Source organism: Gasterosteus aculeatus, chromosome 9, assembly GCF_964276395.1.
Source record: "Gasterosteus aculeatus chromosome 9, fGasAcu3.hap1.1, whole genome shotgun sequence".
Taxonomy (NCBI): domain Eukaryota; kingdom Metazoa; phylum Chordata; class Actinopteri; order Perciformes; family Gasterosteidae; genus Gasterosteus; species Gasterosteus aculeatus.
The window spans coordinates 12,035,399-12,107,487 of record NC_135696.1 but is presented as its reverse complement, the minus strand read 5'-3'; the positions used below and the strand labels follow the sequence as shown (position 1 = coordinate 12,107,487).

Genomic DNA, 72,089 nt, shown 5'->3' with positions numbered 1-72,089 from the left:
TTCTTTTCTTTCTCCGCTTTTTTTAATCACATTTTTTAAAATTCTTGCCACTTGTCAGCAATACAGAGTGTGGGCTAGTATGTATACTGATTTGAATCTCGTGATTTCATATTCTTCACACTTTCCTCAAACAACACGTCACTTTTAAGCAACATGAGTACTTCTGTGGTACTGGAAAGAGGAGAAATAGGGAAGAATGAAAACAAAGTAGTGTATGTGACTGCAGACAACCATTCTCTGTTGAGGTTGTAATAACTCACTTATTTATAAATGCCTGTTGGACGGTTCGTTCTTTTCAGGAGGAATGCTTTCACCAAATTAAAGTTGGTACTTATCCAGTTGCGTCTTTACGTATAAATGGCCTCATGCATTGTGTTGTTGACTTCAGCCAGTCAAGTAGGGCGATTCCTTTACGTGCATTTAAGGTCGAAGGGTCCACAAATATGATACAAAAGTGGTTATAAGTAAAATATGTGGCTGTGGTTGTAGGGGGGCGTGGCTGGTAAGTAAAACGTTGCCATAACAACTGCAGTCCTGCATTTCCACCAAAGCAAAAAACATTAACAACCCATTTGGTAAAGTTATTTACTATTTCAGTCAAGTATACACAGGGAATGACTTCCTGCTTTTAATTTAAGTTTCACTGGCTACAAGAACATAGTTTATGGAGTCATATCATTAAAATGACTTTTAAAAAGTCCTTGAAGTCCTCAAAGTTTAGAGCCCCTCTGTAATTGGCAGCCTCTAAAAAAATGATTGCTAGTGATTCAATGAGAAGTTCAATATCTGGGGATGTGAGGTGAAATTTTTTCCACCTTGAGGATCTGTCCACCTGAATAAAGGGAGTCCAGAGAAGGGGTCTAGTGGAAGAAAAAGGCAGATAGAGAGACAGAGATATAACAAAATCTAAACTGAGATTGGTTGTTATGTGATATCTTGTTCCACAGAATCAATAGCTGCCAGTGAGGGAGAATGAAGATCTCTCTTTCTCTATTTATCTCTCTCACACACACACACACACACACACGCACACACGCACACACACACACACACACACACACACACACACACACACACACACACACACACACACACACACACACACACACACACACATACACACCTGCCAGTGAAGAAATGTTGAAGTAAATTAGGACATTTTAGGACATATTTCTAGCTGTCCATTTCAGGGACATGTTGGCATGTGATCTTCTCAACGCAGCTTTCATACGGCCGGCAGTAGGATTATTCACATGTAACACTGAAATTAAATTGACCAGAGGGTAGTGAAAACACTACAGTGCAGCTCCCATATGGGAGAATAAATAAAAGGCAGCGTATTATTTTGTAGAAAAAGGGCCACACCAATTAAAATCTAAATTGATTAATGTTGATTTTTTGCGCTACAAAACATATTTGACAAATGCAAAAAACAGATATTGACTGCAAAGCGTAGTGTTCTTAAATTTGCACTTTATGTGTTATTTGTTCATTGACACCAATTCCTGCAGTGATGAAATTATTTTTTTTGCCAATGAAGTTGACTGCTATGCTGCGGTGGTTTGCGCTGTCGCCACACAGCAAGAAGGTCCTGGTTTTGACTGCGCTCTACTCAGTGGCCTTTCTGTGTGCAGTCTGCCTGTTCTCACGGTGTCTGCGTGGGTTTCAGTTAGTTGTGGGTAGACCAAGCAGGCAAGCTGATCAGTGGCAAGCATGCTAAAAAAGAAGAACATGTGGCCATCAGAAGACATATGTGCTCTTTTCGAGACTGAGCCTGAATTTTAAATGTCATCGCTGAAAATGATAATTATATATTTTTTAACAACAATGTACCGTGCAACTGCAATTTACAGCAAACCAAACTTTTAACTGGTTCTGTATTTAAAACAGTCAGTAAAGATTAATAGTGATAAACACAGAATTCACAATTTGGTGTTCTGTAGCTTTAAGTGAAAATCCTTCCATGTCTGTGCTGGGAATAAGCTATATCAATGTGTGATGCCAGACTGCTTTTTGAAAACTGACAGATGCAACTAATTGGCTTTGAACCAAAGCACGTATTAGCTGTGCAATCACGGGTAGCTCTATTTACTGTCTCGTTCAAGATGCAGAGGAGGCAGAGTGGGTCAAAAAGCCATCACAAGGCTCATTTTTTGAAATCATAATTTCTCCTTAAAATATTCAAAACAGAGTAAAAGTGGAAGATGGGAATTGAGACAAGGCATCAACACATACCACCAGCAGCCTGCAACCATTGAGCCCAATGCCAGATCAGAGTACAAAGGTCATGCATTTACATGCACAATAACATACATATCCTTTTTTTACAAGTATTACCCAGTCATCTGCAAGAGTAATTTCCTTTCGCACAATAATGTCAGTCACAATTTAAACAGATGAGATAATCTGGCTAATATTTTGAATTAAATGACAGCTGTTGTATATAAAGGGGAAACCCTGTGAGGTGGTGAAGAAATAAATCAATTTAACACACAAAAAAAGGGAATTTTGAGATTTGCTTGAAAAAAACCCTGAATAAGCCACCAAAAGGTATAGGTGAGGTCACCTTTACAAGACAGCTTTAACAAAAAGATAGTTTTTACAAATTCTATCATTTGTATTGTTCATGACGACCTCAGTCTATTTTTACTTATCTACCATCTAGTCATGGTCAAAGGTGATTGTCTATCTGCCTTGTTTGAATACGCTGGATTGAAAAAATCAAATTGTAAAGCTGTGAGCTGCACATCTCCAACTCAAAGTTTGTTTAATACAAACTACGTCCTGTTAAAATCAGCATCTTTCACCATGTGTAAGTACTTTCATGAGCACAGGGCGGAAACGGTGGGGGCACAGCCTAGTCCTCAGGTTCCCAAGGGTACATTGCGTCCTTTGATGAATGGGGATGGATTTTTTGTCTCTATTGTCACGAACACACAAAGGTACACACCCACACACACACTTACACACTGCGTCATCTGCAATAAGGATGAATAAAAGACACTGTAAAAGTGTCTGACGTGTGAAAATCACCTTTTGCGATTTGTCTTTTCACTCAGATGTCCCTGCATGCATACACACTCAAATACAAACTGTCCCCTTGTTCAGTTGTTGCATTTACAGGATTATCGGCTACCTACTTACGTTATACTTTCATGCAAAACGCTTATCCAACTACGGTAAAAAGGTCGGCCTTTCAATGACTACTGCATCCTTTACATTCTTTTTATTTTCCCTAAACAATACCTCAAATACAGATTTCAACTTTCAAAACATCCACAAACAATAGGAGCAAAAGGATTTTTGGGATTATCAATCATTTTTCAATGAAGTTAATGTATTGGTACTCCGTACTGCTCTACTTTCTCTCATGGAACTCACACTCACACTCTTATATGGTATTTGTTTTATTTATTTATACTGTAAACATTATATTTACTGTATATATCTATGCAGTGCACTGTATATCTATCTATCTATCTATCTAATATATAATTACTCTGTGTATACATATAGCCTTCTGTTGGTTAAGATGAAATTACTTTAAATAACTGCATGTGCAATTGGACCCAGTTTAGGTCACATGTAAACACCTGTTCTAAAAGCTCTTTTTACTTCTCTCTGATCCTCTATTCTCCGCTCCTTATTGCATCTAAACCTTTCTATTCTCTCAAGGTAAAAATCCCTTTACTTCACCTTCAATTCAGTGGGCTGAGTACAGAATGTAGAAACCTTGTTTTTGGCTTTGTGATTCCTCAATCGGAGCTCCATAGAAAGAAAAGAAAGCATTTAAGAAAATGTTAATATTTATACTTTATTTCACGGTTTAGTATCTTTATGAAACAAATCAGTCCTTTCCTTTCATTGGTGTCATGCTTGGAATGTCTGTCAGATGGTGGTTGGAAGTTTTTACGCTGCACAGTGCATATCTTTAATTGTTAAAGTCATACACAACCGGCACAAAGATGATTATGAAGTCTCATCTTCATTATTTGTTAGGAGTTATGGTTCTTTTGAAATCGCATTTCACAGTACTAAAAAAATGAAGGGAGAAATGATTTTACGTGCGGTTTTGTTACAGCCTTACTTTAATTAGTTAACTTTAGAGGTGCTGGTGGGCAGCCAGTTACCCACGTTCTTATGCTAAGCTAACTGGCTCCAGAGTCAAATGTACTGCAGAATGATTATCAAACCTACCATCTAGCTTTCAGCAAAATGTTTCAACATGCATATTTATGTCTGTCAGTAGGAAGCAGGATGATCCAAAGAAAAAAGAAGAAACGTAGATGCAACATGTTTGCCTTAGGCCTGTTGAACACAGGTACTCATTGTCCTCCATAAGCTATAACACGCTGAACTGGATAGACGGATGGATGGATTGCTACAAATTTTAACCACACGCCAACCCAAGGACCAATATGACTCTGAGAGTAATGTGTGGTGTTGCACATTTCCATGCATCCACAAGCTATGATCAATATCAACCAAGCCAGCTTTGATGTTCGTGCACTCATTCCCCGTGACCGTCTACGCTTTGTCCCTCAATAATCTAGATGACTAGATGCCATTCCAGGAGAATGATAGCACATGGTTGTGTGTTTGTGTGCATGCTGAGTATTTTCTATTTGTCTCCGTAATTGAGTGTGCAGTTATGTAGGTTTGTGTGAACGTGTACTTTGAGAGGAGACGGTGGCTCATTTGTGCTGTCATTGCTTAGTTGCTCAATGAGGCTGGAGTTTGGCAACATCAAAGGCCTGAGACTGAAGCTTATTGGCTGGAAGAGTCTTTTCTTCACTGCTTATCATTGTTTTACATAATTGCTTATCACTTGGAATAAGCAATTATGTTTAGTTTGCTATATGGACTGAAACCAACATATATCACTGATAAACTGTTTCATGCGCCTCTTTTTTAGACAAGAATACTCACTAAACTGCTGTTTTTTTTTTTTTCGTTTGTAGACACACTGTCCTTCAGTCACCATCAACAAAACGTGTAGCCCGTACACAGCAAGAGAGAAGTCGGCTCCAGGTAACTGGACAATCTACATAACTCATGAACAATTACAGCCATACAAGCAAATCATTGAAAATTTGTTTTGTTCCGTTTTCCAGTCAGGCTTGATCACACCACATTATGGGCACTGCCCCTTTTAACTTTTGTGGACACAATATCTAATTCGGTTCCGATATCCGGCAGGACAACTGCAGGAGAAATGCAGTGAGGTCTGTTTCTTAGCCTGTTACTCTACACTACTGATTTACACTATACTGACTTCAGCTGGTTGCATTTCGCAGCTTCCACTGTGGTGGTTTTAGTCGGGATAACGGGTGTAACTTTTCCTTTTCGGCTAATATTTTAGTTTGCTCTGCTGCCAGCACATTGATCCATGGTTACAAACATGCATTGCTGCAAACACTGCCACTTATAGGAGTACAAGCATAGCAAGAAACGCTGGCTTTGTTTACCAAGTCCATAACTACATGGATGGAACAGCTTTGAACCATTGCACTTTTAAAACTTAGTAAAGCCCGATAACAAAAAGATAGTCTGGGCATGTTTAACTTGCTGTGTAGCACAAGCCTGCTCTCACAATTGTGTCACTTGAATGCCGTGTTTTAATAATTTCAGTCTTTGACTTCAGCTTATGTCTTCCTAAACTTATGTTTCTGTCACGGTGTGGTTTACTTCCTGTCTTATTTTGTAGTTTTCTGCCACTCGTGTCCCCGAGTAACTTCACTTCCTGCCTGGTCCTGTCATCCCCTGTGATTTCGGATTGTTTCCACCTGTGTCTAATCACCTGCACCCCCCTAGTGTATTTAAGCAGTGTGTGTTGTTTGTCGCTTGTGGCGTCATTGTCGGTTGTCACGGATGTGCCCTGTCTTTTGTCCTGGATGGTCCTCGTTCCTGCCAGCCTCCCCCCCCCCCACCCCCCCCGGTACTTGTATGTGTTTTTTGCCCGTTGGCCTTTTGCTTTGTTGGAGTTTATGACTATTAAAGTATTTTTGCTTTAAAGTCTGCGTTTGAGTCCTGCCTTCCTACCCAACCAGTTTCCTTAGAAAAATAAAGTTTGTGAAGTCAAAATTTATTTTCCACTAGTTTTTACTCATTTCCATTCAGCGTTTAAAGATATCATTATTGTTATTCTTAATTTACAAGGACAACATAACTACATCACATCAGCTCTTTAATTAGATTATTTTCATTGTTTTATGTTGAACATGCTGTAGTTATACATGTATTCATAAAAGACAAATAAAGATGCATCAGCAACACTTAGAGACCTCACGCTTTGTGTGGCTCTCTTTGGATTTTATGTCCCTGACAAATTGTCACAAATAAGGTATTTACATTTTCAAATTGAAAAAAATGTAGGTCTATCAGATAATTACCCTATTTTTGTCTTTACTTATAAATGTGTCTGCTGTCACTAAGTCATTCCTCCACATCCCAAACTAATAGCGTGACTACATTCACTTCTTATATTCATTCTATGAACATTAGATCGCAACACAATGTTTTCTGCTTACCTCTGGCAGGCATATTGTCAGTTGTTTGTAAATGGAAAACTCGTCCATTATTTATACTTCAAAGCAGCAATTACATATTTTTACGAAAAGCACAGGGTGCATTTTAAAACGTAATGACTATTCAAGCCCCTACACCAAGCCAGCATGACAAATACCAGCCCCATAACTCTGCAGTGCACCCATAATTAATGCTAATAAGTACATGTCAAAAAGCAGACTGTTGGAAACAGGTGTTACATCCTTCTCCTCCGTACCAACTTCCCACTGAGAACAGGCACTACCTAAAAATTTTGCCTCTAGAATCTATTTAAACTCATGGTTCATTATGTTAAAGAAAAAAATATCCAGTTGATAATGTTAAATAATAATACATATTGGCAGCATTCTCTCAGTAACGTAATTCACATTTTTGGGATAGTTAATACCTCAAAAACTCGACAGCAGCCACTATGTGAGTCCCAGACTCCCAATGGAACACTGAGATTTTCAGAACGATTTTCCAAAACGCACCATTGGAATCGTGTTTTGATCTGTAATGTGGTAATACACATAATGTATCAATGCTTTTAACTATCATGTCCAACTTATATCCCCTAATGGAATCTTTAGAAAATAGGAAAGGTCTTGGTCCAGAACAAGGTATTATGATGAGAGGACAGCTCATCACAATTGATGTTAATTCAATACAAAATAAGAAGCACATTCTACTTGAGAATTCCCCAATGTAATCTTAAACCCAGGAAAAAAACAAAAACAAAGATCGCACTTCAAAAAGATCGCAGTGGCAGAGAATGTCTGGCTATTGTCATATTCCTTTAGAAACAATAAACACCGTCTTTTAACTTTCAAACTCTCCATGGTGGCAAATCACCGATTAACTCTGCTTGGGTGAGGCAAGGATATGTGAAGGAGAGCAACAGGAAGCGAAAAAGAAGTTTCTGAAAATAAACATTTCTCCTGAGAGATGTAGTGTTTTTATGTGCATGTATAATTTTGATGACAACAATTCTTTTCGTTTGTGTGTGCATTGTTTAGTGGTTATTTCCACCAACTTTTCCACCTCCACCACGAAGCTACCCAGCTGCACGCTTATATTTGTTTAATATATAAACAGCATGTTTTGCTCAATTTACGTTAATTTACCAATGCAACTAAGTGTACTTTTAGACTTTTACCTCTAAAATATACTCCTCTAACTACAGCTCAATTGCGTGAATAGTTATTTTATCACTTCACAAGAACAGACTGTGAATAACAAAAAATGGCCTGAGGCTTTTGTACTCAATATGATCCACCTGTTCATCCACACTGAAAATAAATAACTCCTTGAAGTATTGCAAGGCATTGCATAAAGAAAGCGAGATTCAAACATTGCATTTCAACTTTCAAGCATACAAGATTCAGATGCTTTCAAAGAGAGATCATAGTAGACCACATTACTAGCAGTGACATGTTCAGCAGTGATAAATGCTGTATTCAAGCCTTAAAATACATTTTATAACATATGTCATGTATTTCAAATACTGTATTTGAAAATAACATCATCAGCCGACATGGCACTGGTCATCTGGAGAGTTTGCTGCGGGGCGCGTTACAATTGATACAATTATTAAATAGTAACTCTGTCTTAGTTTTTTAGAGTTTCTTGAACAAACGCATTCCATTGTTGTAAAAGTGAAAGGAACAAAAAAAGAGATGAACAAATTTCCCTGTGACAAATCCATGTAGAAACTGACCAGAGAAGCAACGGTGGTATTAGCTGTTAGCAGCAAGTGGGCAGCACAGTCCATCCATCCATCCATTGTCAAACCGCTTATCCTGCACACAGGGTCGCGGGGGGGCTGGAGTCCATCCCAGCCAACTTCGGGCGATAGACAGGGTACATCCTGGATTGGTCGCCAGCCAATCGCAGGGCTACACAGAGACACACAACCATTCACACTCACATTCACACATCTACGGGCAATTTAAAGTCCCCAATTAACCTGATCCCCAGAGCATGTCTTTGGACTGTGGGAGGAAGCCGGAGAACCCGGAGAGAACCCACGCAGACACGGGGAGAACATGCAGACTCCACACAGAAAGGCCTCTGGGCGGAATCGAACCCAGGACCTTCTTGCTGTGAGGTGACAGTGCTAACCACCACGCCACCGTGCCGCCCGGCAGCACAGTCCTGTTAGGTTAAACAACATCACTGATCATTTTTTTATAATTTGAAAAATTTCTGTGGAACCATTGGTCTCATGCTGCAGAAGACACACATCACTGTTTTTTAAGTAATAGAAGGATACAGTACCTCTGTGTTCTCCTCATATTTACCTTCCAATTCAGTTGATTTTCACTGTTGTTCTTTGTTGCCATTGGAGAACTAGTTGTTGTTAACAATACAAATGAATTAATATTATATAAAGCCCAATATTATTTTCAGGAAGCTCTACAGGACAGCATCCTTACAACTAACTCAATTTAATGTTACATTGATAGCAGTGTACCAGGCCATGGGACCCTGTGAGCAGGGCCACAGCAGACAAACCCACCTTTGCTTGCTGTGAATTTGAGTGAGGAAAGGAGTAGCTGATCTTTTGGCCGCAGGATTCTCTTCAATGTAACCAGCCCACACACACAGCTACAGCATGTTAGCGTTACCAAACTCAGAATAAAATAATAAAATATGTTGCATTGGAACAGGAACTGTGAGTCTCAGGCTCTGCTCTCTTCCCTTCTCTCATCCTAACTCAATAACCGCACATACCGGGTAACTTGAAGAGGATCTGTGTCTGAACCTTGTTCTGTCACTACTGGGGTCCCCCAAGGCTCTGTCCTTGGTCCTCTTCTCTTTGTACATCAACCGTCTCGGCTCCACTGACTTGGCTTCTACCATAGCTATTCTGATGACACCCAAATAATCCTGTTTTTTCCACAATCTGAGACACAAATCTGTTCCCGTTTGACTGACATCTCTCCGTGGATGGCCGCACACCACCTGAAAATTAACCTTGAACAAGACTGAATCTCTTTTCCTTGCAGGGAAAGGCTCCTGACTGTTACCTTCGGCTACTCGATCGAAACCCCAGCCTTCACTGCTAGGAACTTTTGTCTGACATTCAACAGTCGAATAGCCAAATTGTTCCCCTTGACTGCAAGGGGAACAATGCTTGCGGCCCTCTCAACAAAGAGAGGGCCGCAAGTTCTGATACTTTCTCTGGTCATCTCACGCCTTGCTTTCCTTGTAGCAGGTTGTGAGCCATCCAACCTCTGCAGCTCATCCAGAATACAGCAGCTCGACGGGTCTTTAAATACACTGTCACTACTACGCTCCCCCGCCACCTTCACCGGTTATCAGTAGCTGCCCAGTCTACATCCAGACCACGGTCAAACCTTACATACCTGCCCACTCTCTCCACTCTACATCTGCCAATCTGCGTGTTGCTTCCTCACAGAGAGCTAAATACTCTGCTGTCCTGGCTGATGAATGTTGGAATAAGTTACCAAATTACATCAAGACAGCAGAAAGCCTATAGAGCTTACGACGCAGACTTTATTAGCACTTTGTAGTTTGGCTTTCTTGAAGAAATTGAACTAGAGTGCACCTATTATAAGTCGCTTTGAATAAAAAGTTCAATTAAATGAAAAATGTAAACGTAAAGAGACAGATTCACCCACCTTGAGAAAAGGAAGAGCCCAGGTGAAATCAATATGCTCAGCAATAGCACATCATAGGCCTCCCCTCTGTCACACTTTGAAGGACAGAGAAAGTGAATAGGGAGAACATGTACCTTTCATCACGATTGTCTCCTTTAATGTGGTGAGAACCATATGTGTTCAGGCACCCTGCACCGCTTTCCCCCACTACCGCAACAACCTGCATCAACCTTTTCATCATCTCCTTGAGAAATGTCCCTGGCATCAAAAAAAGTGAATGCATTCCGGCCGAGAGGAAATGTATTGTACTAAAGCAATAAGGTACGAGAGGCTGTACTTTATCGTCCAATAATGTAACAGTTCGGGGGCGTTGTTAGGCCCGACGCGGAGCATTCTCATTCAATCAGGATGGTTGAATTTCAATGCAAGTAGTGTGACGTTGTTGTCTTTATACTGCAATACTTAGAAAATACAAAGCCACACTTTGATGTTGAAGTGTTAGACTGTACATAGTACAACCTTGACTAAAAAAAAATCCTGGCTTTGTAAACAGTAGAAGAATCTTGAGAGTGAGTTATATTTACATTGACGCAACAAAGCTATCAATCCCAAACAAATGGGATGATCAGAGAGTAGATAGCGAGTCCATGTTTGTTTTTCGATGCACATACCATCTATTCGACCACGGAATAACTAATCAGATTTCCATTAACAGATACCGCTGCAAGGCAATGTTTCAAGAAACATTACAAGGACACACCAAGCCCTAACAAAACTAGGGTATACACACCAAAAGCAATAATTGGAAATAGAGTTGCCGTAAGTCATGAGCATCACATGGCTCTCACAAGGGCAACTTTCACTATCCAAATTTTTGTCCAATATTTTTTGCCAAGTCAATAAGTTTCATATGATTAAATTAATTTATCTCAATCAAACTGTTCATTTGATTGTATCACATTTCCTCTGACACACAGTAAGATTCAAATTCAGAATAAACTACAGTACCACAGACAGATATATTTCCTATGCATCGGTCAGATCTGCAAAGGTTCCTTGGGCGGCAACATAAACCACATTCACCCTGTCACAATGTGCTCCGAAAGTTCGGTCCTCAGTCACAATTCATCATCGTAACAACACACCTTGTCACTGACAGATCAGGGTTGTTCCTTTATACATTATGCAGATGATACCAAGTTTTAATGACTTTCCCCAATCCCTTGCATTGGTGATAAAACAGCAGCTACAGGACTCAGGTGTTCTTAGTTGGAGCAACCTACCTCTCTCTATTCAGATTTTTCTGTGCAAATCTAGATATAAACCCTACATGCATTAAACCTACAAAAAACCCTTCAAACACCGCAAGAACTCCTCCATTCTTTGTTAACCCCACCTCAGCCATGGTTCCATGATAGTACTGCTAGGATAGTGTACAAGTGGTGTGCTCACCTCAACCTGACATTGGATATACTTGCATGTTTGCAGTCTGAGGATAAAACATCATAAAATATGTTAGAAAACGTGTCAACCTTATTCAACTCTAAAACACAATTACACACATATGCAAGGGGCACAAAATTGAAATATGTATTAAAATATGTTTTGTTCTGTCAGAAATACACTACTGATCATAGTCTTAATACAAACAAAAAAAACGGGAGTGGGTGAAGACCAAAACAAATTCTTTGTTGATCACACAAGGACAAAGTTAGATGAGAGAGTGTTCTGATCGCTATAAAGTGGACTATGGTGCCATACACAGCAGGATCCATAAATACCTGCTGGCAAATACTCAGCAGGCCAATATTCACCAACACGCACACACACTGAGATGTGTCCTGGGCAAAAGAATAGGGGTCCTTCCTGCAGGGGAGGTTGTGGCCACCCCACTGCCTCATTGATTTATCCAACAGCCCGTTCCTGTTTAAAGCCCAGCTGTCTCTGTCAAAACAAACACATAAACATGTGGCATGGACGCACGCATACACACACACACACACACACACACACACACACACGCACACTGATGTTCTTCGATACAGATACTGCCATTTGCTGATATTCTGCCAACTGCTGCTTCTGTCACTCCACCCCGTTGCTGCTGAGTTTGGCATTACGCCAGAGGAGCAGCGAGCGTGTGTGTGTGTGTGTGTGCGTGTGTGTGTGTGAGTGAGGACAGAAAGATGAATCTGGAGCCTATTTGCTGTTAATATCTGCCGGGCATCATCTCAACTTCCCGCTGACTCTGTTCATTATGGTCACACAGCCTCCACCGACCCATCATCTCTGCTGATGGCTACAATCTGAGGAGAAACTGAACGTTCACATCCGTGCTCCGTGCTGGGATATTTTTCTACCAATACGTCAGTTGTGCATAAAGGTCTTCTTTGGCTGTCAAGAGTTCTTTTTTCATTCAGATGTGGCCTGACCGGCTGCAGAAAGCCCCTGCCTGCATCCACCTACATGAGATAGGAAATCATCCAATATTATGAAATTTTTATCATGTGAAATATGGAGGCCTGTGGCAACAGTAACCTAAGGGAACACAGCCCTTTTCCATATTTAGATGCCAGGTTATTCTTAATCGTGTTATGAGGTTGTGAGATCGCCAAGGTTGCTCAATTATACATTTTCTCATGCCTTTCATTCGTTCTGCCGCTTCTTTTTCTCTTTCTTCACCTCTACCCTGTCACGCAGATTATGCTCTCTCCCTCTATCCTCAGCGGAGATGCAGGAATCAAACACTAAGCTTTGAACATGAAAGGCAAGGGAGAAAAACAACAACAAGGATGACAGATCACTGCATGTCTAAGTGTGTTTTTTTTACTGCGTTTCTGTGCGTAAAGGAATCTCCCTCCAACATGTGAATGTATGCACATTTAAGATGTCATTTGGATGTGTTTCAGTGTGTTTGTGGGGGCTTTCATGATTTGGTTTTGCATTTACCTGTGTGTTCCCGCATGTCTACAACCATGTAAATATGAAAGCTTTGATGTATGTTCGTGTAGGAAACCTTTTCTAGTATATCTAAAGTCTTTTATGGCAGTAAAGTGTTGTCAAGTCATTAAAACTTTGGTTCTGCTTGGCATGAGTCTCAGTCCAAGTCACACCAGTTCACCCTAGTTAACCCTAATCCTAACCCTGACCTTCTCAGTATATAGTGAAAACACAAATCTCAATACTGCTGTACAATGTATTTTACTCAGGGCTCTTACCTACTCAAGCAGTTCTAACCAAAGATAAAGCGCTGCTGTAAAATGATTTTAGGGTAGACTGGAGGTACAATGCTTGCAATAGAGTTCTGATAGTTCTAACGCAAAAAAGAGCAATCCAGCAAGAAGTAAAAAGGAATAAAGCTTGACATCAAATGACCCTGCACGCAGCAAGGGCAGGTACAGCAGTATTCCTCTTGCATAGTGGCACAACCTGACTTGAGAACGTCTTGAATGAGCCATTAGTGTGAGACTTAGCTTGTGTGTTTGGACACAGATAGGCAAGCTTGAAACTGCCTGAACTGACATTTACCTGCATCCCCTCTGACCATACAGTTAAAGTGCAAAATGTATTTAACTCTTTAAATCTAATGGATCGCTGTGTTTGTGTCAAAACGTAACATCAGCGTTGTATTTGTGTTTATGTTACATGACAGCCCTTGTATTGACCATTCAAACAGAAGAAAACAGTCAGAGAAGCGACTCTTTGCTGTATCCCTTTCAGTATAGACGGATTTCTTTGTAAATAATACAGTTAAAACAATAAAACAGTTTAAATGACAAATCAAGCAACCACTGGTTTCAGTCCGTGATGTCCATCACCAGCGCTTTCTCTCTCACTCTAAGCTCTTCTTCTCTCCGTTTAAAAATATCTGCTCTCTTGTTTTCCCCTCTCTCCTCCGTCCGCAAAGCAGGATAAAACCGGCTCGTGTTTGACTTGGCAATGATGCCTCTGCAGGAAGAAAAGAGAGTAAATGAGGTGAGTACAAGGGGAAATATGGATTTATTGGTATTGGGGTGCGTTCTGCTGTCATCTCAGCACACGTTGTAGTCGTCAAGTGTAATGTATTACACTGTTCAGGTGGGGCCAGTTTCAGTTTTACATGTAACATCCATCATGCGCACTGTCGTTCAGCTTATAACACACTCGCACGCAAGACGAACACGAGCACTCACACATATGCTGCGTTTAGAGTGAAACGGCGAGGCTAAAAAATGACCGCTGCAAACAAATATCCATCACAACAGAGGCGCCACTGAGCTGGTATGTATAAAACCCTGTAATATCAGCGATCCCCCTGAGTACACAGAGAATCATCAATGGCAACACTGCTCCCTCTCAATCTGCAACTTTGCTCCACAGCCAGTTGTTTGTACAGATTTTAAAAGTTCCATTGTGAGGTTTTGAGGGTAGAAACATACTCGTTCAATGTGCAACTTTGGCCATGAGAGACATTTGGTAGACAATGCCCTGATACTTGGTATTGACATAATTATCTTGAGCACCGGTGAGCACCAGTGTAACCAACCCCATAATCTGCTTGAAATGTTCTTGATAGCTCGATATCAAAGAAATACAAGCACCTCGTACTACTGATGCCATTGGCTTAGTGGCATCTGTTGGTGTGGTTGCAGATTGCAAACACAAGATTACCTCTCCACTCACCCCTTCCTGTACCCGACTGCGGTGATGCGAGCCCCCAAATACAAAACCATGGCAACGCAACAACATTCCACGCTGAAAGGGGAAGCTAATTAGTTTACCTAATACCTGTAAAACCTGCAAAAAATGTACCAGCTATCCAAAAACCGCTGCCTCCCACTTCCATACCAAATATTATTGGAAATCATTTTACCCTGTACAAACAATCATTGTTTTAAACTTTTGAAAACATTCAGTCTTCATTGCACTTTTTGCGGGCTTTGTTAGAATAATTCTTATTCGTTAGAAATAAACGTTTTCAGTAAAAGAAGAGAAAGTTCTACATTTCTGTGTGTTTTTTATTTTTCAGTTAATTAATAGAATATATTTCTTCCACTTCCTAATTACTTTTTAAGTTACTTCAAGTTTTGTTCATTAAAACTAGGCTGGCAATTTATTTCTCAATGTATTATTTAGTTATAGTTCCCGAGATTAAAGGCTTTCAAGAGCTCACCCCTGTATATACACGCTCTATGTGACATTTCTAACTGGTGAACATATTATACTCGAATAAGCGACGCGGATGGCTGGAGGTGGGTCTTATGACTCTATGCTCTGTGACTTTTTGTCTGTCCCCCTTGCAGCAAAGTATCATAATGGTTATGTGAGCTCTTGAGACACAATCAAAGGTATTATGAGAAAAATCTGACAGCAAAACAAGTATAATTGAAAAAAAAAGACTTATATGTAACTAGTATCCCCAAATATTTCAGGAACCACAACTATATATTATCTGTGGGCAGGTGTGTGTTCAAACCATCAAAATAAGTCAGTCAGTCATTTTTGAGAGATCTCATCCTTAGAGGGTCGCGGGGGGGGGGGGGCACAGTCAATCCCAGCTAACATGGGGTGAGGGACGGGGTGCATCCCAGACTGCTCCCTATTCAATCACATGGCTGACATACAGAAAAACCGCCATCACACTCACATCCACACCCCTACGGGTAATGTAGAGTCACCAATGAACCTAACCTAGGTGAAACTAAAAATGCTCTTTGGCAGAAAAGGAGAAACGTATTTTTATACCTGTTTTGTAGGAATTAAACGCTCACTGAAAGTGCAGGATGAATATTATCTTGGTCATTTTCAGATTATTTTAATTTTTTAGAAAATGATTTTACATTATCAGCTCCAACAAAAGGAATAAAGGCAAGTTCCATTTTACTGTGAAAACCAAACAAATTCAATATTTTATATGACGAATAACCTCGTCTAGCTGTTACTGATAACAGCAGAGAAAAAATGCTTCTGCCAGTATTTAGTCACAAACTGATTAGTCACCATGACGGCAGACCTTTAGCTACTTTACACCGGTTGACTCGCACAACTGATTTTGTCTTTAAATTACCAGTCACATACTGGGAAATAAATAACCTGCATACTTTTACAAGTTTATTTCTTGGAATTTAGTTTGTCAGTTATGTCACGTAGGTTTCTTTCTCTGTGCATTTCGTAGGCATTAACAGGGCTGAGTTGTAGACGTGGAAGACGTGCATCCACAGACAGATTTGTCCTGAAGACTTTCAAAATAAACAAACCTGAGACTCTCAAACTACACCATTCCCTGTGGTTGTTTAACATCCTCATTCGGTCTGATTTTCAACACCAATGTACATGAACTTACCACAAACAAATAACAAGCATTCGTGTCTATGGACGTCACAGGTATGTGAACTATGTGCCGAACAGGAACATTGGGATTCCTTTTACTTCTTTTGTTGGAGCTAAAGTACAAATTTTCCGTTGCAGGGCTAATTTGAAATTCAAGTATCATATTCAGACTGAGTTAGCTGTCAACAGATTCAGAGGACGTTCATGACATGAATGCCGGGTTTGATCATCCCGACTTGAGAATCTTTCCCGTTCAAGCAGTCTGGGATTTTTAAAGGCACATCTCCTCAAACTGTTTTCCTTTCAACAGTCCACTACTGTAAAAAAATGTGGAACTCGTGTCCTCGTTGACCCTAAACGGGTGCACGAAAGAACCGCTGCATAGGTTTCTGTTGTCTTTAATTCTCATTCTCATTAATTAACCTAAAACACAATTTTGGTTTCGACAAGTGACCGAGACGAATGGGAAAAGCTTTACAGAAACTCCTGGTGCACGAGGACAAGGACAGACAAACTGCAATTAACTGGGTGAAACTAGCCTCCCACTTAACCCATAACGGCCACCTCGAACATCTAACAGCTACACAGACAGGTGAGTTTGTAAAGCCTGTTGTGTCTCATACAGGCTCTAAAGTGCTATTTTGGAAGAAATTGCAATAATATAATATGTTTAAAATACCTGCATCACCAATACCTCAGAATCGTGTTTTACTTTTGATAAATTTCCAAGGTGGTAGAAGGATGACCTTTATTTGAGATTAGGGTTCAAAGGTCAGACAAAAGGAAGAAGAGAGGCAGTACTGACTTCATTCTCTAGATTACCCATCTGATTCTTCAATACGGCCAATGTTGCTTTCGCATTATTTACTCCAATATCAGATTTCTTCCTCTCTGTTCTTCTAAACCACTTCTGGCCATGCAAACTTAGCTAAATGACAACAGGGCCAATCTTTGCCAAAACCATGTTTCCTTTCAGAATGTTTCTACAGAGAAAAACAAAGACATACAGCCACAAAATATGACAGACAATGTAATACTTTGTAAACCCGTACACAATTCATGCCGCAGCTTTTAAAGATACGTCCTGATTACCACATTCCTAAAACTATGGAATTGAGGGCATCATGAAAAAACCTTTCCATCTACCCAGATGCAAATGATTTCACTTTGGGATGTAACATCAGCACAATTTAAATTATTTAGCCAAGGTTTCTCTGCAGTCACAAAAAGACGATAAAAAAACTTGAATTTAATATCTAAATAAAGTATGAGCAAAAACAATTTGACTAAAAGCAAACCAGGGCGAGAAATCATGAATAAGCTGCATTTGACAATAAATTGAGAGACTAAAAACAATCAGAGTTTGCAGAACTGAACACATGAGGACAACCCAGGACATCGATGCATTGTCTTCACAAAAACAACAACAATGATTCCTAAATATGATGACCTGGGAGGCCTACCGGCTCGGTAAATGGGGGAGTCAAACTGTGTAGTGTCTGAAAGGTCATGGATTGAATGAATGAATAAATGAATGAATGTACAAACATTTGTTTGGATTTATACACTTCAGGTTTCCTCGTCTCAAAGTTCTTAAGTTCCTTTAAAACGTTTTTCTTTCCGAGATAAAGCTTAAATTACATTCAGATGTAAAATATATCAGTAAATCCTGTTGTATCTGAGTTTTCATCACTTTCCACTGTTTCACAGATTCCCAGCTTCCAAACAAAAGTGTTTGTTTCAGTGTGAGAAGGGCAGCTGAGCTGTGAACGATTGCTAAATCAGGGTTTGGGGTTTAGTCTTCTTTTACATAATTAAAAACAAACAGTGTATAGCCATGTCATTTTATTCCTCTCTGTGAACTCTCCCCGTTCAGTCCACTAACGCGGCGGTTCTAGCGGTACCTGCTGTGCGAGGCGTATCATTAGCAAGCATGAAGTTAGTCAGTAACGTTGGAGCTACAAATATAGCAGTGCTGCGTGGGTAGCATTCATTCGACTTCTTGCTGCATAAATGGCACAACCCCTGTGGCTTGCCTGTCAACTGCTGATGATTAAAGTGAACCACGGTGAGCCTCAACTGTGGTTCAGGAATCAATGATGGACCAGCTATTGTTATTTCAGAGGCAAAATCCTTCTAAGTTTCAAATCTTATTTGCTGCAATATTACAAAAATCCGTATTTTTGTCGAGAGAACTACGGCACTGCAAACTTCCAGGCCAGGCTACAAAACCCTGGAGCACTCTTTTTTTCTGTATAGAATGTAATTTTAGTTAAAAAACAAGAACAACACTCTTGTTTTTAATATCATTGCTGAGATACACAACAATTGAACAAGAAGGATGGTCGGTGTGTTTTGAGGGCCGAGGATATGATGCTGTAACGTTAAAAGACTTAATGCCAAGCTGAATCTCCCTCCCCGGGATGGCCATCTGTGGAAGTGACCATTTATGGAGCACTGCCTTGTGATTGGTAAGCAGAAAAATCAATGAATTGACAGTGTTTGATCTCTTCACTAGGATCAATTATCGATTGTCAGACTGAGGATACATCTGACGTTTCTGACCCTTTAGCTCAGTCTGAAAAAGATGTGAGCCATTCATCTGCAAATTTTATTTTCTGACATTAGTCCTGAAACTAATTGGACTAAATAAATACCATGGACTAATTTGATTCAATTGTGTTCGGTGTCTGTCAATATGTCTGCCCTTCATTTACTTCACCGACTAAATTTGTCTTGTTAGCTCGGTGTCTGTCTCTCCCCTCAGGTCAACCGACGTAGACAGGCGAGAAGAGAGTTTTTTTAAAGCCGCTGAAATGGGAAGGAATCAGTTATTCCGTGCACGGAGCGGCCTGAAATGGAGACCCACTCCGCGCTCCACACTCTCTTACAGACAAACAAACACCCCAAAAAATTCACAAGCGCATATGCGCAAACACGCCTAAATATACGTGCACGCACGCTTAGTCGGGCAGAAATTGACTCCAATTAACCGAACGGTGTTCTCTCTCTTTCCCTCATCAGTGAAGAAGTGAGCGCTTCATCATTAAGAGAGAATGCTTAATGACGGGAGGCCAAACCCTTTCTGCTTTTTGATGCAGGCACTGTTTGATATTCCAGAGGTATCCAGCACACCTTCACTGTGCTTGCCCCATCACGCAGTCCCCTTTTCTCCTTTTACTTCCATTGCTCATTATTCTGAATATTGGCTTTTATATATGAACAGACAAAGACAGTCGTCCTACTGCTATTCAGTATTGCAACATGTTTTGCGAGATCCCAGCTTTACTTTACTGTCAGGCATTAAATTACAAAATAATGAAGAAAACGTGACATTTGTATTTTTAAATACTAGACTTTTTAAATCATGTGATAAACATGTTGTTTGTAACTGTGGACTAAACACGAGTTTCTGTGATATGGTTTCTTAAAATACAGAATTTTTTTAAAACCCATTCAAGCAAGCATGAACACATTTAGATGTTATAGTTCTTCATTTCAAGAGAGGACAGATGTGTGGGACCTGCTATGCTTTAATAGTGACAGAAATGCACAGATGCCCCCACACAAACACTCAAAAAACTTTGAACAGTGCTTCCACTTGACCTGTTGCTGTACTATTATCCAGTCTTTGTAATTCTCTGCATTTCCTCCTCTTTTTATACGTCATATAATTAGATCCAATTATTGATAATAGCTCTGGGCAGAAAACCTTTGTTACCAAGGTCACTATGGTCTGAGAAAGCTTAAAAGCTGCACTGCCCTTACCTTGCTCCCAGCCCCATCCCATTTATTATCGTTATGCAGACATGCTCATCTCGCTCTCTCCCTTTGTCTCTCTCTCTCTCTTGTACATAAACACACAGAGAAAAACTGTTTCAAAATACGGGTTATTAATACGCGTGTTTCAGTGAAGGTAAGGATGTTAAGTGTGGAAGCTGTTGTCTTTGTAGCGTTGTAAGTCGTCATGTGGAATTCACGCCAAACAAAAAAAATTCTCTTATGCCTTACCTTGCTCATTGCACCTGCAAAAGTGAAATTGTGTTTGTGAGGTGGCTTGTATGGCTTTGTTGTTGACCTAAATACTTAACAATAAGTGACAGGACTAGAGATCTGCCTTTACTTACTGAAAGAGAATTGATTAAACCAAGAAAGATCAAAAAGGTGTTGTGTTTATGAATAGATTTTTAGTATATCACATTTGTCATAGTTGGCTTTTGTCGAAGATCCGGTCGCTGTTCTTTATCTGTTGAAAAATACTGCAGCTGTTATTCATTCTTTGTTGTCTTTCGAGGAAACTACCATTTTTAAACATAAATGAACAAATTACAGTTCAACCTCAGCTGTCTTAGCTTCATCTCTTCTGCCTCATTTTCTCATATCTAGTGTTGCTGTAGATCCTTGTCGTGATTCAGCCCTGCCGATGACTGTGCCAATGCTCTTGAAGCTTCTATATACATTCAACCTATTAATTGATTTTTCAGTAGGATTGGCAAAGTGATGACTCTGGAACCAGAGCGCCGTGACCACGGCTTCACCATTTTCTGTTATTATTTGAATTGTAGGTTGCAGCTTCCAACAGGCCAGGGCCACTAAGACCTTGGGAGTGAGTGGCAGTGAGGGTGATTAACACAGCTGTGGGGATGGTGAAGGAGACTTACACATGGATACACACGGCCTCGCTGCGATGGATCAAGGCTGGATGTGCTCAAATGTTCTCAAGGTATTTACACCCCATAATTGTAACTGCAGCAACAATTTAGCAGAGTACATGACAACAGTGTTGGTAGATTCCCCAAAAAAGTGATGTTGCTTTTGTCAGTGTGATCTAACATAAAAAAAAAAAAGCATGCAGCCATGGTGACAAAACGTGATTTCTAACTCGTGTTCCCTGAGGAGGGGGGAAAGACTTAACTATACGTGGTGTTTGCAATAAAATGACTTGTTAGTTTTACCACATAACATCCTTACAAAAAGGAGGTGCAAAATGCTTGATGGCAATGTGCACAGTTTACAAGTTTTGGACAACTTTTGTGTGCGGTTGACCAAAAGCAACGAAAAGATTCTCCCGCAAAAATGTATACCTCTGAATTTTGGTGTGACCTGGCCTTTGTGTAGTAAAGTAGCACAAATGTGCGATTTATATTCTAATGCCTCATGAAGAAAATTAATCCCAGATAGGCCTATAGCCCTTTAATCCAGATAACCATATACAAGTTGGTCCAACCATACAAACACAGCATCCGTCCTCAGTCCTGTTTATATGCATCCAGTCAAAGCCTCCCCCAGCAGCTTGCACAGGACAATAACTAAGAAACAGAGGGTCAGTAATGACCAAGTGTGTTTTCTCCAAAAGCATTTGCTGAGGAAAATGGTCAAAAGCCTCATAGTTTGGTTTCTACTACTGTGTTTCCTTATCAGTATTTAAAAAATACCAGCATGAGTGTGTGTTTATTTTCCTGAAGTTGAGGCCTTCCCAAATGTTGATGTTAATAGTTGTTTTCAGAGACTGAATGTCCCCCTCAGTGAATGTTATCTGTTTCTCTGGCTCGTTCCGTCTCCACTGACGCAGTGCAGATTAGTTAGCTTCTACCAGTTGGTACAGTCTGGGGCTCCAAACATTCACTTAATGAATTGGCAGTCATTTTTTGTGTACTTGTGTGACTCTGTGTGTATGTGTTTGTGCGTGTAGCGTGTAGCGTGTGCAAGCGAGAGAGAGAGAGAGAGAGAGAGAAGGAGCAGGAGCAGGAGCAAGGGAGGCAAGTGAGATGCTAAATTAATAGCAGTCATCTTTGCATGCATTGCTCTGCTAGCTAAGCCTGCTAATGAACAGACTCCTGCGGTTAGTATCACACACAAATACGCAAACACATACACGTTAATGTACAAAAGATTTATTTTAAATGCCTGTGGGTTTGTTGATGATACACACACACACACACACACACACACAGGACACAAAAAACAGAAATGCAACCCCTTCACGTGCAGCTAAAGCAGTTTCAGCCGTTAGGTCAGTGTGTTTATTCAGCACTCTGAGCTCTGTTGATCCCTCTTTCCTTTTTCTTTCCGGAAACTTAAAAAGGAGTCACTTTACACAGAATCACACACAGGTGCGCTCGGAGCATTAGGCGAGTGCGGCAGGTATACTGTGGTGGGGATCACGGGGGAAAACTTCACACATTTCCTTTCACACTCATTTGCAAACGCACAAACGAGGAAGCTCAACACACATTGCACAAACGCACGAGCAGTCACAACGTGTTACGATAGGGCGAGGGGAAGTCTCTGGGGTTCCACAGTTTCTGAAGAGGAGCGAGGGGACCCCCCCCCCCCCCCCCCTCCCCCACCTGCTGCTTGCCATTTCCTCGCTGTCATCCCAACGGGTCCGAGCGCGTGCGTCTGTCCGTGAGTAGAGGCAAGATTGCAGAGCTTTTCACAGTGGGGAGAAGCCAGCCAAGTTTGTGTGAATATATGTGTGTGTGTGTCGTCCCATTTGGGTGAGACTGAAGCCAACTCCAGGAAATGGATTGGCACGGAAGGCCTCGCCAGGGATTGTGGGGTGAAGATGAAAGAGTTCTTTCACACACAGAGAAACTCTCTCTCTGTGTGTGTCTCTCCTTCTCTCCACCCTCTCTCTGTCGTTGTGCTTGAGGATGCACTCTTTAGCTCTGCCACATGGCCCTCACCAACATACGTTCACATGCAAACACAATCTAATGGGATAAGCACAATCAAGACTGCCGTGCACTTGCACAAAAAATATGAAAACATATTTACAATGAATACCAAGTTTCCATTATTGAAACAATGTGTTGCCACATTATATATAACTGTGAAATTGACGTTTATCGAACGCCGTTGAGAAGAAATTCTTTTTTCACGATAACACTTGACTACATAATTTTTACAAGTAGGAGGGAAAATAAGTTTTGTTCTTGTGTCAGATTAGAAGGTTATTTATCCACTAGACTCTAGAGAATAAGGAAGTAAACCATCAGTATAAAGATGAGGAAATCTAAGAAAACACATTCAAACCCTGATGGGTAAGAAATGCCTGCAAATGTTTATCTGCTAATAAAAAGCAGGTGTGAGTGTTTGAGAAAAGGGAGGGGTAGAGGGATACGCAAATTAATATATATATATATATATATATATTTTGCTCCAAATAACAGCTTTTGATAGAGCTGGATGGAGCTGTTTGCATATCAGACACAGGAACATATGCCGTGAGCGACACTCAGTCATAGGATTTGTGTGTGGGAGTGTCCATGCATGTTTGAATGTGTCTAGCAGATGATATGCGTTTGTATGTGTAGTTCCCATTGATTGGCACAAAAAAGCAATGTTAACTTTTTTTAATGAGTAAGGGAGAGGAGGGGGGGTTGCTTCAATGGTTCTGTCGTATTGTCATTTCTTCTCATTTACATAAATTAATTTCTGTGAATACGGATCATAATCTAAATATGTTTTGAGAAAAATACTTTTTACAATTTTACTCAAAATGATGCACTCAACACCTGCTTTTACAAATCATCTTTACCTTCTCCTACTCTGCTACTCTGTCTCTCACTCAGTCAGTTACATATTTTTAAGTGTTGGTTGGAGCTTAAGTACGTTTCATGACGCAATGCGTCTGAAAGATGTTGTCAGCAGTAACTAACAGATGAGCAACGTATGATGGTCACTTAGGTAGCCAGTTGGGGGCATAATTTAAAACACAGTTGTGCTTATAGAAGGTGCAGCAACTGGGTTAAATTGTACTCGTTTGGTTTTCTACAACCTATGCACACACACACACACACACAGACACACACACACACAGACACACACAGACACACACACAGACACACAAACTTCTCTCGAGGCCAGGCTGCCAGAGGCAAACACTGGTACAGATGGCTGGTTTGGGGCAAAAAAGTGGTGAGGGAGGCAAGCAAAGGGGAACGTGCATATTTGTGTGTGTAGGTTTTAAATCCATAAATGTTTTACCATGTACACAAAATAACCACACTACCAACTACACAGCAAATTTCAGAGAGTTAAATTGACTCTGTGAGATTCAGTTTTAACTCTAATCTGGTGTTTATATTGTCCCAATCTTGTCAGTGTTAAATCAACACTCAACAAAGGGTTAACTGGGAATAAGTGTCAAATACAAAGCTGCCCAGTGTTAAATACATTACATGTCATTTAGCTGACACGTTCATCCAAAGTGACTTACATTGCATTTTTAACCGATTTTCATTTTTAACTCTGGCTCTTTCTACAATTGACTCTGTAAAAGTTGTAATCAACTTTTTGCAGTGCGATTTCAACTCTGCACTTCAAGACTTTTGCCTAACACCGGAAAATTAACTAAACTAATTTTGCCGTGTAGGTATAGGTACTCAGGTAAAGCTTTGTGTGTTTGTGTGTGCCTGCTTGTGGATTCGTGTGTGAGACACATAAAAAAAAGGTTTGTTGTTTTTAAGGTTCATTGTGTCCAAAAACACATGCCCAAAGTACAACATGCAGTATAAGTATAAGGGTGTGGGCCATCTTCATTATGTTCTACCATCAGCTCTGTTTCAGTTGAAACCACACTATGGGACGGCACACCGTTTGCATTCAAATTACATAATACACACCAGGATTTGAGTATTTAGTATATTTAAACTGGCGATACATAATATGAATTACACCCGATCAAATACTGTCCTTTGTTTTGTGTAGTGTTCATAAACAGCACTGTAGGAAAAAGGAGGGGCAGCCGGATAAGCTCATTGCGCTGATCCTCAAGTGAACTGCAATCAAATCAAAACAAGTTCACCCGAATAGGAAAATGTTTTTCAGGGCATAAAGCCATACAGTACAAAATAGCTTCTGCATCACCAAGATGCACCAAAAACGAAAAGGTTTGAAATGCCAGCAAGAATTAACGGGCCATTTAAAGAATTTGGAGGTCTATTGTTGGGCTGGTCCATCTATGGCCAACGGTGAGTCTTAACAACACCAGGGATCGTGTATTGTCGGTGAAAATCATTACATATCATCTTTTGTCATCATTATTATTGACAAATACCTTTTTATGTCATATCTCTGCTCATATTGTGCCTCTAATGTATCTACAATCAAGGGATAAGAGAATAAAAAAATATATTATATCACAACATTCATCCATCAATAAATCTAAAACTTTCAACAAGGAGTAATGTGTCCTCTGTATTGCACTACATTTTAAGTCCTAAGGATTTTATTAAATTCCTCTCAGTAAAGGTTAAATTCCAACTCAGATTTAAATCCCAAATTGGTCAATGAGTTCAAAAATGTTGTTCGAATAAAAATGTTGTGCCAAGGAAACTGCTGTGGTGAATTTCTGACCGCTGTGTATTATAGAAGCTACTTGAGTCCACTGTCTGCCGTTAAAACTCTTCTCTGCAACTGACACCCATGAGGCCCTGCTTTCTGTTGTTGACATTCTTCCTCTTTGCCTGCTTGACCTTGTTCAGCAGCATCAACAGTGAGTTTTATGATTTTAGCAATATGGAGTCCCATTCAATAGCTGAAGAGGACTCTGTATGACCCACGACAAAAGACTATGAAGAGCATCCACTCTCTCAGTACTCATAGAAAATTGCAGGACTACTTAGAACATTTTTGATGGCAAATGTTTGAAAAACCAAAGCACAAATAAACATGGTGAAACACAATTACAATTTTATAGCAATATGTCTGGTTTGCGGCATTTCTAAAAACATAACAGTTGGGTTTGTATGGAAAAATGTTGTTGTTAATATTTTATCCATAGGGAATGGAAATCTCCTTAAAACTGCTGTTTGAGTTGGCGGCATAATTTGCATCAATCGAACATGCAATCGTCACGCTGTATGGCAATTATACTAATATTAATAAATAATAGTAAAATACTGTTGGAAACGGACAGCTGGATCATCTCTTGCGCTGCAAAACGGCATATAAAATTATATAATGAGCATATATAATTCTTTTACAAAGTCAAGTGCAAACATCTTATACTCTCTGGCGTCGACTAAATTCATTATGCAAGGCATTACTGCAGTAAGTGGAAGTATTGTTTGGAGTCTGACATGTGATTTGTGCTCCCCAAACACCGGGCCACTTGGTACTGGGCCACCGGGAAAGAAAAAAGAAAAACTTAATATTTTTCTTTTTACTTTTTTTTTAATGAAAATATTTCATTCTGAAAGGCGTCTCTTTGCTGCCAGCACCAAAAAGCATCATCTCACGACCACCACAAATACACTGGGTGTCATTTGTTTCCCCTTAACATTTTTTTGTACGCCTGCCATATCATTACTATTGGAAGACCGAAGCAGATATCAAATTAAGCTGTTTCAGTTTTGGAATACTTCAATTGCACATTTGATACTACAAGTATGAGTCATTTCATGAAGGCCCGTTTCTTTTGCATGAGAGCCCTACGGAGGCTTGTCAAACTACCGCTAAATGTTTTGGTTTTAATATTAAGAAAATTAATAACTATAGTCATATATATTAACAGAGCAGCAGACGAATATGAGCCATAATTGTCATGGACACATTGGCTCAAATGGGCACAGTAGAAGCAGTCTACCCCAGCGCAGCACACACACACACACAATGTTCTGACAGCGCCAGCTCCTGACATTTCTGAACATGCCGTAGGGACGAGTGGTTGAGGTTTGGAGGAGGGCTAAGTGTCTGTCTGCAGGCCTGAGATAACGGCTGTCACCTCCCCGGGTCCTCTTGTTCACATATGCACACACACACACACACACACACGCACAGACACAAACACACCCAAAGAAATACACACTCTCGCCCTCCTTTTTTCCCTCACACCAATCCACAATTAAACCATCTATGCGCTGTGACAGTGAATGCCAGTCAGTCGACCATTCAGCAGCGCTCGATATCAGTACCATCCCTCAGTCTCTCTCTGTTGCGCTCCATTGTTGCTTAGTCAAAATGGGAATGGGTTTAACAGTTGATAGAACTGTGGCCTGTGAATAGAGTTGGTTTATGACTGTGTTTATGCTTTGTGCTGCTCTCCTGTCTTTTAGCCCAAGATCGTCAGAAGTGCCGTGATTGTGGCGAGACCCGACGCAGCATTGTTTTCTGGCTGTCAACCTTGGCGCATGTAATGTGCGGATTGTCTTTCCTGGGAGCCCTTGCAGTGTACCTCATTGTGGCAATGGCTCATTGTGCCGTGATGTGCATAATATTGTAGCTATGTTTGAGTCAAAACAAGAGGGTCGAGGAGATAAGGTAGTCAGGAGATGTGCAGAGGTGCAACAGCTTTATGCAGGTCTTTTCACAAAGACAGGAGACACACAACGTCTTCCATTAATGTTCTAAGAACCTTTCTTTCTCCGGTAATCACTGTCTCAATCAAGCACCAGCAAAGGAAAGGGACGGAAAGGGACGGCAAAAGAGAGAATGAACCATTGAAAGAATAATACTAATTTCTGGGCTCCATTGATTTTGTCAATTGGCTACGCTTCATGGTGAGGATGGTACAATTGGGAGAGTTTACAACAGTATAAAAGGCAGAGTAGTTTTGTTAAGATCTGCTGCGAAAATAAAGTGTAGGCGTGTGCAGTTGTGAGTCTAAATTCAAGGTGTGAGACCAAAAAAAGAACAGTGACACACCTAATCAGCAAAAGCAGTGCATCTCTCTCTTCTTCTCTTTAACTGTGTGTGTGTGTGTGTGTGTGTGTGTGTGTGCGCGCCTGGCTTTGCATTACCAAGCAGGCCCATTTGTCAGTGAAGATTGTAATTAAAGGGGGATGATGGTGGGAGGAGGGGGTGGTTAGGAGGTGGGGGGGTAGGAGCAAGGCAACCGAGAAACAATCAGACTCTCATTTAGGTTGTGCGAGTTTGTGTTTATGCATGCATATGTGTTTATGTGTAGAATTGCATGCATTGCTAAACATGCACGTTGACATCCAGGAGGAAAGGCCACTCTCCCCCTCCCTCAATTTGTCTCTCTCTCACTCACCCCACCTGCAATCGCCGATCACCCGGCAGGCGCACTCCACTTCCACACCGACCCCCCCTTTCGCTTTCTTATTCACCCTCATCCCGTACCGTCCTTATCATTCATCCCTCCTCTCCTCCCCGTTTCATTCTGACTTTCTTAGCTTTACGAACGCAGAGCTGCTGAAGAATTCTCAGGTGGTTCAAGTCCATTACTTTGGGAGATAGAAAAACACTGCTGAGGTGCTCTGATTGAGGCCTATTAAAATTCATAAGCTGTAGAATAAGGCCAGAGATAAAAAAAAGAAAAATGCAGCGGTGAGGATGAAGGGCGGAGTGGTGTATATTGATGTTCATGGGTGTTCATGTGTGAATTTGTCAAGTGTTTGTTGAAAAAAAAAGGGTAGTGAGTAAAGAGAGAGAGAGTGATAAATGCCTGCTGATCCCAGGAGCCTTTTACCTCTTTGAAATGATCTCTTTCTCTCCTCTTTTGTCCTGCTATTGTTTTTGTCCTTCCCTTCAGCTTGACAATACTTTGCACGTATCTTTAAACCCTGCTTAAGTCTTTTGTCCATATTTCCCTTTATTTTTAACCCCACCTCGACGCATACTGTGAGGTTCTTCCTGAATGCAGCTAGTTTTCTAGCACGTTGATCCTGCTAAAAAAGAATATTCCCCCCTGGTGTTTTGGCTATCGAGGCACTTAGTGGAGATTATCAGACACCAACACACACATTACACTGACAAACACAAAACACCTGCTATTGTGTGTTGCAGGAAGAAACCAACACACACGCGCGCTCATGAGGTACATTAAGAGGGGTTGAATCAATAAGGAGCAGAGGTCAATAGAGAACACACTCACACTGAAGTAACTCAAAGATTTCAAAAGGACGGCGGACACTAGCACTGAGCTGCCCATCTTCTTCACCTCTCCTCAGTCTGTTCACTCTTCCTTGTTCTCCTCCTCTGCATAGACTCATCCCCGAGTCCAGCCACCTGGGATAGATTATCACAAAGACTGTAAAGGAAAGACGGAAAGTCTTCGCTTAGCTGGCAAAAGCGAGACTAAGCAACAAAACAAAAACAAGTGGTGACAAGGGTGCAGCAGCGTTGTGCCAGCTGGCTCCTTTCAAAGACAATATCAGCCTAGTTAGAGTAGGTGCACCTGGTATTCTTTTATCTTTTCTTTTTGGGGGATTGAATGCCTTCATTTGTCAGCAACAGTGGAGAAACACTGGGAATTTGGGGGGGGGGGGGGGTTAGCGGAATGGCGGTGCAGCAAATGGTCCGACCAGGCGGGGATTCGCTGCTTAAGGCATTCTGGGCCCATGTGGTGTGTGCCCAAACCACTTGGTCGCCCCTCGCACCTGTTCTTTTGCCATGCAAAATGAGAATATGACTGCACGGTTACATTACTGTGACCGTAAGTCTGTGAACACAGACGGTATCATTTCCTCCATTGATTGAATGAAAGATAAACTCCAGTGACCTTCACTAGTATAAAAGAGCAGCAAAGATCAGAAACCAAATCAAATATATGCTGTCACAGGGGCGTAGCTATAGGGGGTGCAGCAGGTGCGGCTGCGCCCGTAGCCGGGCCCAAAGATTTACACGCATCACTCGACGCGGGCTCCCCCCCTCCAAGTACCATCGCTCGACGGGCCCTCCCTCGGCCTGCAACAACTATGCGTTGTTATTAAACTAACAATAGTGTCAAATGTTATTTATACACCTAAAAAGGCAAACTTATCTTTATTTATAACATAATCATATGCTTATCCTACATAAAGTATAGAAACTATCAAAAAACTATTCAATGAAATGAATAAGTTCTTATTTTCTTTGGTATTTTTGTGATTAGCAATGATGATTGCTGGGTAATATGTATGTTGTTGTCCAATGTCAAGTCTCTATTTGATCATGTGACGATAAAATACGCTATAGTTACACCAATTCGAAGGTCACGACAACGCAGGTCATTGAGCACAGCACAACTGAGCGTGTAGCAATGCCTTTTAAGCATAAGAGTGGAAGCAGGAAAAGGCAAGAGAAAAAAGAACACAATGAGAAGGCGGCAAAGCTACCGAAATTAGATTCTTTTTTAACTAGACCATCAACTAGTCGCCAGCCCACGAAGTCCGCCACGGACGACCCCCCTGCTAGCAGCAGTGCAGCAGATCAGCTGGCATCAGTATCTCTGGCCTCAGACAGGTAACCTACGGCTATTGTGATAGATATACATTTCAAGCCAAGCTATAGCCTACATACATTATGGTCGGGCAGGATAACTAGGATACAAGTTGGGTAAATAGTGGTCACTACTAGGTGGATAGCAAATTATTATGTTAAGCTAGCCAATGGCCTAGCAGGGTGCTAGGGAGGCTATTCCTAGGAGGGGGAGGGGAGCCAAATGTAACAAAGTGTTTTCCCATTTATTCCAATGTAAAACAAATCCATATTCTTGGTTGCAGGCCTAACCAGTCAGAGACAGAGTCAGAACCAGGCAGCTCAGGTGTAGTCAGCACCCCAAGTGGCCCGACCCAAGTAGAAATGTGTATTGAAAATGACAGAGGCGAGGACCAGGTTGAGGTGACGCCAGTCAGTGATTCAGAGCAGGACGATGAGCGACAGCCACCGAAGCGTTACGCCACAGATAGGGGGCATTTTGAGGAAGACGTTTCAGATGCTACGGTAAAACGTTTCATTATAACGACGGGGTCTTGTAAACCTAGTGGTTCTTTCCGAAGAAACCAAGAGAAGGACACTTACACTGGCGACTTGTAACCTAGCGTTCCGTGGGCATAGGGACATATTGGGACAGCAAAACTGTGGGTATTTCCTTGCCATTATCGAGCTGCTGGCAAGCTATGACCCTGTGCTTCAAGAATTAATAAAACGGCCCGAGGGGTCAGTTAAATACCTCAGCCCCACCATCCAGAATGAGCTGATATATATTTTGTCACAGCGAGTTCAACAGGACATTACGGCTGAAATAAATCAAGCACCATTTTTTTCTGTGATAATGGATACGACTCAAGATCTGTCCAAGCGAGATTAGCTTAGCCAAGTATACATATATGTCACAATAGTTAAGGATCACATGGACATCGCTAAAGATATAAAAGTAATCAAGGCTTTTTTGGGGTTTGAGGAGACAGCTGACATGTCTGCAAGTGAGCTGGAAAAAAAAATCACTGGCAGCATCACGAAAAATGGCCTTGATATTGCTAAATGTCGTGGGCAGGGCTATGACAGAGCAGCCAATATGATTCGGGTTTATTCGGGAGTACAGGCCAGGATAAGGGAAAAGGAGCCACTTGCGACATATGTACACTGTGCTGCACACAATCTCAACTTAATTCTCAATGATGCAGTTAAACATATTCCAGAGATGGAACAGTTTTATGGCACCATAGAAAGCTTTTATATGTTCTTTGGCCACAGTATCAAAAGGTGGGCCATGTTCACTGGCATCGTCTCCACAGCCCTCTCAGATCACTCGGACGTAACACTGAAGCGACTATGTCCCACCCGTTGGTCTTCTCGGTATGAGTCCCTTACTGCTTTACGGTACAGGTATGTGGACATAATGAAAACATTAACAAAAATAGCTCTGACCACTGACAAGAAGGATGAGCGTGGTGAAGCATCGGGATTAAAGAAAAATATGGAGAAGTTCAGTTTCATTTTTCTAGTGGTTCTGCAGAGCAAAGTATTGGAGAGTGTGAATGTTGTTTCCAAAATACTACAAGACACAAACACAGACATAGAGAAGGCAGTGAAATTACTGTAGAACACCATACTGATCTTGTCTGAGTACAGGGGCGCTTTTGACCAGGCAAAGACAACTGCGCAGATGCTCGCAGACAAATGGAAGCTCAGAACACCTTCGAAAAGGTTAGAGGGAGAAGAGTCAAACGTCATTTTGACGAGCTTTGCGAAGATGAGCGCCTGTCCAACGCTAAAAGCTTTTTCAGAGTTAACATTTTTAATGCCAATCTGGACATAATTATCCACCAGCTCTCCCACAGATTCACGAGTATGAGAGCAATCTCTCACATGTTTAAGGCACTACACCCCATGACCCTTCAGCTCGCAGACGACGATGAGCTTTATGAGAAGGCAAAACGTCTGTCTGACCACTACAGCAGGGACGTAGCAATATCGTTTCCTGCACAACTCGTGTCATTCAGGGCCTGTTTTAGAGCAGAGATTGCTCAGAGGTCTTCAGTCTCCGAAATTGCAAAGATGCTGATTGTGGATGTAATGGGAAAATGATATGTGACCCTTTTAAATGTTTAATTTGTATAACCAGTTTATTAGTTGGAAGTGCTTAGATCACAAAGGCCCTGACATAAGAACTGATGTCTCCCACTTGGATTAGATGTTTCCAGCAGTCATAGCTGTAGAGATGGAACAAAGTGTTTGTTATGTCTATGACCACCTTTGTTTTAGCATGTTGGGAGAGCAAGGACACGGTCAAAGAACTGACGTGTCTTACATGGACAAGACGGTCCCAGTACCCTGGCTGTAGAGACTCAACAAGATGGTCAAAGATATCGGTTGACGCCACCGATATCTAAACTTAGGTATAAGAACTGCCTCGATGTGTTGGGGGCAGGAAGGAGGTTCTTGACAGTCTACTGACCACGTAGCTGTTGTGACCCTCTTTCCCTTGCAAGGAAATAAACGGAGAAAAGACATACTTGACTCAGCCTTTGTTTCTTACTTAATGATTGTCTGTGCAAAATCTTCCACCACATGGATCATCAATCTGTGACATCCACCTTTGGTGAGGTGTGCACTGCCTTGCTATTGTATCTGACATTACCTGTGACAGTGGCAACAGCCGAGCGATCCTTTTCGAAATTAAACCTCATTAAGACGTACCTGAGGAGCAGCATGGGACAGGAGAGGCTGAATGGGATGGCTATCTTGTCCATCGAAAGCACCAGAGCCCGGGAATTGAACATTAAGGACATTGTCGAGGATTTTGCTCAACGCAAGGCTCGTCGAATGCCATTCAAATAGGTGAGTATAATGTTTTTGATAGATTTCTCTTTGACCTGTCTACTTTCCCAATACAATAGCCTCCCGAAGTAACTAATTCGACCGTAAAATCGTTATCGCCATGATTATTAAAGATATAAAGATATTACAAAATAGGTGACAAAGTATTTACGTTTTTCCGCTTTTTATATATATTCTTTTCTGTCAGATACATGTGGAAGATCTAGGAGAACTAACCCACCAGGGGAAGAGGACTTTGTGTGTTCTGTCACCTGTGTGAAGACCACTCAGGAGAAGAGGAAGAGGACTTTGAGTGTGAGCGGTGCCGGGCCATTCCGGGAAATATAATGTGTGTGTGTGTTTAATCATTTAAGTTTCTGTGTTGTTTTTCATCATTTCTTTTTTTTATACGTAATTTAACTAATCTATTCAAATATAATCTTGTAAATATTGTTAATAAATGACTTACAACTACATTATGTGAGATGTCTGTCATTGTTAAGCTCAGGGTTATCGTAAACACTAGTGGCTGTGCTCTGTATTATTATACGGTTTTTATACGTTAAGAAATGTTCCCGCTGAGAGTCAAACAAGACTTAGTTCATCGTTTCTGAAATATGTATGGTTGATTAATAAAAAATAAAAAAAATATATATATATATTTTTTTTGCGTTCACTAGGGGGGGGGGCGTCATAATATCTTGCACCTGGGCCCGTCGTTACTACGTTACGCCACTGTGCTGTCAACTTATGCACACGAAACCGGTGAAGCTCACTTAGGGGGCTACATGCATGTCTAAATAATGTTGTCAATAGCGTGAAGCTAATTTATATATATTTGTGGTATATGTACAAATGATATAGGCTGCGCCAGTGTTTACTGTAAACGTATGTTTGAGCAAAAATAGCACAGAAATCCGTGTGTAAGAACAACACAAGACGGATCTTAAGTCCTATACATCCAACACCAGCTAAGTCTCCCTTCTTGAGTCCCCCTAATGGAGCTGGAGTGCATCTCCCAGGACCAATAGTACAGATGGATGCAGCAATAATCGAGGTAGAGAAGAATGTGGACGCATTATGGAATATCAGCAGGTGCCCGTGGGATACTTTCCTTTTAATCTGAAGTGTCATAGAATTAAGTAAAGTGTTGGTCAAAGATAAATGTAAGCCACTTTACTCCCTGAAGATTTTTAGTTTCTCCTCAGCAACATTTTCATGACATAAATGAGAATGTACAGATGCAATAAACGAGTTGTGTACTAAACCGCTTCAATCTCCTTGATGTCACGCATTATACTGACTTTGACGTTCCTTCTTTTTTTGACTGACCACAGCAGTATTCCAACCTTTTCTGATGGTCTTTTTCTGTCTCCATCCCCTCCTCGGTATCCCAAAGTAATTTACATCCCCTCTCCTTGTCCCTCTCTACAGCATTGGGATCACGCCATCTGGCTCCGACACACACATTTGTTTAGTCTCCACTGTGCTAAGTGGATTCACGTGGAATAAAGATTGCCTGCAATATATAGAAAGAGAGTTGGACGCGCAAGTGGGAGGTAGGACGAGCAAGAACTGAGGAGGAGCGGAGAGATTGATGACTGATTCAGATAGACGCACTAAAACAGAGTGAGAATAAGAGAGTGAACCATAGGAAGGAGAGAGAGATGACAAAACATATGCTGCTCTGTCTACACTATCAATCTTAAATTGCAAGCTCGACTGAAAATTGTCAAGTATTAGCCTGTTTGTGTTACTGTGTGTGTGTGTGTGCGTGGATGTGGCTCGCTGTGACTATGATGAGTTTCCTTACAGCAAATATACATTTTCAGAGAAAACGCGTCACTCCATCATCTCTTACATTCCTGTGTACCTCAAATCAGTGCCTGTGTGTATCTGTGTGTGTGTGCCTAAACAATGGCACTGATAGAATAAATAACGCAAACATAATAACTGCATCAGAAATGGGAAACAAGAGCAGTGTAGCTCCGTTACTAGGTTTTTATAGTTATTCCAAAAGGATCTATCGAGGAGAATCGAAGCTCGTTGTATAAATTAACTTTGACTCACAAAAGCTCCTCTCAAGCTAAATATTATTTTGCTTATGTAGTAAAGACATGACATGAGCCTCATTATAGAAGCAAATGAGCCCTAATAAGTTAAACTGATAAATAAAGAAAACAGTCTTCAATCAAGCTGCTATAGTAGGCTAAAAAATGATTTGATCCAAATCCATGATAATGGCTGATTAAAAATGACTCAGCTAGTTATGTTTCCACTATAGAAAAGAGATGAAGGGGACACGAATAAAGTGAGGGCTAAACGGAGAAAAATGAGAAGGAAATCCATCATGATTACGGGGCAGCTTAAAGAATGGAAATGTGTGTCTTTTAATAGATGACTACTAATTGAGGCCGAGAGTACAGAGATGATTCTGCTGAGTATTGCCTTTTAATTACCCTAAACAAAGGCAAAACACACACATGCATAAGTACACACATGCACCCACTAACACACACACACACACACACACACACACAAACACGTACTGAAACACAAAAAGGCTCCAGCTCTTGCTTTCAATCACATTCAAGCCTTGACTCACACACACACACTTTGTCAAGGTTTTCGTAGATTTTATAGTGTGCCAGTCTCTGGCGAGATCATTACTTTACTTTGGAGGCCTGCATGCTCAGAATCTTTAAGGGGGTAGCTCGGGCAGAACAGGTTGGCTCATTATTGAATTTACAAATGTTTAATAGTATAATTATGACATATTTCACACACTTGCTGATGGAAAATCTAGTTGAAGTGTGCTGCAATTTTATGCTTGAAGGTCCCGTCTTGATGCAAGCAGAAGTTTGTCAGCTTCTATTATTTATTTTGCCCTAACAAGCCAAACTGCATCTGCTGAGAAAAACATCATCAACACCACATCAATTAATTCATGTGACAAGATGGTAGAGAAGCATCTGCTCAGATAGACAGTGATCGGAGGCGAAGAGATTTCAGGATTTAAATGTAGTAACCAGGATAGTTAGATATACAAATGTACAGATGATCCATGTCGAGTGTTTAGCAAAATCTCTCTCTCTCTCGCTGTTGTCAACCATCAGATGTCCCGTCTCCTTATTTAGAAGTCTGTTATGTGAGGCGAGAGAGCTCTAAGGGGGATGTTATGATATGCAGATTAGCTGTGGATATACCTCTATAGGAGGCTAATTAGCCTTTGTGCCCTCTGTATAAAGAGACTTAACAGGACATGTGATTGAGAGCACTAACTAACTTGTTACCCTGTTCTCACTCACAGAACAAATTCAGGATGCACGTTGGATATAGCATATTTAATTTAAGTTGATAAATTGTGTAAAATCTCACGCTTCTGAAACGCATTCCTTCAAATTAGACCCTACTTTTCACTTGATTAACTACCTTGTTAAATATTTTAAACATTAGTTGATTATATTTTAACAATCAAGGGCTGCTGTTCATTTAATAAAGGACCAAATAAAAGAGTTCAAAATTGTATGAGAAGCCTTGGCATGCAGCGAACTGTTTGTTTTCAGTACCTCTCTCGCAGTGGCAGTTATATTCGGTAGTGCTGAATCCCACGGTGGCCCTCTCCCTGTCTCTCCCCTCTAGTGCTCAAAAGGCAGCATTCACTGTTAAAACCCCTTTCCTGCCCTCTACTAAATCATCACCGCGCCTGTGTCATGTTTTCAATTTAAAAATGTATGCGCTCCACCCACGCTGCTATCATTCCTCTCTCTCTCTCTCACACACACACTCACACACACACCCTCAGCAACAAACAAAAAGGCTCTTGGACACACACATCTCACGCACCACATCTATTACAGATGCTTAGAGTGGAAGCATCCTTTTCAATAATACAATTCCATTTTGTAGAAGGACCACAATTTACAGCCTGTACATAAAAAATTGTCAAGTACCCAAATGAATCCATAGTGCTCTCTGGGTCCATTCGGCCACATCGATAAATCATGCCACTGATAAACACGGGCATAATCTGATTGTGTAATAAGGTGCTGCTATGCACTGAACAGCACATGCGCATAAAACGCACCCACGCAGGACACATACACACACACACACCTACACACAGCACTTGACCCCCTCTTGTGCAGGTACATCGGACAGCAATGGAGAGTAACAATTGTGGCATTTGTAACTGTACAAGTACACTGTTTGTTCACAGCTTGTTGGAAAATGACACAAAAGAGTGAAGGACGTTGTGGAAGATACAAAACCATAATTGCAAGTAGTCATTTAACCATTTAACCAAAGGACGTTGTGTGTTTATGTCACGACCAACGGGTGTTGATCACTGACAGCAATGACTTCCGATCATATAGAATAAACTCAAGAAAAATATTTTCTTAAGTGGGTAATTTGTGAAAACTCTGCAGAGGTTTTGGCATTGATGATCCAATCAAAAATAACATGGACAAGGTTTAGTTAGCTAGTTATTGAAATATTTCAGACGAAAGGATTTATGTTTTGGCCTTGATGTCTTGATGTGAGAAGAAACATAAGACGGAATGAAGGTGGAGATGAAGAAAAAGGGAGAAGTAAAGAAATGATTGAGAGTAATGATGAGGTGAGAGAGGGCCCAGAGGAGCAGGACAGAAGTAGAGTAAATGCCAGAAAAGAAGATAAAGAACGGGGTATTTCAAAAGGATTAGATATCAAACCTGTGATAAGAATATCAATGGCGATTTGGCCATGAAAGAGGAGTTAAGATAGGATGCAGCCACCTGAAAAAGTTCTGACAAGTGGATGAGCGAATGAGGCAGAGAATAATGAGAAGGTGTAAGTGGAAACAAAGAGCAGAGTGGCTCAGGAAAGAGGTGCTTTGGTTATTTCTGTTTCACCCCATAATGGGATTTTTCACCGGAACCGCTGAGACCAGACCAGATGAACACCTATTTCACATGATGAGATCTCACGTGGCTGCAATCCCCACCGGAGCAAAGTCTTTCTTCGTTCGTTTGATTTTGACTTCGATAGAGAGAGAAAAAAACGTGACTTTTTATTCCGCTCCGTGGGGGAGTTAAGCGGATGATTAGAGCCGAGTTCTATAGAGAATAGAAAAATAGCAAAGTATTGAGACAAATGGTGAGGTAATGTGGGGCTTTATTCATCAGATGATTAATTTATCAACTCTACCTGGTGCTGAATAGTGTTGTATTCTTCAGCGAGTGGGTGTGTGGGAAAGAGAGGCGCAAACAGAAAGAGAAAGAGAAAGAGTGTGTGTGTGTTACAGCACATCGGTGAAGGCCATTGGAGCAGACGAGACGTACATATTACAACACACTCACTTTATATATATATACACGCACACACACACTATACTGAATTGTCTGTGAGGGTGACAAAAATATTTTCATTTTGGAATAAATATTAAATATTTAACTGCAAGGTTGAAATGTGTTTTTGATACCTTAATTGTTTGGTATTAAATGAACCTGGGATGTTTGCTGAAATAGATTTCACTGCCCTAATATTTTTCACTTGCAGCCACTGGATTTTGGTTATACTTTACAGTTAATACACTACATTATTAACGCATTTTCTGGAGCATTTGCTGGAATATAGGATAAAGCATGAGAATGAAGCATCTTATAAACCCAATACCCAATAAAAATATTTGTTTGAAAATTGTGAATCTTTTCAGTGTGTAGCGGCTCTTGATTACAATTGCAGGCCTGCCCTGCATGACACCCCTCCTCCTTCTCTACTGAGAGACATGCCGAGCTACACACACCACTGGGGGATCAATTAGACCTCTCTTTTCTCCTCTTTACACCTCCTCAAATCGGAAGGGGAGGATTTCAAACGATGGACTGCACACTCACTGCAACCCCTCCTCCGCCCAATTACGACTATGTTCAAAAGAGTGTGTTAACACCTTTAGAGTGGGTTAAGATGTAGTTTCTTTTCTGAAGCGTGGCATGGTCTTCCATGCTGCTTATTAGTGCCACTGGAGGCGGATTCTTGCAATAGGGAAATGAAGGGAATGCTATATGAGCCTTGGATCTGGGAGAAAATGTTGGAATTCCTTGCAGATGTCCCGTCAGACTCTGATAAAGGGAGTTTGGAATTACTCGCGCTTTTTGTGTCATTTTGTATGTCGTCAATCTTTTGTGGAACATATATCAAGCGAGAAAATAAACAAGGACAATGTCATTTTCGAAAGAGGTTCTGCTTTTGCAGCCAACGTCATCAAAAATTTACGGTGGCCGATGTTGGCAACACAAGTGCCCCGACCCACGCAGACTAGCTAGCACCCTTAAACACAGAATTAATGCCAACAATCATCGGCGACAATGAAATATCTGCTTTTTGCATTGCGCGGTTGTCAAAATTGATATTCCAACAGCGGCCTCAAGGTGTACAGAACTCCGACAGGATCACGAATGATTGATGAGTTAACTGGTGACTTTCAGCAGAATACATCATAGTAATTCATGTTAATGGTTGGCTTTAAAAAAAGAAACAGTAATGGGTATGTAAGCCAAGGCACAAAACCAAAAGTACACCAGAAAGATAAAGCACTAAATATATCAATTGAATGATTAAAACAACTGCATAATACTTTGTTTATAATCCCTGACCTCAGATGTGTAACTTTAACAGGCAAACTTCAAATGACACACACATATTTACTTTCACATTCATGCATTTGAAAGTAGTTTTCATCAGGGCAAACGGGTATTTATGATCTGTTTTTACACGTCTTGTAACCTTGCACCAAACTAATTAAAATGTCCCCGGCTTCATTGAGTTGAATCACTGAAAAGAAACTTTGAAATGAAATGTATTTAATGTCGGATAATTTTAATTTTTTTCTTCTTTAACTCAACTCGCTCTCACTGCCTTCGTGACAGTCAGAGAAGTCTCTGAGGCAAATTCTCAAAGGGCCATGTAAATTACTTGTGCGGTCGATATGTGCAATGGGCCATTCACATACAAGATTTATACCTTTGGTAGTCTTAATTATGTCTGCCTTTTATTTGCTCTGTAAAGCAGGAAGCACAGAAGCCTGTAACAAGCGGCCTTTCCAATAATAAATCTCCAGGATGGGATGACCTAGATGCCAATAGTCTCCGCTATTCTTTGCATTTCTTTCACTCTCCTTTCTTTATATCCTCACTACGTACACTTTTTGCATTCTACATTCACGTTATCTTGTTGCTTTGTGTTGCAGAACACACTTCCTATTTGTTTCATTTATTTAACCTTTACTCCTTGATTTGAGGTTCTATTTGAAATAAATAACAAAACAAGTTGGCTTGGCAATATGTTCCCTGTTCATCACTGGAGTTGACTTGATTGGTTTACCCAAGTAGCTCCTCAGGTTTGCGGTATATTGTTTTTTGTTAAGTACTAAGTCCATCCCAACTGCTAAAGGTTTTGTAAAGCGCACGCAGGTAAAGCAATGAGGACAGTTGTGTGGTGATTATGATTTTCGTTTGTTGACCACAAGACTCTGTCCCCTGTTCTGCTTTTGGATCCGGTCCTCATCAACCCTAACCAAATGATCCGACCCGAAAAGATGGATCCAGCGAACCCAGACGCCCTCCAGGACGCCCTCAGCTCACATAGAATCCTGATTGGTAAACACGATCAGCTGGTGAGTGGAGTTATGGAAACCTTGCACTACCTTTCCCAGAGCGTGCAGCGGATAACTTCTGCACTCGCTCAGTTGTCGGCTCCCAGCTCCAGTACATCCCCACCGGTGAGTAACCCACCTGTCACCTTACCCTCAGTTTCTACAAAGGAACCCTGGGTTTCCACTCCGGAACCTTACGCTGGTGAACCAGGTTCATCCATCCATCCATCCATTGTCAAACCGCTTAGGGTCGCGGGGGGGGGTTGAGTCCATCCCAGCCAACTTCGGGCGAGAGACAGGGACATGAACCAGGTTCATGCAGTACATTTTTGTTAAATTCTACGTTAGTTTTTGATCTTCAGCCCGCTAGTTACTCCACCGACAAGGCTAAGATAGCTTTCTGCGATAATTTATTAAGAGGTAAAGCGGCCCAGTGGGCCACTGCGTTGTGGACTAGCCACTCGGCAGTTTTAAGTTGCTTTCCTATTTCTTCAACGGAGCTACGTAAAGTTTCCAATTTAGTGTCCCTGCGCCCACGCGCATCCCTGCCTCCCCATCTTGGAGTACTGCCAGCTCGTCTGCCCCCCAACCTCCGGATGGATGCAACTAAGACTCTGCCTGTAGTGTGGACTCGCGGGCCATTATGCTGCGACCCCCGGGCCCCGCCAAAAGATTAGCTCATCAGTGACGGAGAGCACTCTGGTGAGCAACACCTCGTCGTCTCGCTCTCCGGGCCGGATGTCCTTTCCGGCTACGCTCCGGAGCAACACCCAGTCCTACCCCCTACATGTATTTATCGATTAGAAGTCCCCAAATATGTAAATGCACTGGATGGCCAGTTAATTTACAAGGTCACACATCGCACTGCTCCCCTCTCTCACTATTTCTGGCAACCATAGTGAGACATTACAGTTGTATGTGATACCCTCCTCCCTGTCACCAGCTGTCCTTGGCATACCCTGGCTTAAACTGCACAAGTCTCTCCTCTGTCTACCATCCCCAGACGAACGGCCAGACAGAGCGGGCTAATCAGGATCCGAAAGCAGCACTACGCTGTGTGACCGCTCATAACCCTGTCTCCTGGAGCTCTTTCCTGCCCTGGATTGAGTATGCGCACAACTCCCTCTTGTGCTCCGCTACAGGTATGTCCCCATTCATGGCTTGTTACGGTTTTCAACCCCCGTTATTCCCAGCCCAAGAGGAGGAGGTGGCAGTCTCTTCAGTAGACAAGCTTCTTTGGAGGATTCGGCAGGTTTGAAGGAATGTGAAGGCGGCACTCACTCCCTCTGCCGAGAACAACAAACGGCTGGCAGACCGACATCGCTCCCCCGCCCCTGAGTATGAGGTCGGCCAGAAGGTGTGGCTATCTTCCCGGGACCTTCCACTTCAAATGGAGTCACGTAAGCTGGCGTCCCGTTATGTGGGGCCTTTCACAATCTCTTTCACAATTATTCAATCAGAATAATTAACCCTTCCTCTGTCCGTCTAATCCTCCCTGATTCAATGAAGATACATCCCACTTTCCATGTTTCCGTCCTTAAGCCTGTCTCCACCAGTGACCTCAGCCCTCCGGCCGTTCCCCCTCCGCCCCCCCCAGCTCATCGATGATCACCCCGCGTAAACGGTCCCCAGGATACTGGACGTCAGGCCCCGAGGACGAGGTTTCCACTACCTGGTTGATTGGGAGGGATACGCTCCTGAGAAGCGCTCCTGGATCTCCTGCAGTTTGATCCTGGACCCGAATCCTCCGGGATTTCTATGAGGCTAACCCTGGCAGACCCGGGAGAACGCCAGGAGGCGTTCGTTGAGAGGGGAGGTACTGTGGTGATTATGATTTCTGGGCCTTTATTTAGTGTTGTATATTTTGATCCTGGGTGCTGGCTGGCGCTGCTGTGTTTTTTTAGGCTGGGCGGGGCGACCAAGAGGAGCGCTCTCACTACCCACACCTGTGGCCTATCAGCAATTCGACACGAGTTATAGCCTGCTGTCTCCCAAGCCTCCTCGTCGGATCCTTACCTCTCGTCGACGTGACGCAGCACGCTTGCGCAGCCTTCACTCCGGATCCTGCACTCACGATCTTCTCCTCACGAGCCTCTTGAGAAATAAAGATTTTCGTTTGTTGACCAAGACTCTGTCCCCGGTTCTGCTTTTGGATCCTGTCCTCATCAACCCTAACAAGTTGTATTCTTAGAACTGTGACTTATGGGTACTGAATCAAGTTAATTGATTCTGTTAGATATTTTAATAATAATTATAATACAGGTAGATGAAATCCAGTTCTGATTGGTAGAGAGTGAGTAACGAGGGGTACATTATTGTGCGATAATGTACAGTTGCTATTCACATTAACCCGAGCGTTCCATATCACTGCGCACTCAGAGTAACAGGTTCGATTTTGCGCCACCGTTAGTTGACATTTCAGCTTTTAGCTCTGTGGCGATCACCGAAAAAAGACCGGAAATCACACAAATGATCGTTTTCAGGCAATGCGAGCTTTTGCAACCGGACAATTAAGGTGGACGTCATGAGCGATGTGAATGAATGAGATGCTGTTTACATGCACGTACGGGGACTATTTTTCCTCTAGACTACTGAAATGCGATACACAACGTTTGGTGGCTACAACTATTTTGTGCTTAACGGCAGCTATTTACTAGCTAATCATAGCTTTGCTGGTAACCGTACTATAAAAGCAATAAGGTACTTGAGGCAGAGCAGTGCGCTCTGCGTCGGGCCTAACAACACCCCCGAACTGTTTCATAATTGGACAATAAAGTACAGCCTCTCGTACCTTATTGCTTAAATAAATTCTAAGTAATAAACAGATTGCTCGTTGCACTTGCAACCTTAAAAAACATCCTACCATCACGTGATATGGGGAGTATACTTGTGGTTTAGCAGATTTAGACTGATTCGTAATCTCTTTGGAATATAACAGTTGTTGACAGTAGCCAACGAGCATTCATTATAGCTTTTAAATAGATCTCATTATCTTTTTGCAGCCACAACTGCTACAGTATATATGCCTGGGCATGACTGATCAGAATTAACCTCTATCACTAGCCATTACAGTCTGTTTAAGCACATTGGCTGCTAATTATTTGAACTCTGTGCTAATGTGCTGACATGCTAAAAAGCCATATTGCCTTGTGTTACAAAGCGACGACGCGAAAAACCTCATTACAACAGTAGCACAGCCAAAAGTTGACAATGTTGCCATCTCCGCTCGAGTAATTGCCAAAACACTAAAGCCACAATTTCACAAGTGCATTCGGAGCACTCCTCTCATGAATGAGCAAATGAATAAAAATGAAGTTGTCTTCCTGAGTGACCTCTGCCAGAGAGACAGAGAGAGCGGGAGAAAGTTGTGGTAGTGAAATGAAACAAGATTAAATAAAAGGGAATGTTAAAGCACAGTCTTGAAAGGGTCAGGGCATAGTTATTAAAAGGAATGGCTGCTCATCGGGTGGTCACCAAAATGCATTTAGCAGCACTTAAAATTTTAATTTAGCTATCAAAGGGCACTTTCTTTTCTCTCTTATCTATTGCTCTCCCTCTCTCTCTTTATCTCTCTCCCATTTCCTATTGCTACACATTAGCAGCTTTAATTTTGATAAAAATACAAAGAGCTGACATTTCCATCAGTGCTCTTTTCCATGAGGTGTCATTTCAAGAACAGCACATAAAAACTACTTTGTTTTTTAATCTTTCTGTTAATCAAAATGTCCGTGTTTTTTCTTTGGTTTAACATTATTCTCTGTTTCAGTGTGGCTTGTGATTGCTGCTCCTTAATGACTCAAAGATGTGATGTTTTAATGGCTGAATGCTTGTAAAACATGTTAAATATCTGTAAATCACGGGCATGACCAGTATATAGATTAGGAAATTTAATGTCAGAGAGCTTGAAAGAGTAGAGAGAGTAAAATACAACAAAAAAATCAACCAAGTTATAGAAACATAAGGTAAAGCATCAAATTTTAATGAAGTTGCAAAAGCATAATTCAAATGCAATCAAACTAAACCTCTGTGTCAAACCACTTTGCAGAATTCATGTTTATGAGGGTTGTGTGTCCACTGATAGGTGGAATAGGTGAAAATCACAGTGTGGATGTTATCAAGGAACAAAAAAATTGCATGAATTTTCTAATTTGTACTCCCAAATGAGTAATTCCAGCTCTCGATTTATTATCATTTATCACACTTATTAGTGTTTCCTTCTTGTAAACCTCTCACTCTCAACGATGGACTTTTGGATTTATTATTAGTTTACTTTGCCATTACAATTTGATGATTCTACAGATCATCTGGTTCATAAAAACTCAACTTCATTAATGTCTTCTTCCTCTTTGCTTCCCTTTTGTCTTTGTTATTAACATGATTGATCAGTCCCATAACATGACTCAGTATTTATTTATTTTACTTCAACGAAACATATTACTGTTGGACAAGCAGGATACTGGGGACATGATGGGGTTTTTTTTGCCGCCAGGAATTTCCTGCTGGGTCTCAGTAAAATGTCAAAGTCCACAGGTTTAGACACAGATGGATGAATTTCAGGCCTCCAAGAGACAACAGTGGCATCCTGAAGGCATACAGCAAGAGCGTAAGAACCTGAAGAAGCTCAACCGGAGTAAAAGCAATTTGTGTTTGTACGTCCCACCTTGTGAAGTACGGCATAAGATGACTGGAGACAAAACTTAAACTTAAAACTTTATCCTACGTCCAACTTATTTGCAGCTGGTTTGAATTTAAATATTATGCACATGCTGATTCCTGTGCCGCTTAACTTTACTGTGGTTGTATGTGTTTAGAGGTTTGCTTAGCTTGCCGTCACTATAATTACTTTGCAGTTCCCATAATGAAGTCTACGGCGTCCCAACTGAGACTGAGCATGGCGATTTTAATCAGATTTTAAACCAACAGCGCTCTAGTTTACTTTTGATTTTCCTACATTGATTTATTTAATTTTCTTCATTCATGCATGCAATCTGCCTCCACAAAGAACTGGAATATAGGCTTCCTGTTTGAAAGTAACTTTGATGAGTACAGTAAGGAAAACACTGCCTTGTCTATACTACACTACCTGGAGAGTACACCTGCAAATAACACAGAACACACATGCATACAGCTGGTCACATTCACATAAACACACATATACACACGCTTTTGGCAAATGCAGACATATCTCAATATATTAGCACAGTACGCGTGGGCCTAAAACAAAGTAAGTGGACTAGTTTGTAGTTTGTACGTCCAATAGTATAAAAACAGCTGTCACCAACACCTGTTTATGTTGCCCTAACTGCGTGCATCTGCATCATTGGATTGTAACAGAAGAGCTTGGCATGAGCCCACATGCACGCACACACCCACACACATAGGGGTCTCCAGGGCTGCAGTGTCTGGCGGGTGTCCAGTGCTGGAGTAGTTCTGCTCTAGAGAACGGCAGGCCTTGTCTACGGCCCATCAATCAAACCCTCCTGGCGATCTTCCCCTCTCTGCTCCTCTCCCCCTTCCTCAGACATCCCTCTTTTCCATCCCTGCGTGTCCGACCTCCCTCTCAGCGTCTCTATTTCGCCAATAAATCCACCACTCTGTATCCCCAGTTTGGAATGCACCACTCACCTTTGTTAATCTCCCCCCTATTCTCCATCTATGAAAACCTCTCTTTGAATCTTAAACTCCCATCTCACCACAATCTCTTCCGCTCTGCATATTTAAATGGTTTTGTTCTCGTAGACACTCCCTACACCTTTACTTTCTTTTCCCATCTCACCACAGAGGCTTAACATATCCTTCTGTCTCTCTCTCTCCCTCTCTCGGTCTCTCTCTTCCTACCGCCGTCCTGATTGATGCAAGCAGACGGCCTCTATCTGTGTTTTATACATAATCCAAATAAGATATGCTTGTGGCTGCATTTTTGAAAGTCCTAGCCAGCCTCTCGCACATTCTGCTGACAGAGGATTCACAATATGCGGCGACACACAGGCACAGTTGTGCTTACATGCACATACAAAAACACGCACACTCGATTAGGGACACATGCAAAAAAAAAGACACACGGTCAAAGAATTATTTCAAAAAAGTTATAGCAGACAAGACAAAACACTGTGCGATCATATATTAATTTTTATGTCAGCATATGGCGGGGTGTCTTATGTGTGTGTTTATAAGAGGCTGGGACAGAATGCGCATTTAAATGGACCCGTTAAATATTGCTTGCACATCTCTTTCTTCTCCTGATGTCCCATCCATACAAAAGCAGCAGAGCAAGATGCGTGTGAAGCTTTATAGAGACACATAATAAATGTGATGCTTCTATGTGTTCTCCTTCCCACCAGGTAAGGAAGCATTGCAACAATGGTAACTGAGGATTGTGAAACAGTTGCGGTTGATCAGGTCACTGTTGAAGGTTTAACCCTTTCAATGTGACCTTGCCGATAAGTGGTTAATGTTGTGAGATGGCGGCGTTAATGTTGTGCAGCAGTAGTGATTTACAAAGTAATGCAAGGTTATTGTTGTCACATGGTTATGCTTAACACTGTAGCAATGTGTAATAGATGAATTAAAAAAATCAAGCAACTTTTTAAAGAGATCTAAAAGTCATTGACAGCTCTGTGTTTTGGTTACAAAATGTTGGTATTTTGATCGCTGGCTACTGTTGTCAAAATGTCAAAGTGTCCTTGAGCAAGAAGCGATGATGCCGTCGACGGGCAGGCTAGCGCCTTGCATTCCATCTTGTATCTGACAAAACATAGTCACACAAAGCTTAAAAGCTTTGCACACAGTGATGGTGGTTTTCAATGTATTCCTTTTACCCGTATGGTTGCATGACTTTTTTTTTTAAACTACAATTCATGTTGTCTTACCTCAATCTTATTGGTAGTTCATTGTTAAACTACAATATTAATGTTTTTATATCTCAAAACAGTTCCTCACTGAAAGCAAACTGAGCAGAGTAACATTTAATTTCAGTTTGAGTGAAACTGTGTTACTGTGCTGTATAGACTCACATGACAGCACACCTGCCAGTGTAACTGGGGGTTGTAAGAAACAATTGTAAAAGAGATTCCACTGTTGAAAGAGATTATATTTGTTAATACTTGAACATCAGTGTCAGGAAAAGTGAAATAGAGCGTGGGATGTAAAAGAAAACCAGGGAGACGGATTATATTCAGATATGCTGCTAATACTGATGAATATATGTATAAAGGCAAACCTGAGGGATTCACTGTGAGTTTTTGAGCATCCTGGTTTGCTCGCCACCGAAGCCACGAGAGTTCAACATCCACCAACTACACAGCCACTTTGTAACCACAAGTATATACACACATACTCCTGCACATATTGTTACTTTTCCTGAAGCAAATGCCATCAATCCCCCATGCAACCCATTAACTGTACACAATATATACAAGAAAAAAACACATTTGTAATGAGCAGGCTGGATGAACTACCAATATTAAATGTTTGCATTTATCAACTGAAGTTACAACACACTAATGTGATTGATGTGAGTGCAGTTCAGCTCTGGGTGCCGTCGCAATGCTTTAAGAAGTCATGTGACTCGTGTGATGGCTGTGGCTGAACACACACCTTGTAGTCTGTGAGTTGTCTGTCAGTGAGCCGGCTGCTGTACTTTCATTTGTTGATTATCAATTGTGAAAATGACATTTCATAGAAGTATGTTGATCCAAAGTAGGCACTCACTTTCACTTTCAGTGCACATGCAGTGAGGAGTGGGAACTTCTCTCTGCTGACAAGTCCCCAAAAGTCAGTGTCCCTTGACCTGGCTTTCAGCTCTACGGCATTTTGCATATCTCCTCTAATGAAGCACTGAACTCAATTCGCTTGGATAAAGCCACAGTGGAACAGAGCGGACCGATCTACATTCTGCAACAGCACCTACCGGTCAGGTTAGGTCTCAGCTATCTCGACCGGAGCTGGCTTTGCGCTTTGACCTGATTTTGCGCTTTGACCTGATTTTAATCAGCCTGAAGTGGTTTTCGCGTTGCCTCTGGAGTCTGTCACACTTTTTTTTTTTTCAGTTGCATGTCCTTGTAAGGAGGTGGCGGGGCGTTTCTGAATGCAAATCCAGGTGCATGAGAACACGTTTGGGAGAATACAGAACAAATTTTCAGCCGTTCAAGGATCAGGCGGAGATCTTTACGACGTTGGTCTTCCAAAGTCCATGAGACAACATTGCAGAAGATACTTGTTTGAGAACGAGGCCAAATGTGTTTATGGATTTATTTTAATTTCAAGAGCAGCGGGGATGTCCCCGAGATCGGCATTGACGGGTTGTTGTTCATGTCCTAATGAATAACTGCAACATTTTTGGAAATTTTGTAGACTCACTTATCAACTATCTTAGTTTAAAGGTGCACCTTGTAAGACCGAGCCAAAGGTGCCAAATAAAATTGCTAAGAGATCTTTGAAATAACACCGCTATTTGTTGCGTTTCATGTAAAAAAGGTTGCAGAGGATGGACCCAAACAAAGAGAGACACCGAAATCCAAAACAACACAACTCCCCAACAGGGAACATGGCAGCAGAGAGCCGTGATCAAAGCAGGGAATCATTGTAGACCAAATTAGGGAACATCGTAGGAACATAGCAGAGCAATTAGCACAACAGAAAAAAAGGGGTACACTGGTACACAAGACGCAAGGAAATTCAAATCTTATTACAGTTTGCATGAACCATCTGTGTGATTACTGAGCCACTAACCGAAGGCTGTACGGTCTATGGACGTTTGGAGCGTTTGGTTCTTGAGAGGACTATAAGCACACGAGGCGGTCGGTTGGAGATGGTACCGGCCAAGCAATAGCACAAAGTGTCAGATTATAATGGCCATGACGTGTATATATATATGATTGGATGTAATTAGTTACCTAACAACTAGACAGCTGGGAATGAGTCACAGATGAACAAACAAGAATAACACCAGCTGATTAACACCAGCTGATGTCAATCAGCTAACGCAAGAGTGACTTCCGTGCTTCCGCTTAACCCCACGCTTTGCTTTCCGAGATAGAACTCGCAGTCGTTACGGAAAGTGAACCACGTTGAACCACGGCGTCGGTTAGGAAACTGTTATTGGCGTTTACAAGAGGCCGATTGATACTGTAGTTTTACGGTCAGAGCTCTGTCTGATCACTTTACCCTCGCTCACATGAAGCATGACCACAATTACCAAATAAATTGTGCGGCTTCTTGACTTTAATTCCAAAATAGCGCTTAAAATGGATGTGGGTCAAATTGCGCTGCAAAGGGAAAGGCTGACGGACATTAAAACCTGTGTGATCTCATATCACTGTAGGCTATAATATCTGACAATAGTTTACATAAGGAAAGTGGCAAATCAATTAAAGCCTAATATTTTCTCAGTCACTCTTTCTCTCTCTGTCGCTCTCTTTCTTTCTGTCACAGCTCTCTTATCAGTGTTTGAAGAAGCCTGTGCAGAATTGTGTTTAGAAAACACCAAAGTGGATTTAACTTCTAAAGGTGCGGTGGTGAAAATGAGCCGGGACCTTTGCTGTAAAGTAGCAGTAGCTACAATAATAACACATAACTGGACGATGTCGGGGGAAGACTGGTGGGGCTTTGAAGTGAGCGCTTTAGTCTTTTTGATTTAGTGTGCACATCGGTGTGATTTCGCATTGGACGCATGAGATGGACGGCTAGTGGCCTGAATTTAAATGTAGAGCTTAACCACGCTTACACACACACACAGGTTCATGAAAGACAGAAATACTCAGACAAAGCTCATAAAACACTGTTGTTTAAGATTCAGGCTTCAAAAAATACCATTGTTCACTCCCACATATGAAAAAGGTCAACTTTTTTTGTCATCTTTTTTATCCAGCTACACAGTGTGTTGTGCCTTTGTGTTATTGTAAAGATTGTTTCTTTTAATGAATATATTTGATGTGCATTGGGTTCTCCCGTTTTAACACAGATTAGACATTTTTATTTTACACACAAATTAGGTCTTCTCGGAAGGTTTATCGTGTATTGGGACATGACACTGTGTCGGTTTTAAAAAAGTAGATTCCCAGAATGTTCTTTGGGAAACACAAGTTTAACTTATTTCAAATCACAGACTCTTCGGTGTAAACTGTTCTGACCTCTCATTTGAATCAATTGACAAAGCTCCAGAGGGCAGCGTTTCATATCTGAGCTCAGCTTTGTTGTAATGTCGCTTCGCCCAAACCCCGCACAGCTCCTTTTATTCCGTCAGAAGTTTCTCTAGACGGGGAGGCCACATGTTAAACACATATTGACGGGAGAATCTTCAATAAGTCCGGCTGACCCCAGAGCTCCCAAGTGTGAGAGGCTGCTAACAACATCATTAGACCCAGATTATCTGTAACAAACCTATTAGTAGCCATTAGCAGGAGGAAATGACCCACTGCCCTTTTATTGTAGTTTTACTTCTTCTTCAGTGGGAGAGGAGAGTGAAGAAAATAGATTAAGATCAGCTTGAATTACACCACAAGTAGGCCTGGAACACAATGGATTGGAGATGAGTATTGACAAACTAACACACACATTTGCAAATGCACAAGCAAACACAAATATATTCACAGCGCTCGAGGGGAAAACCTGCAATCAATCCAGTCCCTAAATAGATAGTGCTGCAACATGTGTGGCTTTTAAGATCAGTGGTGATATGATTGTGCAGAAGATGGATATGAAGTAGATAGATAGTGCTGCTGTATACACACACACACCAGGCTGCCTCTGGGTGCTGGAGCTGCCTCACACTCTGCTGACATCAGCGATTTCCTTCACTTTATGCTTGATAAGAAATAACTGCGGCCTTGGATGACTTTTGACAGAGCTTCAGAGAGGGATACATTTTGCACACAAATATTCACATAATAGACAAATACTCAATGTATGGCTGAATGTTTTTGTGCTGTGTTAGGTGATGAAATAAGCATATGAAAAGTGAATTGTGGAAATTGAATGGGACCCAAATGCACTACACTTACAACTGATCAATGCCATAACTATTTTTAGCCCTGATGTCCAACAACAGACTTCAATGAGGGTTTGACGGTTACTCTGAACCAAGCTACAAAATGGAACTAGAAGAAAACTAAAGAGTTATGTTTGACTTTTAAGAGAGAGGCGACAATACAGTCACACCAATATCTGAATCTCACTCAACCAGATCAGACGGTTCAGCCCCACTTTGGAGCGTGAATCATACTAGAGCAGGACTGCTTTCTGAAGTTGCAGCAAGTATTCATTTTAGGAAAATGCTTTATGGAATTTAGCATGATTTAAATCTTACTGTATACATGAACATATGTTTTACTTTTATTGGAACTTAGTTTGAAGTAAGAGGGACAAGGTAAAGGGATTTGGGGTTTGAACATGTATTAAGATCTTTACATACAGACGTATACGGTTAAAGTCTGCAGTCAAAAAAAACAATACTAAAATGAAACTGATGGAAGAGAAAACATAAATAACTTAACTGACGATCACGCTAAATCCAGGACTGGCTGTCCACGTTACTCAGCTCACCTACCTGTGCAACAATTAAATGGAATTAATGTATCAATACAGTTTGGAACAGATACACACAGTACACAACGACACCAAGCAATTTGAAATGTCTACCTTTGTCAAATTAATGCAAAAAACTATGTACATATAATCTTTTCATGCATTAACCTATCGGGTCGACACAGAGCCACCGTAACCGTATTTATTTTGGTCTGTTTCTTAAATAGCACAAAATACTGAAGTCCGGGCATCGGTGACTGCATTGTCGCTTTCACCATCCCTCCACCGCTCATAACAGCAGGACTAAACCAGCTCAGTGCGCTTTTATTTCCACTATCATGTATTTTATGGTCACCAAAATTGCTCTTGACCACGAAAAAAATCTGACTGAAAAAACACTGCCCCTGGTCACTCAACATAACCCCCCCCCCACTCCTCCACACACACACACACACAGACACAGACACACACACACACACACACACATACGCACACACACAGACACACATACAAATACTCCACGGGCCCTCCACCTCATTAGATATAGACAAACATTCAATTAGTCACTGTAATAGGGAACATAAAGCATGTCTGTGCTGGTAATGCTTACATTTCGCTTTCCTAGTCATCAGCACTAAAACAACTGGCTGTAGGTATATATATATATATATAAGGCAAGTGGTGAATGATAAATCCTCTTCCTCTGCGACATGTAACCCCAAATAATATCACAATCATTTTTTAACAGTAATCTTATTTTTAAATATCACATTATAGGGCCACACAACGGGCCCTAAAGCACCCAAATCAATTGATTCAAAAGGAGTGGCTCATGACTGGATCAGTTGTACTGTGGTTAACTTGCATTTTAACCCAAAATAGAGGAACCCCTCATAGTTTACTGTGTTACACGGTTCCCTTTTAATTAAATTCCTATGTCAGGATTAAAATATAACAGAAATAAAGTTATGGGAGTTAACAGGAGACAATGGTACATTTATGTGCTTTTTTAAAATGTTTTTTTTATTCTAAAATTAAAACTGATGTTGTAAAGAGACCAAAAATGAATTAAAAATCAGCTCCCAAATCTGGCAACTGCTTCAAATGTTACCAGCAAATTGACTGGGCATTATCAGTCTCTCAGATATGGGTTCAGAAGGCTATTATCATCTATTCAAATTGTAAATTACTGATACCCATACAGGATAATGATGCCAACCTCTGGTGGCTGTTGTAATTATGGGAGAAACAAAGAACAGAGTGAGCTGATATGTAAGTATAATGAGGGCAACGGATGGGTCAAAAACAGGACTTTCACCAAGAGACGCCAATATTCAGTAACAGAAGTTACAAGCACTTGATTCAAGCAGAACTATAATCCCTTCCAAAACCTATCAAAATGTTTTTCTAGCGAAACCTAAACTTGTTTTCAACCGTGTTTAATCAGTTTGGCCTGTCTGAAGCATTAACAGGGTAGTGATTACCAATAACAATCCACACTCACCGGGCTGATAACAGTATGAAAGGTATTGGGTATGTCTTAATACAGATCAAATCAACGACTGAATCGGCCCTAAAAAAGCCCAACATTATGAAATGTAGGATTTCAAATTGACAGAGAAATTGTTTGCAGAGGTGAGATACCATTAAACAAGTCAAAATGAAGGCCATTAATCTACACATTGATGGTTTTCAATAATTCTAAAAATGTGTATATTCTTAACACTTGGGTAGAAATGTGGTGACAAGCGAGTTTTAATAGCCTTTTGACTCAAGGCCTAAAAGCAATCTAATGATGAAGATAAATATAATGAGTTTTTTTTCCAAAGACATGCTCTGGGGGTTTGGCTAATTGGTGAGTCTAAATTGCCCATAGGTGTGTGTGTGTGTGTGTGTGTGTGTGTGTGTGTGTGTGTGTGTGTGTGTGTGTGTGTGAATGTGAGAGTGAAAGGTTGTTTGTCTCTGTGATTGACTGGTGACCAGTTAAGGGTGTACCCCTCTCTCGCCAGGTGTTGGCTGGGATCGACTACAGCCCCCCATGCTCCCCGCCACCCTCTAAGGATAAGCGGTATAGAAGATGACTGGATGATGATGAGTTTTTTGGATTAAAACATACCGTAATGAAGACATACAATTATCTTTAATCATGTCATTTCAACGTGCCTACCCGATCGTGTTCTTGGGTTATTCGCTTCCCCTCCTGGTGGGTTTTCTCCCGCTGTGTGATTGCCTGCCTCGTCCCTGAATATTCCCACTTGTCAATTTAAATCTTGTGCGGCCCGTGTTTCGTCGTGGGTCCGTATGTTATTCTCGGTTTACCCTGTGACAGCTCTGGTGTTTCCATGTCCTTGGCCATGCCTCCCAGGCATGTTTTTGAGTTATTAAAAGGCATTTCTGTTGAAACCTTGGTTTGTGCTACGGTTGAAACCCTGACACAGCAATTGTATAAAACTATTCAGCTAACAAAAAACTAAAATATTCTTTTCCTCGAACCTTGCATTGCTCTTGTAAGAAACAAACACACATGTAAACATGCACATAGATAAACACACACACTACTTTATGACAGCAGATTGTCAGTGATGTCTGTGTGCAAGCTCTCCACACAAGCAGAGAGGGGGAGAATAAGAGTTGGAGAAAAAGAGTGGGGAGACAATGAAGGACCAGAACAAATCCAGTCTTCGAAGGGCAAATAGAGAGAGACAAATGTGCTGCAAAGATTGATCTGATGACGGATAAAAACGTGTTTGTTCTTCCGAAATCAGACATAACAAAGCCCCCGTTTGTTTTCTTTTTATTGGATTTAAATTGGGGGGAGTTTTGTCGGAGCGACCCGGAGCTCTGTAATCACACCAAGAGGCTGCTCGCGGTTGTGGGTGAGTGAGTGGAGAGCGCGGCCGTCCTTCAATCATAGAATTGGCGCCTCTCTGTGTTGACCAGCATTACGGCCCGTCCTTGGGAAGACACTTAATCCCAACAGAACCCCTAGTAGCATTCACTACAACGTCTAAATGACGATAGATGGAACTATGCACGATGGATCCCGCCACCAACGCATGAACGGGTGTTAATGCGTGAACCTGTCGAGAGGGCTTCGACCGGTAAAGATGAGAAACGCACTTACAAGAACATTCCTTTCATAATTTATTGATCAGGGCACTATTATGGCAGAAACATGAACATATGACCCCTCAATGGGGAACTTTATGCATATGCCCACACTGCAACCTCACGCTCTGAGAAGTCAAGACAACTCTGAAAGTACATTGAACTTGTATTCTTTCTAGCGGCCATCAGGGCACAAATACTGTGGTTGAATTGGCGACTCTAAATTGCCCGTGTGTGTTTTTGAGTTAATGTTTTTTACATTATGTTAGCTAACAAACTGGTGACCAGTCCCGGGTGTACAACGTCTCTCGCTGTTAGCTGGGATGGACTCCCCCTGCAAACCTCTAAGGACAAACTGGACTGACGAAGTGGACTGACTGACTGCATGCTCTATAAGGAAATGATCCTAATTTTTACCCCATTAGTTACCCCGGTAAACAGCTTATGGTCTCATTTACTAGTTTTAAGTCTTCTTTGATACAGCAAAGTGGGTATTTAGAAGCATTTACAGCTTCTCTTCTTCACTCCTTTGAAGTCTAACTACTGTTGCTTATGTGCACTGCAATAAAAAAAACAAGATAGCAACTGGCAAAATCTAAGATTATGAGACGTCAACAGCACTCTAGAAACCAATGGGGGATGTAACAATCCATGATGTCTACACAAACACAGTTACACACATACAAACTAAGACATACCAAACTGGCATGGAAAGCTAATTGGCTATTAACAGCAGATCCCTCGTTTATTTATATATGGGCAGGGTAGAATGCAACCCACAGGCTGTCACAAATTTCCCATCATCCTAGTTTTTACCCTGTTCACCAGGTCACTAACTCTCTTGTCATTTCAGATGCCGCCAATCAGCACTCAGATCCCTCAGCTGACAGTCACTCCCTTCCCTCATTAGTCCCTCACTGTTCAGGTACCCTCGTTTGCACTTGTTTCCTTCCAGGGTGTTGAGCGTGTTACTGCCAAGCTCTCAAGCATATATTCTTGCATTCGGTATCTGACCTGCCTGTTCTAAACCCTCGCCTGCGCCTTTTGGAATCTGGATTCTCAGCCCGCCACCTTTTGAATTTGTTCACCTGTCTGAGTGATATCCTTGTTTTGATCCTGCATGTCTACCAAGCAAAAAAACCTTGCCTGAACTCTGCGTCTCGTCCTTTCTGGGTTTGTGAACTGGTAACGCCTTTCGTTGGTGGACGCCCCAATTATATTAATCACTATCTACAAATCACTTCTCATGAATGCCACCATGAGATATTTACTCACATCCCAAGTAATTGTCAAATCTAGGATCAATGTTGTTGCGGTCTGGAGCCTTGAGACGGCTGAAGGTTTACAGGGCTTCCCTGGCTAGCCTCTGTTCCACTACATTGTGTGCAATCTGTCATTCAGCAACTTTTTGCAGCCATTATGAACACATGAAAAAATATTCCAGTGGATTACGATTTATGTTCTGTATTTATCTATTTATTGTAATATATTTTTATATTAATATATATTATATTAACATCATGGAAGGGGAAGACTCACATTTTCCATTGTAGCAAGCTTCAACATTGAAGCTGAACTGCTAATCACTGGTTTTCTCCTCTGATGTGTAAGCTATAACATTTTCAAAGCTACCTTTCAAGCCTCCAGGTGGCAATAAAAAACAAAGGAATCACATTTAACAAGGTTCAACACGGCCGTTGTAGAGCTGAGAGCAACTTGGTAAGAACGCAATCACATTCTCACACTGAAGGAGAAGTTTACATTGTTCACATCTAGCAGAGTGAGAAAAGGCCGTACACCAGCAGAAATACACACACACACACACACACACACACACACACACACACACTGTAGAGTAAGGGGGGAGGAATAGTGTTTTGGATGTGTCCATGGACAAGTCCCTGCCTGCTCAAAACCTATTTCAAAACTTTAAGGACGTAACTACTCCCAATGCGTGGCAAAAGCATCACCGCTGCAGAATCGTCACTCAAAGCATGGAAACAATATTTTCCAGCATATATCCGAAAATCAACACAAAGCATATTTCACATGTAAAACCTTACCAACTACCAACCTTGGTTTTCACATAGTGAAGTAAAAAGTACAATGGTAACGGCTGAAATATTGTGACTTAAAAGTATCAAGGATTGAAAAAAATGTAAAAAGAAAAAGTAGTAAAACCCATAAAATATGTTTTTAAATGCAGTATGCATTACCGTCAGAATGTTGAATGTATGGCATTGATTACTGACTTAAAACATTAACAGCGTTAAAACATCTTTCAGAGGGAAGGCAGTGATGAAATATGTGGTATAATAGCATTTATTTAGAAGTTATTACATGAAGAAAGAGTATTAGGTTTGGCAGAACAAAGATGATGGTGGTAATTAGTTTTCTGGTGTGTGATTTCTTTGATTGAACTGATACACCAATACATAATATTGACTGCAGTGGTTTGCATTGTTTCCTCACAAGAGGAGCACTGCCGATTCTGCAGCCTTCTGCCAATAGTCTAAGCACAAGTTTTGTTAACGCTACACTTCTTATGTTTGTTTACTTACTATTGTAGTAAACAAACATGTCAATGTCAGATCTGTTATTAAGTGCCATTCTATGCAGGTCTTAACCAAGGCATGCTGGGATACAATTCAGCACAACAACATGGTCACTGTGTCCAGGAAATGGATGGGTAGATGATCTGGTGTATAGCATTCAAAAATGTGAAATACTACCTCAAAAGCAATGTGACTTAGCAAGAAAAAAACAACTGTGCCGGTTTTGGTTCCACACTGGACACAAACATCCATCCATCAGCCAATCATTATTTATAAAAATGAATCATTACTTTGTCACAATATCACCTTGGTTATTGAACCTATTTTGATACACATTTGTTGCTAACTTTGTTCAACATGTTTTACTTTTCCATTTAACAGTAGTTAAACTGATGAACTACTGACCTCAAATACCCTTGAGTGTATCCTTGACGTGGTAAAGATCTAAGCAGTCATTTCCACTGATAAACCCTTTTATCAAATCGCCCATTCAGATAAGATACAGATCTCTGAAAGATGCCGTTGTTGGTAATTACAGCTGAATTGATTGCTGAGGCAGTGCGATGGCATTACTGAACTTTTTGTCCTTCAACTGTTTTATATATCCTCTTTACAGCAGCACATATCAAAGGGTAACGTTCCCGTGATTGAAACTGCTTGTTAACCTTCCGCATAGTCATTGCTATTTGCATTTTATACGCTTACGTGATGCAGTGTGCAATTATCACCCGTGCATTCGTCAGACTGCAGTGTACTCAAACAGCCCAGTGCAGGCGATGATATAAACCATTTCAGGCAGATGTGTACAAACATTTGTTTCACTTAACACCTCACACGTCGTTTGTATTCAATGCCTTCACAGTACGGTCCGGGTCAAACTGTGTCGAATCTGACCAGAACCAAAGTTTTACAACATTCCTTGTTGCAGGAAAACATCTGCTATTACACCTTATCATGTCCAACAAAATGAAAATAACAACATTCAACATTGACCACTTTGAACACAAAATCTGATCTAATACAATGCTTATCATAAACTATTCTGGATTCAAAACAGTGATAGGAAACTTTACGTGCGCAATCTTCCGGCTCTGACTCATCCTCACAATCACTGTCAACCTCCTCATCTTGGAAGAACAGATCCAGGGTCTGTTGCTCGCTACACTTACTGATGCCTGAAATAGCAGCGCAGGTGCGTTTTTTTTAAATATTCTGAACTCCCCAACCCAAATTGTTACTTAGTAGACTATGTGATTGCGCTGCAGGTGCTTGTGCTAGCAGGTGCATAAGGCACAGTCTACACCATATATGATCACTGCTTGGCTGTTTTACTATTTCCCTGTTTTGAGATTCCTCCATGTCCCTTCAAAGACCAGCAGGTGTCTGTCTCTTTGGGGAACCCGGGCAAAGGTGACAGTGTTAAGGTCCCTCTTGAACTCTCCCAGCACTGTCCCATAAGAAATACTGTCCTGTACACAAGATTTCAGCCTTAGTGTAAAAAAATCTAGCATCTGTACAAAATACACATTTAAACATTTCATTTTTGTATATTTTGGGAAAGTTAATCAAATGCAGGCTAAAAGAATGACGTTAAGGTTATTTCTTACTGCTTTCTTACAAACAATTGTAATTAAACTGTTGCTACATTCCTGTTAAGGTTTTTTTTTTCCTTTTGCATATTGCTAGCACACTTCCTTTAACAACTAGAGACACCACCAACTTGGGATGACACGGTGACTGTGACTTGCATGTGACTGTGACAGTGTGTTTGCAGTTACAATATCCATCCAGACAGACCGACATTATTATTAGCAAAGAATATACACACACCCTTTCTTCTCAGATTACAAAGTTAAATCTATATGGCGACATTGCATTTTAAACCTGTGATATTTCACTTAATAGTCCATCTTGCATGCTGGTGTGTACTTTCATGCGCTTGCTGCAATTGTCGGTGAGAGAGAAAAATCACAGGAATAAATTTAGGCATTCCTGGTAACACAGAAATAAAAAAAACACATGCATTTTTATATATTATATATTTTTTAAATATATTATTAATTCTCTTATTGATGCATCTAAACATATATTTTGATTATTAATAATTGCACTTTAATACTTTACTTACAACCAAAAAAAGATCAGGAAAGGAAAATTCTGTATATTTAAATATGTCTAAATATTTCTAGAGCAGCCTCAGCAATGTTTACAACATCACAACCACTCACTGAAAACACATCTTAAACGTCAACAAAATCCTATTTCTGAGTCATGTTCATGGAGAATGAAGAACACAGTTCAGTCATCATCAGTCAGTCATCCTTTCCTCGGTCCTCTTCCCTCTGATTTCATTCACTGCCTGCATATATTTCTGGAAGAGGAACTTTGTTTCAGCCAAAAGCTGAGTTGACAAAACAATTTAAGATGTGTAGTCAACTCTGGAGGCTTTCACATCAGTGACCCAGGCCCAGGTCCCCGAAGTCCTGTCGCAGTCCCCCCCCAAACAATTCGCTAATAGATACAATATCTGTAACTTTATGAGCTACAGTTTACCAAATTGACTTGCAGTGGCCAAACCAAACACAACACTATTACAGCCGCATGCAGCGGCACTTAACAGCAGTTCAACGTAAACTACAAAGTTACAAACCATCTATGAACTGTCTCGCCCCACACAAAAGCTTCATAGCGGTCGGCGCCTTTTTTTGAATTTCTGTATTCAATTTGTGACTCGGGAGCTGTGAGGCAATACATCTTACGTACAGCAGCAGCAATTCTTTAAGTCTTTTTTTCTTTTTTTGTGTTGACTTGAATACAAGTGCAGAATATATCATTATGTTCCTTTTGAAGATTCTGTGAATCACCCTCATGCAGGTTTAAGCTGGCAGAGAAGTGTGCAAGATCTTTCTGATCCAAAACAGTCAAATGTTGAACTATTTAAGGTTTTCTGAAAATATCAACGTTGTTTGCGCCACCTTGCATACGAATTACATTGCTCGTTGTGGCTGTAGGAAGCGCTCAGGATCAAAGTCTCGGTGACGTCATGACGTATACCAGGGATACGCGTGGTGCCTTTAGCTGTCATCCAATAAGAACCCCAATGATGTGATTTAAACCACATCTTACACATAGGTGAGATTTTGGTGTCTTTGCTTGGTAGTCCCCAGATCCTTTTTTTGCAACAACATGGTGGAGTACTAACATTTATCTATAATCATTAAGTTCTTAATCAAATTAAAACAAACAAGTCATCAAGTTCAACCCTAACCCACGATTCACACATAAATGTGGGTATATCACATACACAATTAATTTATTAATTTATTTATTAAATAATCTACATTTTTATTTAGTGATCTACATGGTTGTTGATATGAATTGACCCCACATCGTGACAAATATTTGAGTTATCTTGGAAAGTCCTAATAGCTATCCTAATATTGTGATTCTCTAAGGGCCCTAAGTGCTTAACTGGAAATATAAAAGTCACGTAGAAATAGATAGACTATATTTATGTTATAATCTGCATATGTACATTGTAAGACGTATCTTTACATTGCATTTTTTTTAAAACCTTATAGCACTGTATTTCCATGTCCATAAGAGTGCTTCAGGCTGCACACGCCCTGACAGCTGACCCTGTGTTTACAACATTGTTCGCGCGGCTTGACAATCAAAACTTGTCAGAAGCAGCAAACAACAACGAGCCTCTGTGGCTGGAGCGCATATCATCACCAAGACTCAACCAAGGATCAATTACCCGCTAAACATTTCAAATTTAAATGAGCGTGTGCAGTTGAGGCTACATTAAAATATTTAAACCTTGTATATATGTGGTATATCCGTCTGCGTGCGTGTGTGTACGTAAAGTTCTTTTTAAACATTCAGAGCGGAAAGAAACGTGCCTCCTACAAGCTCTGCTGTGTTCCCTGGAGGGGCCTAATCAGACAAACAAGGCTTCTCTCACTTCTGGCCCGTAAACTTTGACTCCTCACTGAGCAACACAAACATGCATGTAAACAGACGCACACACGCATACATACCCAGATGGATGTAGCTACAGGCATACGAACCCAGGCACGTGACTGCACATACGCTCTGAGGTATTTTCCATTCAAAGTACTGGAGGAAGTAAATACAGAGTAGTATTTCCACTACCAGTGATCGTCTGATCTTAATCTTCATCATACTCATACTTTCTCTAATCAATGACGTCAACTGTGAAAATGTTTGCTGCAATTACTGCCTTCCTTATCGCCAAGCTGCCCTAATAAGTCTCATAAATCTATCCAGTTGATCCAGAATGCTGCAGCAGATGTACGAACAAAACCAGGAAAAGGGATCATATTACTCACGTATCTCGTACTTTTATTCACAGGCTCTTTGATAAATCAAGAATATAATATAAAATCCTCCTCTTCACTTACAAAGCACTAATTAGTCAGGCAGCGTCTTATCTTAAGAAGCTTATAGTAACCTTCTACCCTACGAGAGAGCTGCACCTCCATAATAGCAGGGTTATTCGAGGTTCCTGAATGGGAGCCGAAGCCTTCAGCTCCTATTTTGTGGATCCAGCTCCCAGCGGGGCAGACAACCCCCCTCCTTCAGGAGTCGGGTTCAGACTTTCCTCTTTGATGACAGAAACATAAGAAAATTGCAAAGGCCGGCAACAAAACAGGATATTACAGAGAAAGACCTGACACTAGAAAAGTACTGGGTAATAATTGACGACCATGGCACAGAAATAGTCCTCCGCATACACATTCAAGAAAATACCGAACACAAGACTACAGGTCTGATACGCTGGCAGATCGTACCGGTTAGGTGGACGGCTTGGGCGTGACCAAACAAACACAGGCAGTAAGGTAATTGCACAGGCAGAGGTATGTGGTGTATGTGCTGCCACAATGGGAACAGTTAATGTAGGCTGTCACCTGCCAGTTTATTTACACGCAATGTACACATTTTTCATTTCCAAATAGACGAAATCATCTTTGGTTGATGTAAACAGCAGGGAATGAATTCTGGATCATTAGATTTTACAACAAAACTATACTGTAATTTAGTGGATTCAATGTCAAGTGTTTAAGTTACGGCTGATAAAGTTCCTTTAGTGGAAAATAACACTTCTTGTGTTTTTTCCTCGCAGGAGGGGAAAATTGAGATGCTGAAAAGTAACTAACTTTAGTGGAAACAAATCTCTCTGTCACCTGCTGCCTCGCCTAGTAGGCCTATACTTGTATATACCTGTATATTCCTAAACTCTCCATGCCTCTCTTCACTCTCCTTCGCTTATCTTGATTTAGTCTATCTATCCTTCTCTCTCTCCTCTCTCTCTTCCCCTTCAAATTCTTCCCCTTTAATCCATTTCCATTGCCGCACCTTTTACTGTTATCAACCGTCTCTCACACTCCAGCCCCTGTTTGCCTGGTCACTCTCCCTCCTCTCTCCCCATCCCCCTCTGTTTCACCATACCACACCCCCACCCCCCCACCGCTGCTGAGCCCTCCTCTTCTCCTCTTTGTCGAGACAGAAAGCCGATTGGAGCTGTCTAAACAAATCAGAGGTGTCTAAGATCATTTAAACAACCATAAATAACATCAAGAGCGAAGGCAGGCGATGAGTGGACCCCTCTGCTGTATGCACAGACACACGCAAGATTACACATACCAGAGAGCACACGCGCGCTCACAGTCTTAAGTGGACCCCATTGCTAATTTGTCCCATAGCGTGTTAGGTGGAGATAAGAGCGGAGGCAGGAATCGGACCGGCCTAAAATGCATTAGCTCGCCTTGTACTGTTTTCATCACTCAGGATACGTGGGAGCACAGCGCATTGTTTGCTAATTTGCTGTTTGGAAGGCTGCTGGTGCTATCACCGGAGGTAATGGGCTTTGTGTGTGTGTGTGTGTGTGTGTGTGTGTCGGTGTATACACCTGAAATAATGAGTTTGGAGTCATGATAGAGGGATCATTTCATGAAATAAGACTTTGAAATAATCAATAATCTTTTGTGTTGATATTGCTTGGTTCTTGCTACTCACTGGTCCAAACCATAAAGATATGAAACCTGCACATCACAAGATTAGGGAAGTGGGAGAAGTGGCTTGAGTTGGGTCTTAATTCATTAAGCTTGTCCATGTCTTAAAGAGAAGAAGACAAATGGTGATTTGGTTCTGTCAGTCCCTGGCAAGCCTCCTCTCATGCTTTCTGACAGCTCTCTGCCAAGTAGGATATTAAATAATAAGCTTTCTCCTTCTGTCTGTCTCTAGCTTACTTTCCCTTTCTCTCCCCTATGTCTGTTTGTATGTGTGTGTGTGTGTGTATGTTCGTCTGACTTACTTAGTGTCTTTCTCTGTTATAAATATTTAGCCTGGAATGAAACACTGGCGGCTTTGGTGGAGTAAAACATACGCCTGCAAATGCAGACACACACACACACACACACACTTACTCACACACACATATATATTTCTCGGCCAGTTCCCTCCTAAATACTTCAGTTGGCACTTGCTATAAGCCTCTGCACATCAGGCCAAATCCATTTTGGGAGGGCCAATTTCATTCTTAGGATGTCAAGCATCTACACAGCAAGGTCAGTCATTGCAATGAAAGCATCTCGCTTGCTTTAAGAATTGGGAGAAAATTAATGTTATTTCTTCTGTTGAAATGGCTGCTATGTGTCACCGGCTCCTACGCGGTGGGCCGGCTAATATAATTGTTGATATATTGTCTAATTTATTGATACGTTACGACACTAGTGGTGCAAAAAGTGGGAATTTTTTATCTAGTTGGCCGGTAGCGTGTCATGTTATCCTGGAAATTATATTTGTACAGATATGTTTGATGGTTGTGTTGACATATTCTGTATGTATGTGTTCTTTGGCTGCTATATGGGTTTATGTGTTGTTGCCAATGACTTAGTTTGCACATAGATGTCAGACATCCACAGTGCCGGAAGGTGCAGTGGGTGTGTGGATGTGGGTGTTTTGTTTCATATATATCAGCTTTGAGCTCTTTGATTATGCTTATGATGTTGTGTGACAGGCTGCATCTGGATGTGCTGGAGAGAGCAGAGGGGGTCCTGGACATTTGCATAGAGAATTTGGGGAGACGGTGCATAACATAAACCAGTTATTGTCAATGTTTCAAAGGCTGCGTGTTCTCTTGGTATAGATGAGGTTACGAGTGCTCAAGTTTTAACCCACAATCCATAAGAAAGACTTGCAGGTTACTACTAAGAACTGACATTAACTACTCTGTTGAGGTTAACAAGCTGTTTAAGGCGTTCTTGCAGACTTGATAGCAAATGTAAGTTCTAGGGCATTTGTTGGCATATTGTTAGCATCTGTATGAAAGGGTTATTATTTGCTTGAGGCAGATAGGTACGCTGCCAACTAAGTAAACCATTGTTAAATATGCATCTCGTTACATACATTGGTTGGTTTGGCCAAGCTGGGGAGGAGGATCCTTGTATGTTGAATTTCCCTTCATTAAATTCTTTGTGACTGGTAAACAGATTTGTACAGCAACTACAGAACCAAGCTATCGGAGCCAGTCAGAAATTGTTTGTCCTTTGGTCTTCTTCCTTAAAAAATGACAGTTAGAGTCTAGGTAGACAGAAACGTAGCTTTTGTTTACCTAGCATATTTTTCCTTTGTTGCTTAATAATGATACGGGTTTGGATTATAGATCAAATGCACACTGGGTAAAAGTTAGTAAAGGAAAAAAAGAGAAACCATAGATGGATGATTCTGTAGGCACTAGAATGGAAAGAGATGCAGTGAGAAAAGAGATGGATAGACAAAGAAAACAGGATTAACAGATCACCCAGCCCTTTGAAGCCTTAGGTCTTCAGCTACGTCCCTCGCTTGGCCCACTTCTCTTCTTTCCCCGACAGACAGACAGTTGTGCTCTCTGTGCATTGTTGAAAAAGGGGGACAATATGGAGAGGAGGGAAACGAGGGGCAATGTGATAGTTGCAATCATCTCTTCAGCGTGTAAGAGGCTTCCGGCCCCGAGGTGCTTAGTTCTACATTCATTCTCCCCCTAATGGTGCCTTCCTCTCTTTCCTCTCTACCCCCTTTTCCTCTTCATCTCTGTCTCTCTCTCTCCCTTCTTTCTCCATCAGTTGCTCATCTTTCATTCTTGCTTCCATTCAGCCATGCTTAGCCATTCTGCTTTCACTTTTGTCTTCTTCCTCCTGCATTGCTTCTCTTTCATTTCTATACCCCTTGTCTGTTGCTTCCCCTCTTCAATCTCATACCCTCTTTTCTCTCTAGTCTGTCCTTTTTAATTCTCTCCCCCAGTCATCGCAGGGACTGTAAATCCCTTGGTGATTGGTGAACAACGCCATAGAGGTCTTTTGTTGTTTGCAGGGAACGAACACTGGTGGTGGATGCTGAGAGAGGAGCACTGCGTTCACACACAATCATGCCGCTGCTTCCCAGACAAACAGATTCAATATTTCCTCCTTTTGTGTAATTACATTTCATGAGGAACAACAGTAAATTAGTTCATGGTTTCTTCTCTCTCTCTCTCTCTCTCTCTCTCTCTCTCCCCCCTCGCCCTTTATCCAAAATATGCCGTTAAATCTAGTGAAATGAGAAATTATCATCAAACAAGAAATATGGCGTTATGAATACTGATTTAGCATGTGGTGCTCCCTTGCAATGACTTAAAAATGTAATGAAATGATTCAGAGGTTTATAATGCACGAGTGCACGGCTTGTAATCAAGCAGAATTCTGTTGTTCACTTTCCCGGGAAAATGAAATAATGATAATGTTCTTCAAAATTGATGCTTTGTTGGATTCACATCCATCGAGAGTCAGTTAGAGGAAGTAATCTCAATGCATGTTTGTGATTTAGCTTCCAGATAGTTCTAAAATATATACATTTGGCCTGTGGTTCAGACGCGACAGAAGAGATTAAAAGTCTCGCTGAAAGGTTACAGCATTATACGCTTGGTTGTTTTTCTTCTTTTGAGCAGTCTTTACAGGCAGCGTTTTGGGTTTGTAAGACATAAAAGCCTTGTTTTTTTCTCCAGAAAACAAACAGGGGCCTCTCAAACGTTGTTTCATTTTTCTCCCTAATGTGAACAGCAAATGGAGCTAATGGCACAGAAGGAATCTACAAAGGACGAAGCGATCCCTCGTCTTTGAGTCGTCTAAACTATCTTTTAATAATTGTTGTCAAAGGACTTTTTAGTGGTGACAATATACATTTGAAATAAAACCATTCCAACTAATATCTTCATTGTGTTTATTCATGACTCAGTGTAAACGATGACTTATTTGTATTGACTTATCTATACACATCTGTATGCAACACTGTAAGTCACAGCTGTCAGATGTGGGGAAACAATACCAATGTTTAATAAATGGCTAAAATCCCCTTAAATCCACTGAATTCATTTGACATTTTCTTCAATACGTTCATTATGACAACATTTAACATTCGATAAAGACCCCCCCATCCCCCCAGTGTCGCTCACTGTCTAGAAACAGGAGCTGTACAAAAAAATGCATCTGAAGAAAAGCCACGATCAGGCACGCGTGTGCCACCCGTCGTTCTTTTAAGCTCATAAAATGGAAGTGCCCCTAAGCCTGTTTTTTTCATGTGTTATGCCCCGAGAGGAAGCTTTTAAATGTGGTGGCTGATTTTTTACCAGAGCATAAACTCAAGTCTGTTCAGGTAAACACACACACACACGCACACACCTTTAGGGGGAATGAAAGCAAAATCGAGGGGCACAATTTCAGAGGGGAAACATTTACTTTTGAGAGCGACACATCAGATTTCCCCACTCACCCACTTTTCTTTCCCTTGCACACAAAGGAACATAAAAACTCACCTCTGAGCTAAGGAATGAAACTTACCGAGTGTGTCTCTGCCTCATGCTGGCTTAGCCACAGAGCTGAAGAACAGTGAGGGGATATAAAGTGCAGATGAAGACATATGACAGAAAAGCTCTGTAAACAAGGCACACAAAAAGACGCATACTTAACAAGTACACACACGTGAACCAATTCACACGTACAGGGAGGTGCTGCTCCAGCCTGCCTCTTCCTCTCCGCTAGGCAACACTGAGGGGTGGCGCTTTGTGTCACACTGTCTGTCCCGCACCATGTTCATGTCTTGCACCTGTCCTGTGTTAAGTGCCGGAGGGGGCTGCTTGATGTCACTTTACTGTGAAGCAGAGAAGGATGGATGAAGGGCTGACAAGACCCCTCTGCGTGAGGCTTCGGCTTGTTTCTTAAGATGCTGCAAAACCTTTTCAGACGTACATTACCTACGTTGCACCACTTGATGTGCTGGAAGTGGCAGCTAAATTCTGACTGTTGGGTCATCATCACTGTGCGTAGTCTCCTTGTCTGTCTGTGGGTGTTAAATGGTGTTCTCATTAGATTAGATTACATATACAACTTGTGCAAATTGTCACACAGTGAAACATACATTATGAAACAGTTCTGGCCCTTGATTACTGATGGCACCTCGTACAATACACAACTGACTGAGCATGGGTAACTGGTTGGAAGAGACGGTCAAGATGGAGGAATAGGACCAAAAAGAAGGGATAGACGATTAAATTATCCAAGAAATACTAAGAAGGAAGAAGAATTGTTTTGTGATGACGATAATACCCTCATGTTAACATGGCTTCTCTGTCGCCTGTTGTAATATGTTGATACATCGTCTGCACTGGCTTTTTTGTTGTTGTTTTTTATTGGTGTCATACTAGTGGCAAGAATGGAAATAAGCCTCCTTGGTTATCTTTAAATGTGTGTATTCACTGCAATATTACCTTTTTTTCTATGATAATTTCAATGAATTTAATCCATCCATCCACTTCTTCAAATTTCCCGTGGACTGTACTACTTCACCTGACTTGCGAAGAACTTGGTTCTGAGGATCAAATGGTGCGGGTGGGTTTACGTTGGAGTTACATTAAAGCCTGGTGTGTCTCATTCATACTTTAAAAAGGGAGCCTGTGAAAGCCGGAGGATGAGTTCAGGCAGAACCAGCTCCTTCCAGCTCCTTGCAGTCGAGTGGGCAAACCCTCCACGGCTGAGCACATACATGCAAATGTTCAGTGTGTGGTCCTGCAGGGATGAGTGGTCGAGCATAACAAATCCAGTCAGACTGTTAAGTCTGTGTGAGTACAACAAAGATTTTGGAATCAACAAGTCTCCACCTCTCTATCACACGTGCACACACACACACACACTCAAAGCGCAGTGGGGCTCCTCACTGGCCATTACTCGTGCCCGTGAGTGCTGAACAGAAAGTGCTAAGTAGAAAACAACAGAATACTTCCACTCCAACTCAGCATGCATCACCCATGCAGTTTGTGTGCGTGTGTGTGTGTGTGTCCTTGTGCATGTGTGCTGTTGGTCCACATTTCTGTGTATTTTAAGGAGGAGGAAGTCAAGGAAGAAATGTCTCTTCTATCACCAGTAACGTGGGCGTTGGTTGTTCCAGCAGCCCTCTGACCTTCGTGCTCAGTTTCAGCACACTGACATCATCCATGTGTGAGAGTGTGTGTTTGTGTGTGTGTGTGAGAGGAAGCTGATGAGATGGAGAGATGATGAGGATTGAATGTGAGAGTCACTCAAGCTTCTGGTCTATCGGTCTAACTTAGTGTTGGGACATCAGTAGCCTTTATTGATCTCTGAGGCCTTTTAGGCTGCAAATTGTTTCCAATCACCTTTCCAAGGCTATTGAACGCTTCCTTTTCTCCAAATATTATCTGCAAGGTCATCTACAGTGTTTCAGTGTTTTAGTGTTTTCATATATTTGTGTTTTGGGGAGAACGAAACCACTGAAGAAGTCATTTTAGCAAAATCATGCCAGTTTGACCAGTCCTCATTTTCCTGCCTCCATTCCAAGGTAAGTTGGTTGGAGGGTTAAGATTTGGACAAGTGGGTCTCAGTTCACAAAATTAAACAAGAACAGCATGTGTGGATGACACAGATGTATTTAGGTCACTGGGCATGGAAATTGTTCTTGATTGAATGGGAAGAGGCTCTGGGATCAACCTGGAGTGATTAAATCTTCTAATGGGCCTCGGAGTAGTTGAGGATAATAAAGAAGAGAAGTTGGATACCTTGTGGGGAAAAGGGATATTATGAAGGGCAGGACACGGACATCGGTCCTAGTTGACTATGATTTGTACGTATTTAGATTCTATCTTTTAAAGTGACTAGTTTCCAAGAAACATATGAACATTTTATTCTAACATGAATATTCTTTGCCAGTTACCACTTTTGCTACATTTCAAAAGGAAAATATTCAGTGCGTCCTGCCACTTTATTTTATAGCTTACTATTAGAAAGTTATATAGAATAAGATGTTACTAGCAAAACACAAAATGTGTTTCAATACAAGTATTACTTACTTTACTTAAAAACACTCTGAATGCTGAAAGTTGTTCAATTGTTATGTTATTTTACACAGCACTATAAATACTTTGACTTCTTGTCAAAGGATTTCAACACCTATTTCTACTTTGCAGACCTAGTTTTAAGCCTTAAAGCAGCTCGATAATAGATGAAAATGGACATTGTAATGCATGAAGCTATTTTAGGGCATATTGTGAATAAGGGCTATCTACAAATAAGGAGTATCTACAAAAATACGGATACCCAATTGTACTGAAAGCCAGTGTTAACTTTAAGGCCATGATGCGTTATTTAGCTGAATTGCCTTCACTGTTCACATTGTGGAGACAAAGACTGTGAATGAGCCACCTTTTCCTATGGAAGAGTAATTCAAAATAACTATTTATTCATATTCTTATTATTCATATTTATTCTTTAAATGTAGTCACATTTAATGCACTACATGTAAATCTAATGGTTAAAGAGAAAGCCGACTCGCTCTAAAGCTGACCTTCCCATTAAAAGGTTTGCTCCCACATGCTCCTGTTTTCTCTCAAGAGATCTTCTGTTTAATTAAATATGTGATTGAGTCAGTGTTTCCAAAGGTTAACTCATCTTTTGATAAAAATACTCAGATAATAATTTACTTCTCTTTACAGCATTGACAATTACGTAAATTAATGATGTAAACGTCCCACTTTAAACCAAATAGGGGCTTATAATATCTAATGCACATAATTGCCCCATACTTAATTGGGTATTTTATCTGCTAGTGTGTGGACATGCGTGTTGCTTTCGGTGGCTGCATGTGTGTGTTAGCTACATTGGTTCACTCACTAGGCTGTGTATTTTAATCCAGGCTGTTTTGACTGGATATTAACTTTTCAACAGGTGTAAATTTCCTGTCCATGCTTGTATAATTCAAGGTGCGGCCCAGTTCGCTTACTCTGCATTACTTTACTGAAACATTCTCATGAAATATTGCCAGCATGCACCATGAATAAAGTACATCAATAATGAGAAGCTACAGCACAAACTAAAGGACATACAACGCTTTAGGAAGGGTGGAGACTAAAAAGGGAAGTAAGAGTGAGATAAAGAAAACTATTCCTGCCCCCCCTCCTTGTTAGGAGATTAAATACCACATTCATTGTTTAATAGGATTGCTTGGCAAGGGCCGGTTCGGGTAGGTTCGTGATGGCGTTGTGGGTGGAGCCACGTTGGGAGTTTTTACAAGATTGCTGGCGCGATATCAATTCAATTTTACCCTGGCATAAGATAAGAATGTCTACTCTACGTCATGTCTTTCTGTGTCTGTATATCAGCTGCTCCCACTAGCATCATACTTTTTCGAGAGTGAGGAGATAATTCAAAGCTAATACAAAAGTTTGCACTTTGACATATTAAGTGCACG

The 72,089-nt window shown here is 41.2% G+C and overlaps 2 long non-coding RNA genes across 2 annotated transcripts; both read left to right on the top strand.

The window, feature by feature from the left end:
* Positions 1 to 14,045: 14,045 nt before the first annotated feature.
* LOC144383143 (uncharacterized) lies at positions 14,046 to 41,905 on the top strand. Its single transcript, XR_013450575.1, has 3 exons — positions 14,046 to 14,147; positions 21,047 to 21,204; positions 41,053 to 41,905. It is a non-coding gene; the product is annotated as an uncharacterized LOC144383143 (long non-coding RNA).
* A 10-nt stretch (positions 41,906 to 41,915) lies between these two features.
* LOC144383144 (uncharacterized) lies at positions 41,916 to 43,238 on the top strand. The gene is made up of 2 exons (XR_013450576.1): positions 41,916 to 42,925; positions 43,014 to 43,238. It is a non-coding gene; the product is annotated as an uncharacterized LOC144383144 (long non-coding RNA).
* Positions 43,239 to 72,089: the final 28,851 nt, after the last annotated feature.